Raw genomic sequence first — 72,089 nt, 5'->3', positions numbered from 1 at the left:
ACTGGCACATGGGGGGGTTTGGCACTATGATACTGGCACATGGGGGTTAGTGGGTGTTAAGGAGAGAGGCACTTGATACTGGCACATTTGAAAGGGGGAGATGGCACTATGACACTGGCACATGTGGGGGGGAAGGGGAGAGGCACTTAATACAGGCACATTGGGGGGAGATGGCACTATGATACTGTCACATGGAGTGGGTGGGTGGGAAGGAGATAGGCACTTGATACTGGCACATTGGGGGGGAGGAGATGGAACTATGATACTGGCACATGGGGTGGGTGGGTGGTCGGTAAAGAGGCGCTTGATACTGGCACATTGTGGGGGAGATGGCACTATGATACTGGCACATTGGGGGGGAGATGGCACTATGATACTGGCACATGGGGGGGAGAGAGGCACTTGATACTGGCACATTGGGGGGGGGGGGATGGCACTATGATACTGGCACATAGGGTGGGTGGGAGGGAGAGAGGCACTTGATACTGACACATTGGGGGGGAATTGGCACTATGATACTGGCACATTGGGGGGAGATGGCACTATGATACTGGAACATGGGGGGAAGAGGCACTATGATACTGGCACTTTGGGGGGCGAGATGGCACTATGATACTGGGACATGGGGGGATGGAGAGAGGCACTTTATACTGGCACATGGCAGGGTTTGGCACTTGATACTGGCACATGGGGGGGTTGGCACTATGATACTGGCACATGGGGGGGTTTGGCACTATGATACTGGCACATGGGGGGTGGGAAGGAGAGAGGCACTTGATACTGGCACATTGGGGGGGAGATGGCACTATCATAGTGGCACTTTGGGGGGGGGGGGGGAGATGGCACTATGATACTGGGACATGTGGGGGGGAGGAGAGAGGCACTTGATACTGGCACATGATGGGGGGCATCTATGGGGACACTTACTGGCACATTATTGGGGGGCATTATGGGGGTCCCTTTTTACTGGCACATTATTGGGGGGCATCTACCGAGGCCACAAAGAAGGGGTATTTTATATGGGGGGGCTCTGTGTGGTACTAGTATTATCAGGGGGTTTATCTGTTTCTGCAGTATAGTATTGGGGAGCACAGCGGCACAGTATTGGGGCTAGTAGGATGATTTGTCCAAAAGATGCGAGTATGATGGAAATGTAGTAAACTAAGATTTTGTTTCTCAAACTGCAGAGACAAAAAATGGCTGGAAAATGATGCTCTGATCTGAAGGTCTGAAAGGAGAAGATGAGGACAGAGAACATCTACGTCAAAGAGACATCACTGGATGTCAGAGGTATGTGTGCTGTATTACCCTGTATTTCCAATTTTTTTTAAATCCAAATCCGAATACTTTGTTAAAAAACGACTCTTTATTTTTTCATATTAAAATAATATTGAGTTTGGATCACTTTGCTTCTTACACCGTTCACACAATTCTTATGTACAGGATTCGTAGGATTCGAGATTCGAAAGATTCGAGAGGTTCGAGAACCTTTTCGAATTCGGATTTGAAAAAAATTGTATTCGTCCCACCTCTACTTTAAAGTAAAGTTCTTTGATTATTCTTAGTTCTGACCCAATTGGATGGGATAATGGTCTACTGTAGTGTTTCCCTACCAGGATGCCTCCAGCTATTGCAAAACTACATTTCCCAGCATGCCCTGACAGCCAAACGCTGTCTGGGCATGCTGAGAGTTGAAGTTTTGCAACAGCTGGAGGCATTCTGGTTGGGAAAAGCTGGTCTACTGTGATAATATAAACAATGGGGGTTCTAGAAACGCAACGCTGTGGGGCTGGTGTGCAACTTTTTCCAGGGCTGGTTTTTATCCCCACTCGTGTCTTGTCGTAAGCACATTGTCTGAAGAACTGCCACGCCAGGGAACTCCTTGGAGCTGGCTTTGGTGTGCTTGGTCCCTTGCTGCAGTGGGCAGTAGCAGGCGTACTGTCTAGGGAATGGCCACTCCGCTTTTGCACCCTGCTCCCTCTTCTGCTGTGCTGGTGGCTCTGTGAGACCACCGCCTCTTCCTCCGAACTACACAGGTCACTCGCATGACCTTGATTCCATGTGGGGTCGAGGACCTCATCGTCCTCCACATCATCTTCCACCCAGTCTTCACCCCTGCCCTCCTTGTCGGTCTGCATACTTTCGAAAGCCCCAGCAGTTGGCACCTGTTTTTCGTCATCATCCGAGACGTGCTGCGATGGTCCTCCCATGTACTCATCTTGAAACATAAGTGTTTGGGCATCGGTGCACTCAATCTCTTCCACTTCTAGGGCAGGGCTAGGTGGATGGCCCTGGGAAACCCTGCTAACAGAGTCATCAAAAAGCAGAAGAGACTGCTGCATGACTTGGGGCTCAGACTGCTTGGCTGATTTGCAAGGGGGTGAGGTGAAGGACTGAAGGACATCGGCTGCAGGTGCCAACTGTGGTCTTTCAGCAGGAGACTGGGTGGGAGACAATGTGAAGGAACTGGATCCACTGTCAGCAACCCAATCTACTATCGCCTGTACTTGTTCAGGCCTCACCATTCGTTAGAGCCGCATTAGGCCCGACCAAACACTGCTGCAGGTTTTGTCGCCTACTCGCCCCTGAGGAAGGGGTTTCACTTGTACGTGGAGCTGGCACAGATCGACCACGTCCTCTCCCTGCAACAGGAGCTCCACCAGCAGCACCACGACCTGGGCCACGTCCCTTATTTGACGCTCTTCTAATATTTCTCAAATTTAGGATCTTGCCCTAAATGGGTGTTTTTTTAATAACAGAATAGAACCACAGTATCTAAATGCTGTATCTCACATGTACAGATGCAGACTAGTCCACAATTTAAGATTTTTGCCCAAAATGGGTGTTTTTCTAATAGCAGAATAGAACCACAGTATCTATAGGGTGCATCTCACACGTACAGATGTAGACTATGCCGCAATTAAAGTTTTTTTGCCCAAAATGGGTGTTTTTTTAATAGCAGAAAAGAACCACAGTATCTAAAGGGTGTATCTCACAATGTCATATGCAGCAAAGGCTGCAAAATTAAGTTTTTTGCCCAAAATGTGTGTTTTTTTTATAGCAAAATGGAACCACAGTATCTAAATGCTGTATGTCACATGTACAGATGCAGACTAGGCCGCAATTAAAGATTTTTGCCCAAAATAGGTGTTTTATTAATAGCAGAATAGAACCACAGTATCTAAAGGGTGTATCTCACACGTACAGATGCAGACTAGGCCGTAATTAAAGATTTTTGCCCAAAATGGGTGTTTTTCTAATAGCAGAATAGAAGCACAGTATCTAAAGGGTGTATCTCACAATGACAGATATAGCAAAGGCTGCAATATTAAGTATTTTGCCCAAAAAGGGTGTTTTTTTTACTAACAGAATATGACAGCAGTATATAACGCTTGAATTTCACACGTGCAGATGCAGCAAGGGCTGTAAAATTGTGTATTTTGCCCAAAGAGGGTGTTTTTTAAAACCCAGAAAATTATAGCTGTATTTCTAGCTTAAATTGCAAACTGACTAAGGCGGCAGAGGCCCAAGATGAAGGTTATTGCCAAAAATGGGTGTTTTTTCAAAGCCAGAAAATTATTGAAGTATTTAAAACTTGTTTTTAAAAATCACAGATGCAGCAAGGGCTGCAATATTAAGTATTTTGCCAAAAAAGGGTGTGTTTTTTTACTAACAGAATATGACAGCTGTATATAACGCTTGAATTTCACACGTGCAGATGCAGCAAGAACTGTAAAAATTTGTATTTTGCCCAAAAAGGGTGTTTTTTAAAACCCAGAAAATTATAGCTGTATTTCTAGCTTAAATTGCACACTGACTAATGCTGCAAAGGCCCCAGATGTAGGATATTGCCCAAAAAAAGGGTGTTTTTTTAAAAACCAGATTATTATTGCAGTATTTGGATTTGAATGTCACAAATGCACATATGCTGTGCTGGTGCACTGAGCTTGCATAAAATGGCCGCCTCCACCCACCTAACTAACAGACGGATAAAAGTTATTTTTCTCTGTCACTGGGCTCAGGGCAGGGTAAAAAGATTGTGCACTGCACCCACACAACTAAATCTATGTAGATCGCTGAGTTCAATTCGAGTTCTGAATAAAGATTCTGTCCTATTGTCTCCCTCACAGCAGCAGCATCCTCTGCCTACACTAAGCACAGCAGAGAGACGTGCAGCGCTACGTGACTCCAGCTTATATAGAGGCCATTAGTAGGCATGGCTGTGATGGCTTCTAAGGGCACACAGTTAAACGCTTGTTTATTGGCTGCTCTGCAGCCTTTCAAAAAGCGCTAAGAAATTGCCGAACACCAAACCCGAACTTTTACAAAAATGTTCTGGTTCGGGTCCGGGGTCCAAAAAGCCTAAAGTTTAGTACGAACCCGAACTTTACAGTTCGGGTTCGCTCAACCCTAGTCGTGTTGAATGAAACACGGCATCAGATGTATATACAGTCAGGTCCATAAATATTGGGACATCGACACAATTGTAACATTTTGGGCTCTATACACCACCACAGTGGATTTGAAATGAAACAAGATGTGCTTTACCTGCAGACTGTCAGCTTTAATTTGAGGGTATTTACATCCAAATCTGGTGAACGGTGTAGGAATTACAACAGTTTACATATGTGCCTCCCACTTGTTAAGGAACCAAAAGTAATGGGACAATTGGCTTCTCAGCTGTTCCATGGCTGGGTGTGTGTTATTCCCTCATTATCCCAATTACAATGAGCAGATAAAAGGTCCAGAGTTAATTTCAAGTATGATATTTGCATTTGGAATCTATTGCTGTCAACTCTCAAGATGAGATCCAAAGAGCTGTCACTATCAGTGAAGCAAACCATCATTAGGCTGGAAAAAAAAAAACATCAGAGAGATAACAAAAACATTAGGCGTGGCCAAAACAACTGTTTGGAACATTCTTAAAAAGAAGGAACGCACCTGTGAGCTCAGCAACACCAAAAGACCCGGAAGACCACGGAAAACAACTGTGGTGGATGACCGAAGAATTCTTTCCCTGGTGAAGAAAACACCCTTTACAACAGTTGACCAGATCAAGATCACCCTCCAGGAGGTAGGTGTGTGTGTGTGTCAAAGTCAACAATCAAGAGAAGACTTTACCAGAGTGAATACAGAGGGTTCACCATAAGATGTAAACCATTGGTGAGCCTCAAAAACAGGAAGGCCAGATAAGAGTTTGCCAAACGACATCTAAAAAAGCCTTCACAGGCCTGGAACAACATCCTATGGACAGATGAGACCAAGATCAACTTGTACCAGAGTGATGGGAAGAGAAGATTATGGAGAAGGAAAGGAACTGCTCATGATCCTAAGCATACCACCTGATCAGTGTAGCATGGTGGTGGTAGTGTCATGGCTTGGGCATGTATGGCTGCCAATAGAACTGGTTCTCTTGTATTTATTGATGATGTGACTGCTGACAAAAGCAGCAGGATGAATTCTGAAGGGTTTTGGGCAATATTATCTGCTTATATTCAGCCAAATGCTTCAGAACTCATTGGACGGCGCTTCACAGTGCAGATGGACAATGACCCAAGGCATACTCCAAAAGCAACCAAAGAGTTTTTTAAGAGAAAGAAGTGGAATGTTATGCAATGGCCAAGTCAATCACCTGACCTGAATCTGATTGAGCATGCATTTCACTTGCTGATGACAAAATTGAAGGGAAAATGCCCCAAGAACAAGCAGGAACTGAACACAGTTGCAGTAGAGGCCTGGCAGAGCATCACCAGGGATGAAACCCAGCATCTGGTGATGTCTATGCGTTCCAGACTTCAGGCTGTAATTGACTGCAAAGGATTTGCAACCAAGTATTAAAAAGTGAAAGTTTGATTTATGATTATTTTTCTGTCCCATTACTTTTGGTTCCTTAGCAAGTGGGAGGCACATATGCAAACTGCTGTAATTCCTACATCGTTCACCTGATTTGGATTTAAATACCCTCAAATTAAAGCTGACGGTCTGCAGGTAAAGCACATCTTGTTCGTTTCATTTCAAATCCACTGTGGTGGTGTATAGAGCCAAAAATGTTAGAATTGTGTCGATGTCCCAAAATTTATGGACCTGACTGTAGGTAACGACCTACTACACCGATTTGCCGTGCAAATTGATCTGGTCAATAATAGTCTTTGGTCCAGATTACCGGGAGACCCAGAGGGGTTCCAAAATGTAGAGCAAGCCTTAAGATGGGGAGAACAGATGCTCTAAGCCATGAGTATCATGGTTGCTGATGAGGTTAAAATCCCTGAAGGATGCAAACCATTCCTTCTTCCCATTCAAGTGAAGAAGGGACAAAATTTGAACGCAGATGCTTTGATCTGTTTGTCCAACCGGATGCAGCAACTCGGCCTAAAGGTAAAGCCTACTCCTATGAGAAACATCCATCAGGATCTATTGCATATGGTAATCCATAACATGGCTCCCCATAGCATATCTCTGCAAAAGGACACTGTAATTGGTCTAGCTATGGATTCGGAATACTATACTTTTGGATTCCAGAATGATGTCATTGGACTTATTCCTGATGGATACGTAACAGAAGAACAGGTAGTGGAACAACATTTTTCCTCAACACCTGAGGGTTTATTCAAAATCCACTCTGTTTATCCTTTTAGTTCTGAAGAAAGTACGTGCCACATCGAACAGTCATCATTGGTTTTCAACCATGAGATCGATGAAAAGGAATACGAGTCATGCCAACAAGGAAAAGATAAGGTACACGATACTCACAATGATTTAACTAGTGAGCTTGAAGAAGCTTACGAGTTAAGTCAACCTGAAATCTTTCCATAATTTCAGGAACGGGTGGAAGAGAAAATATCTATAGCTGACGCATGCTCCAATGAGTCAGAGCATCAACAGCTAAAGAAGATCTTCACAGAATTACAGTACATGTTTGCCAAGGATTCTTATGATTGTGGGGAAACTGACCTACATGTTGCAAGAATCCAGACAGATCCCAATGCACCCCCTGTCTATGTCAAACAATACCGACTTCCGCTGGCGTCTTACGAGTCACTATCGGAAATCGTCAAAAACTTGGAGAGGTGGAGCATCATTCGTCCGGTACACAGTTCGTTCAACCATCCTATACTTGGGATTCTCAAACCTAATGGTCAATTTTGTCATCTGCTCGGACCTCAGACAGTTAAACAAACGTGTTTACATGTCTGGATAGCCCATGCCATACATTGACCAGTGTTTGGCCCAAGTACAAGGATCCAAAATTTTCACCGCCCTTGATTGTGCGCAAGGATATTGGAGGATTAAAGTGGACAAGAGGGATCAATACAAACTGGCCTTCACGTTTGGAAAACAACATATGCATGGACCCGACTGCCCTTCGGGTACATAAATGCGGGCCATGAATTTTCTGTGTTCATGCATAAGACGAGGCACCTTATCCTATGTGGATGATATCCTGATCAAAAAAACTACTTTTGAGGAACATGTTGCAGAACTGAGGCATGTAGTAACCCAATTGAGAAAAGCTGGAAAAACTTTCTTTGCAGAATGCTCAATGGTGTCGTGCCAAGGTTAATTTCCTAGATCACGAAATCACTGCTGATGGAATCAACCCACAGAAAAAGAAGGTGGAGGCAGTGATCAATACCAAGTCACCTACAAATCTCAAGGAGTTGAGATCATTCCTGGATATGATGAACTATTCACGTAAGTTCATAGATAATTATGCCGAAATTACAAAACCTCTTTTGCAGTTGCTGAAGAAAGGAGTGAAATGGGAATGGAGTGAATGTCACGAGCAAGCTGTGAATGAGCTAAAGGCTAAGCTTGTCCAGGCCCCATGCCTTGCCTGTCCAGAGGGTGGAAAACCTTTCTTCGCGGAAACAGGTTTCACCGACAAAAGCGTGAGTGCAGTCCTTTTCCAGAAAAAGGAAAACCTGAACAAGATCATCGACTATGCCAGCAAGTCCTTGTCACCAGTTGAAGTAAAATTCAACGATTGTGAGAAAGCATAATTGTCAACCATGTGGGCTTTGCAATATTTCAGGAGCTTTATCCAAGGTAAAAGGATCATTGTGGAAACTGCACTCCAACCACTGCAATATTTGCAAAGTGATAGGATCAAGGATGGAAATCTGTCAAACAGCAGGATAACCGCCTGGACGATGTCCTTAATGGTATGGCCTGATCAGGTACAAAAAAAATAATAAGAATCCACTTGCTCAAGGATTAGCCGAACTTCATGATTCTTCCAATGCAGAACATAAAGGTGAATCACAGGAAAATTATTTCCTGGAAGAACAATCTTCATCTCCATATATGTCTTACGAAGAGGAGTATTGCAAATCATTTTCATGTGTATGTTGACGGCTGTTCTTTCCATACAGATATAGGGACTGAACGTACACTGGTTGCAGCAGGTATCGGAATCGTGTGGAATAATATGTTACCAGAGATGTCTGTCGGATACAAAATTGGTCCCAAAAGTAGCCAGGTTGCAGAACTTGCTGCTGTGTACAAAGCCGTACAAATATGATATTAAAGAGTTTGCCATAATCACAGATTCTGATTATATTCGTAATAGCTTTGTGGAGAATTTCCCCGGATGGAAAAGATCCAACATGATGAGAAGCAATAACAAGCCAGTCAAGCATGGTAGGATGTTTTGTAAGATCGTTGAGATTGTTATTAGCCACAGTCTTACCATTTACTGGAAAAAGGTAAGGGGTCATTCAAAATATCCAGGTATGGATAAGGAAGGAAATGATCTAGCAGATTCCCTCGCCAAACAAGCAGCCATGGATGGAGAAGTCTTGGATGTTGATGACCTCATGGGAACTGTCCAAGTGGATGCCATGACAAGAAGGCAGGCCCAAAAGGAAGCCGAAGCCAATGTGCTACAATGGAGCCCAGATTCCCCTAATGAAGATCTCATTGTGAGCCAAAAGGGGGATCCAATAATTGGTATCTTTTATAAACACATGGAGGATCCTCAGAATTGTCCTATAACCATGGAAGACTGTGCAGGTAAAGAAGAGTTACGGATTTTGATGAAGGGTAAGTCCCAATTCTCGTTACAGGATAGGTTGTTGATAAGGACCTCGAAGAATGGTATTGTACAATGGGTAGTACCCGTAACATACCGAGGTTTGATGTTACAACATGCCCATGATTCCCCAACAGCTGGTCACCGGGGTGAGAAGTTAACGTACAAATTAGTAGGGGACTACGCTTATTGGCCACATATGTTGCAAGATGTTCGCACATATTGTCAAGGATGTCTAATTTGCCCTCAATTCCAGCCACAGGCACCCACTCATCGGGCACTGCTGATGAAAAGGGGGATGTCCATGCCATGGTCAGACCTCCAAATTGAATTGATTGGACCAGTAACAACTTCATCAAAAGGCAACAGATACATGCTAACTGTGACTTGTCTGTTCACAAAATGGGTGGAATGTTTGCCTTGTAAAACATGCAGCTCAAGTGTGTGAGCATCTCTACTCATTAGCCATGTATTTTCCAGATTCGGTCTTCCCCAACGCATCGAGTCCGATCATGGAAGTCATTTCACCAGTGAGGTGATGACGAAGATGTGGGAGATACTGGGTGTAAAAATAAAACTACATATAGCTTATCGGCCAGCCTCTAGTGGTGGAGTGGAATGCTATAACCAATCCATTGTGAACATTCTAAAAAAGTTTGTCAATGAATTCGGTAAGGACTGGGATGTCAAGTGGCCTTTAGTTCTCATGGACATCAGAGCCACCCCGAGTGCGGCAACCAAACTTTCTCCCTTCAAAATTATCACAGGCAGGAATATGGTGTTACCCCAGCATTTGCTCTACCAGACTACAGACCACAGTTTGATAAACGCTTCGACATCTCATCAATATATATAGAAAATGTATGCAAGCACCTGCAGTATGCTTTTGCGTTTGCCAAAAAGAATATAGAGAAAGCTGCAGTAACTGCACATACATCCAAGATCTGAAGACTACACAGAAGGAATATCAAATTTCCAATCAGGTTTATCTCTATAACTTTGCCCGGAATCAAGTGAATCAGTTGTCACCTGTGGTCTACAAGATAAAAATCCCAAAGGCAAGCAACGGGATCATTCTCACGGCCCAGAATGACAGCTACAATGCAACACCAGTTCCTGGATTACAAATTGAGGGCAACGCTAGTACCCGTACAGCGCCCCTATCTACAAAGGAACCAAAATCAGCAGAGCAAGCATGGAGCCCTGCTACACTCAGGAGGAGTTTGATAGAGAGGTTAATGGGGTGCTGTCTCTCTTGGGACCCAACCCCGCGGAAAACCTCGTACAGATCGTGAAGTGGAGGATCAGAGAGTACCTGCAGGCTATGGCAGCGGTAGACAGGAGGGAGATACCCCAGCGGCCGAGCAAGTTCCCGGGAGCTGAAGGTGCCGTCCTTGCTCCCCAAAGCCGAGTATTGTATTGGAAGCAGAGACAACCGGTCTCTCTCTCCAGCGGCAGTGTGTACCCTTAGGAGAGGAGACAGTTGGTCCCTCTCCACAGCAGCCAAGTGAGCCACAGGGAGCTGAAGGTTCTGTCCTTCCTCCTCAGCGGCAGTGTGTCCTAGAGGGAGCAGAGATAGTTGGTCTCTCTCCCCAGCACCCAAGTGAGTCCCAGGGAGCTGAAGGTACCGTCCTTGCTCCCCAGCGGCAGTGTGAGTTACAGGGAGCGGAAGGTGCCGTCCTTTTTCCCCAGCGCCAGTGTGTATTCATGGGAGAAGAGACAGTCGGTCCTCCCCCCCAACAGGAACCAGAAGTATCGGAGGTCGCGGACCTCATAGACTGGTCCTGGGAGGACTCCCAGCAGGCAGGGGGAGATGGGACCGAAGTCTCTCTACCAGCCCTACAGGGATGCTGGGCAGTCGGCCCAGATCTCCAGCGGCAGTGTGAGTACCAGGAGGAGGAGGTAAGCGATCCCTACCCTCCACAGCTAACCCCTACCGAGGTACTGAGGTCAGTAGAGGAGCCGTTAGCTTCCTCTGACCCCCTCCCAGCAGAAGAGCTGGCATCTGGGCAGAGCGCCGCTGGCCTCTGCCCTAACTTTCCCTTTGTCACCGGGCAGGACTATACCCCGGTTGCTCCAGCGGAAAAGCTGGCAACTGGGCAGAGCACAGTTGGCCTCTGCCCTCCTTTGTCCCCTTGTCCCAGGCTTGTCTATCTGCAGGTCCCCCCAGCTGAAGCGCTGGCACCAGGGCAGAGTACCGTCAGTCTCTGCTCACTCAGTGACCCACAAAGCCAAGAGACCAGTGCCCAACACAGCCATGGTGAAGCCATGGGACCGAAACAAGCTACAAAATTGCCCGGGTGCAGTAACCAAGTGTTGGGGTTGGGGGGGGGGGGGGGGACTGCACTGCGGATTGTATATTATTGTGGGGGGGCTGCCTTGTTGATTGTAATTTACTGTGGGTGGGTGACTCGACTAACTCAGGCACTGACCGACAGAAGGTCAGCTACCTGGTTAGTCTTCCCCCGAATGGGAAAATATGTGGCGAAAGCCACTTCGCCACGGTGTTTTGGAGGGGGCTGTTTGCCCGCCTCCTGCCCCTGGATTATGGCCCTTTAAGATACTTTTACTAACTTTTAAACCCCTGCACCTATTCAAGTGAATTTTGGATAGGTTTGTCCCCAAGTTATACTGGTTAAATTGATATAAGTGATATGTATGTACAATGTAAACTCACAAAGTTGTAACAATTTATAAGAAGTGTAACTTTTCAGCTTAGAAGATAGTTGAGTAGATACAGAAATTGACTCAATTATCTCCTAGACAGAGGGGAGGAATATGCTGGGTGTGTTTCCATTGTCCCATTGTGCCATTGTCCCATTGTGTGCGATTGGCTGCTGTACTTACATTGTATGTGTTGTAATATATTGATTGGTTGTATTTCAAAACCCTGTGGGCAGTACTATGTTTGTGGATTGTGAATAAAAGAGGCTGTACGTGCAAGTACAGTCAGTTCTGCTTGACCTCAAAACGAAGTGTCGTCTCGTTATTGGGGGAATTGGATTGTATGCTAATTGCCAGGAGTGTAAGCCGATTGTATGATTTTCCTGTTCAGCTGTTTCCAGTGTTCGGGTGTTTCCTGTTCCGGAGTTGAAGGATTTGTGTAGTTTGCAGTTCGGCAGACTGGTGCTTGCAGTAGCTGCCTGTGCATTGGAAAGGGGAATATCGCCTAAACGGTTTTTAACCTCTTGTGTGCAAAACAGTCCGTTACAGGTGTACATAAACCAATTACGTGTTTGTCATCCTAGCTCACGCATTCGAGAGATGAGAGGTGAGGAGATATCAAGGTTCCAGCTAAAGACGGAAACCCGGGATCGGTATTGTATAAACAAACAAATGTACTAACCTATCCCCATTTATGTTTCCTCTGAAACTAATTATCTCTTGACTCACCTCGAAACTAAGAACCTGCTCTGTTTAAGAAAAGAACCTATGCCAATTTCTTGCATGATTGATAAAAAGTAAAAGATGTATGTACTCATATGTGTCATACAATATTTTATAGGCACAAGATGACATCGAGACTTATTGCCGCTGTCTACGTCGTCCTGATCTTGGAGAAAGAGTTCCACGCCGAGCCGATTGCTGTGTCAGGCCCTTCATCCGGGATTATGCTGCAGGCTACCGCGGGATTCATCCTGACGAACAAGAGGATTCTGTCCCAGAAGATCTACGTCAGTCTGGATCCACGCATCTTCGTTGAGAAACAGTTTAACATGTATGAAATCCTGTCGCCGGAGATCCAATCGTGGTATCAGACGCATAGCGGATATTCCCAAGAACGGATTATGCAGATCCTGGAACAGGCGAGGAAGACCCTGACCAGGGAACAATTTTCTACAGGTCAAAGACCGAAGCGATTCATTTCTGCAATTGTAGCCGCCATAATCTTTGGCGTAGTGGGCGCTGTCATTACCACCTGTGTATTAGTTGCCAATTCCATCTCTATAAAGACATTGGAACTTGAGATCGGTTCACTGAAAAGGAACCTAGTAAGTATTTATGCAGAGATGGAGAATCAAAAGAAACATTTATCGGACTTGCACAGGATACTGTCGTTACGACGAACTTACATTCAGAATTATTATCTCATTCGATAAATCTTCATAAAAGTAACAAACGGTTTAAACAAGAACTTATATTTTTAAAAGAACGTATCGATTTCCATACTCAGGTATACCACGACGAAGTACAAAGTGGGATGCAGGATCTGAGGGAAGGACGCATTCACCTATATTTTGTTTCATATGATATCATCCGCAAAATTCTGCAAAATGTGAGCAAAGAGAAAGTAGAGGATATCCAACTGAACTTAACATTCAACATGGGGATTGCCATACCGCTGTATACTGATCCCATAAAGATGGAAATCTGTTTTCTGCTCTCTATTCCCGTTGTTACTACAAATAACGTATTCCAGATGAAAAAAATTCATAACGTAGGCACCTGGAAAGACAATATTCACGTTAGGATTCAAACTCCTGACATTGTGGCCTACCAACCCTGGAAGCCGGATTGGTTATTTGTCCTAATTCTGGACAATTGTGTGACATTCTGGGATAACAATTTCCAATGCGAAGGCAATCCCTTCAACTATGACGCGACCAACGCGTTGTGTGGTCTCGAATACAAGAAACATGGATCGTAAAAGTGCAAGGTGACCCCGTCTAAGACCGAGAAGGGCAACGTGGTGAACGCAGTTTCGATACAAGATAAATGGCTTGTTAGCACCCGCTTACCAGACATGACTGTCTTTTCAAATGACCACATGATGGTGAAAGTCATCACCCTGCCTTTTTGTGTCTCTATTATAAAAGTGCCCCGTAATTCCATGATTATGATTGGAAATCGTACTATATATACTGTTGAAATAGAGGACATTGAGGGGGAAGTGGAGAGTATTGATGCCTTCCAAAATCAAGAAATTGCCATAAATCCAGATGAAATTTTTTTGCTAGATAACAAGCCTAACCATAAGGTCCACATGGTAATAAAAGGAAAGATAACCTCACCATGGACACCCTACAGTATTCTTCATCGGACAATGATATATTATATCCCTCCGCTTGGGCATGGGGGGCAGATTATATATGCAGTGTTCTGATTGTCGTCATCCTGGGATGGTTGAGTATCTTGACCATCCAAGTCATGCGATGGATAAGGTTCTTCAAAAAGACTTTAGCGAAGCTCTGGTTGGAACACTATGAACCAAGTCTACGCATTGAAGAAGACGTATGAAAAGTCTTTTTGGACATTCCAGCACAATCCAAGTTATAGCAATGGATTATATTGCAATGAAGGGGGATTTTTTATGTCTTTTCATAAGAATACAGTGATGTCTGCTTATTCTAGTCAAGATGGACGTTCATTGCCTTTAAGAATAAGTTCGTCCTGAACCATAGTTACAATTTTACTATGTGTCTAGAGTAGGAAAGGTCACAGAAAGTGTACTCTGTATAAGGTTCAGACTACTTACGGAGAGCATTGTTCGTTAAAAGTTATTGCCACAGATGTAGGTTTATCTAAAGCAGGGGTGGCCAACCTTACAGACTCAAAGAGCCAGAAAAAAAAATCGTATGACTGCCAAGAGCCACAAGCTATCCGTTTACACAAATATGCATGCACACGACAGTATTACTGCAATTGAGTTATCAAACATTTAAAAGTGCATTTAAACCACCTTTCCTACCTGTAGTGTAGACAGCTTTAGTGAGAATTCTGGCAATCTTTGTTTTTCCCAATGTGTTTCAAGATTTCTCAGATGACACCCTCATGCTCAGATGACCGCCCATGCTCAGATGACAGCCCATGCTCAGATGACCGCCTTATGCTCAGATGACCGCCCATGCTCAGATGACGCCCCATGCTCAGATGACGCCCCATGCTCAGATGACTGCCTTATTATCAGATGACGCCCCATGCTCAGATGACCGCCTTATTATCAGATGACCGCCTTATGCTCAGATGACTGCTCATGCTCAGATGACACCCCATGCTCAGATGACACCCTTATGCACAAATGACCGCCCATGCTCAGATGACACCACATGCTCAGATTCTCAGTGGTTATTTGACATAGGGGAGATGTGAGCATGGGGTGTCTGATTTTTAGTGTCTTATGTGAGCACTGGGGAGGCTTATTTTGTGGGTCTGATGAGGATTTGGGGGTCTTATCTGAGCTCATACTACCCCCATGTCAGATAAGACCCCCAGATCAGTACTTTAATAAAATAAAACTGTGTAGGAGGCTTATCCTACCTCTGCTGCCGCTGCTCTGAAGACTGTGGCAACCTCTCCACAGTGACCTGACGTGCACAGCGTCAGGTCAGAGCGCGGGCCTGCATGTATTAAGGGGGGGGGTGCACTGCGCCACCAATGACAACCTTTAATACAGATACAGGAGGCGGGTGCCGGCAGAATCACATAGCCGACACCTGGCCTCTATGCTGCGTTCCCCGGCACTTAACCCCTCAGGTGCGGGTTATATGATTTTGCAGCCTCCTGTATTTGAATAAATGAGTGAGTTAACTTCATTGGTGGCAGTGGAAACAGCCCCTCTACTCCTCTTCCCCTCTGCATTCCCATTGGTGGCAGCGGCAGCAGCACAGGGGGGAGGAGGGGACTGCTTTCTTCTTCCTTCTCCTCTGTGCTGCTAATATTTTGAAACCTGCGACATCCCTGGCCCGCTCCCCTCTGCGAGCCGCATATGTAGAGGAGACCGCGCTCCTCTGAGAGCCGCAAGTGAAGGTCTGAGGAGCCGCATGCGGATCGCGAGCCGCGGGTTGGCCACCCCTGATATAAAGGGAGTAATTTTACCTTATTGCAAGGATATGAAGGAGGTAACGCCGTTTCATGAGAAACATCTGATGTGTGTGTTTATTCATATAATCGAATGTATAACGTATGTATACATATAGTGGATTTAATATAAAGAACAAAAGTACTGGGCACTCTCGGATTTTGCGACCAATATTGAATTTATTAATTAAAACTAAGTGCTAGGTAAATGATAAATACTAATACACACTAAAACCAAAACAATTCAATCAATAAAATCTATTGTATAACACTCATAGTAAAATCATGCCAATAAAATCGTATAAATAAAATCGATAAGTAGTTAAGGCTGCATGCAGCCTGTATTCGTGGGCGGGGCCAGGTCACTCCTCTTAAACTCCCACTCCTGGGTTCTCCTCGCCACGCACGCCGTCTTCGTACGCTCCCCAGCAGCTTACGTCACTTCCGGTACGCACGCTGTTCAGGTAAGTTGTGGCGCACGCCACTCCATGCGAACTTCGCTTCAACCAAGTTTTTCCCCCATGTACGACTCACCCTACCTGCTGCTGGTGCCTGTTCATCTGAGCACCCTCCTTCCTCGGTCGGTCCGCTGCTGCTCCACGGCGCGTCCCTCCTCTCGCGAGAGGAGATATATGCATGTTCGCCGCCCTCACTCCGGAGCTCTGCGGTTGACTCCACTTGGGGGGGGGGGGGGCCCACGCCACTCCACACCGCACGCTCAGGACTCAGTTTTTCCCCCCCAGCACGATATCTCCATGTTCCACACTGGCACGGGGGGAAGGTCAGTACTGCTCCAACCTGTCATTTGTGACATGGATTAAGCTAAGCGCTACCTATGTAACAAACCAGGTTTAAACGATGCATACAGTCTGTGCATAGTTGTAGTCTCCAGCACACCATATGTAGGTCATCCACAATGTTTGTCACGTCGGCTCCTGACTTTTCCAGTCTCCAGGGCGAGTCGGGTCTCATCCGTCAAGCCTCAAGCGGTAAGGCAAGGGTGTCGAGTCTACAGACACAGGTACGTTCCCAATTACGTTTTCTCGTGAGATTAGTAAACACGGAACACGGTCCTCGTGTCCTCTCTAGCTGCCATGTTTTGTTTTTAAATTTCAGGTCCTATGTAAGGTCTCTTCAAGGTCTTCCGAACCATGTCTCAGGTGTCAGACGTGGACGACACTTTGTCCCTTCCAGGTACCTCGGTCTCTGGTCAAGGCGGCCCAGAGTCCCTCAGGAGATGGACCATACCAAAGCTCATCGCGGAATTGCACAGAAGGGGCATCAGGCATCCAGCGTCGGCACGAAAAGCCGAACTATACAGGCTGTTGATGTCGGATCCCGGTCCATTTGAGGGGGAAGATTCGTCCCCATCCATTCGGCAATCTCTGGTGCAGTTGCAGGCCACCATGGATTCCCTCGCCTCTTCCGTGGCTGACATCAGGACCAGGGTAGTGGACTTGGAATCCAGAACACTGTCAACATCCCAGGCGGTGGTCCCTCTCTCCGACCCTTCTTCATTTCAGCTACCGGCTCCAGGTACGGCCCCAGCAGTTCCAGTGGTAGCACCAGCCCACTTCATGCCGGACAACATCAGGAAAGACATCTTGGCAGGAAAGGATGTGAACCTGGCTTCAATTCTTATAGCATCCCATGATACCACCTGACAACAAGACCTTTGATTGCGGGGAAATCTCGGTTGTCCTTAAGGTCAAGGATGTTCGTTCGTTTTGGCCTTTAGCCTGTGTAGAGACGTGGTCTGCTCCGCCTTCCCATCCTGGAGGGAGGAGCTGGATACGTATCTATACAGAGTCACTGATCTTGGGCACAAGTATGGCAGTACGGCTTTTTATGATTACCACCGCTCCTTCTCAGCTAAAGCCGCCGCCGCACTAACTCAATTTCAGTTTTCTGTTAACTGGGCCACTCTGGACATGGAGTTATTCTGCCGGAATTTCGCCGGTCTCCGGGCCCCCTCCTGTTCGACTTGCCAGTCAATCTTCCATTCGACGAAGTGGTGTCCTCAAGCAGCCACGGCTCAACCAGATAGGGTCACCCCCGGCCCCTCCGGTGTCTCTCGCAGCCCCTCCTCCATGGACAAGTTAGGTAGGCCCATTGTCTATCTTGGCAACAGCTGGGATGGTGGCGCCTCCCCACGCTAACTGGGTGTGCGACAATCTTCAGTCGGCCAGGTCGGATCCCGCCGCTGTTCAGGAGCTCCTGAACTCGGAGGTTGAGAAGGGGTTCCTTCTGGGCCCATTCAACCTGATTCCATTCTCTCGTTGGCGGATCAGCCCCATAGGAGTTGTATCAAAGAAAGATTCCAATAAAAAACGCTTGATATATGACCTCTCAGCCCCTCATGATTCCGTCATCCCCAGCATCAATTCATTAATTCCATCTGAAGAGTTTGCCATGAGGTATGCGTCCATTGACGAGGCCATTGCTCTCATCCTCAGGGCTGGGAAAGGCGCCTGGTTGTCTAAAACCGACATCGCAGACGCATTCAAACTACTTCCAATCGCTCCACATTTATGGCAATTCTATGGCATTCAATGGGAGAACAGGTTTTATTTTGCTAATCGGTTGACCTTCGGCTCTAAGAGCAGCCCATGGTTGTTCGACCAATTGGCTGAGGCTTTACACTGGATTCTGATCCAACACGGCAGTACTCCAGCGGTCATCCACTACCTGGACGACTTTCTCCTCATAGAACAACCACGATGCCACCCGTCAGGGCTTCACTCCCTCCTGGAGCTCTTTTCCTCCTTACGCATTCCCATTTCGCAGGGCAAGACCTCTGGTCCTGACACCTCCATCACCTTCCTGGGCATTATCCTGGATTCCGACAGGATGGAAGCCAGGCTTCCGGAGGTCAAGTTGGCACAAATCTGCGAAGCCGTTTCCGGGGCTCTAGCTCCTCCCAGCAGCCCCAGAACCCGACAGCATTGTCCGCTTAGACAGGGCAGCCATGGCAGACTTACGTATGTGGGACAACTTCCTTTCAGCATGGAACGGGGTTAGCCTGTTCGTCCCTTCCTGGACTTAATCTTCAGCTAGGGTGTTTTCTGATGCTGCGGCTTCCCGGGGGTTCGCAGCAATCTTCGGGTCCCACTGGTTAGCGGGTCCTTGGCCGCCTCAGATCAGTACTGATCCTCAGGCCCTTAGTTCTTCTCCATTTCTGGAATTTTATCCCGTCGTGGCAGCCACCACAGTCTGGGGTCACCTTTGGGTCAATTCCAGTGTTATGTTTATTTCAGACAGTCAAGACTTGGTGGACATCATCACCAAGGGTCGGGCTAAGTCAGCGAAAATCATGTCCCTCCTGCGTAAACTGGTCTGGCTGTCCATGGTTAACAATTTCCATTTTTCATGTTCCCACATTTCAGGTGTTAGCAACAACGCGGCAGATGCTTTATCTCGTTTCAATTTTCACACGTTTTTCCAGGAATGTCCAGAAGCCGACCAGACCGGGGCACGGATTCCCAGATTCAGCGACCTAATGTTGGACTAAGGTCACTGCTGACTACGGCCAAGGACCTCATGCACCGATCCCTCTCTGTCAACACGGCTCGCAATTACCACACCGGTTGGAAGCTTTTTTTAAAATTCAGCATAGATCATCCCCAACGGGATACAGCGTTCACACCCTACATCATGGCCTTCATGGCCTATTGTCATGTCAACCTTAAATTGGCACCCAGCACCATCCATTTATACCTCGCCGGGGTGCAGCATTTCTTGGTGCTACAAGATCCAGAGCATCGCTCTGCGTTCACGTCTCAGGCCGTCAAAGCCACGCTCAGGGGCATGGAGAAGAGCAGTAGGTATACGACCCCTTCCCGACGGCCGGTCTCCGGCGGACTATTTAGGCAGCTTTCAGCAATCCTAGATGGAAATCCTTTTGGCCCTTCCGTTAGTCTGGTTATCAAGGCCGCAATGTATTTGAGCTTCTACGGCTTCCATCGCCCTGGAGAGTTCTCCGTCACTTCCCCAAGGGCGACCTTCCTGAAGAGGAAACAACTATCCTGGAACCTGGATCACTTTGTCTTAAGCCTTCCTTCCACAAAGACGTCTCAGACCGGTCCTCCTATACAGATTTGCTTCTTTGAGTCAAAGAACGACTGGTGTCCGGTTCTCGTACTCCGACACTTCTTAAATACCATACTATCTCAGGACCCTGAATCACCGTTACTTCCGTTCCAAGGGAAACCTCTATCCACGCGGCAATTCGTATCCCACATCAGGTCCCTGGTAGCAGGGTTGGGGGTGGACCAAAAAACAATAACCGGGCATTCATTCCGCATCGGAGCGGCATCTGCAGCCTCCAAACACAGGACACCTCCGCACGTCATACGTCACATGGGTAGGTGGAGATCTGCCTGTTTTGCCCGGTACATCCCGGATCCGCAATCAGAAACCCGTGAAGTTTTCCGTTCGTTGGCTTTGTAATGTATATTAAATGTCATTGCTTTTCCCTACTCAGTGTCTTTTGCCCTCTTTTAGGCCTACCCACGTGATGTGGCTCCAGGCACACATCAGCCACTGTTAGGGTCCCTTCCCTCTATCCTACGGACCGTGGCCACGGACACAAGTAGTTTAGGCTGCATGCAGCCTGTATTTGTGGGCGGGGCCAGGTCACTCCTCTTAAACTCCCACTCCTGGGTTCTCCTCGCCACGCACGCCGTCTTCGTACGACCCACCCTTGTTCCCCCCCTTTTTCTTTCCTGTCCCCTTTTCACTCTACCTAGGGTTGGCCCTCTTTTAGGCCTACCCACGTGACGTGGCTCTAGGCACACATCAGCCACTGTTAGGGTCCCTTCCCTCTATCCTACGGACCGTGGCCACGGACACAAATATAGCTAGTTGGATTGTTTATATAATTATTCCCATTCACTAGCAGCATTCAAGGGTGTGAGTCCATTATTTCGAATCTCCGATCCGAATTGATATAGGAAGACAATGCTTTCGAATGAAAAAATATTTGAATAAACAGAAATGTCTCTTTAACTTAATTTTGACTTGTGTTAAGGTACTTGCCCAACTTGGTTCCAACCCCCTAAAGGATCTTACTATTACGTATGGACTACTGATGCAGGAAAAGTGCCTGGTAAACTGGTATTTTGTCTGCTGCGCAAAAGGCGACCGGAAGCTTGATAAAGATCGTGCACAACTATTGAAACTTATGTGCAAACAAGCGGCCGGTGTGGGAAAGTCACACTGAAACGATCGATACAACTCGTAGGACTACGGTCGAATACATCTAAAGACCAACGTCTAGAGCATTATACAGGCACCTGCTACATCGAATGGTAAGACTGTTTGAATTTATTACCGATTTTGTGTTGGCAATACACATTAAGTCATTTCAGTGGGACGCCACTGAGAATTTAATGTAGCGGGACGCCGCTTGAACGAACTTTGGGCAAGTACCTTAACACAAGTCAAAATTAAGTTGAAGAGACATTTCTGTTTATTCAAATATTTTTTCATTCAAAAGCATTGTCTTCCTATATCAATTCGGATCAGAGATTCAAAATAATGGACTCACACCCTTGAATGCTGCTAGTGAATGGGAATAATTATACAAACAATCCAACTAGCTATATTTATCGATTTTATTGATACGATTTTATTGGCATGATTTTACTATGAGTGTTATACAATAGATTTTATTGATTGAATTGTTTTGGTTTTAGTGTGTATTAGTATTTATCATTTACCTAGCACATAGTTTTAATTAATAAATTCAATATTGGTCGCAAAATCCGAGAGTGCCCAGTACTTTTGTTCTTTATATTGTATCTTGCTGAATAGATTGGGTGAATCTATTTCACTGAGAGCACCTCACTTGATCTTGGGTGACCCAGTGCGTCGCATTATACCTGTATTGCATATAGTGGATTTATTTAGTCCTAGCATGAACCAATTGATAATTCATATATATATATATATATATATATATATATTTCCTGATCGTCCTTGGCAGCACATAACGAAAGGGTTAAGTCCCCTAGGTACAACCTGGATAGAGACACATTAGCAAGCAGTAGACTTGATTAATTGGCAATTAGCAGGCTATATAGGATAACACATGACACCAGAGCCTTGTATTTTTTTTTTCTCTAGGTATCAGAAGAGACACTTTAAACATCCTGCTACCATCCTGCAAAGGACCCGATCCCTGCCAGGTTGTATACAGGCTCCCTGTCCCTCAACCTGAAGGTGGAATGAGCGCACCTCCCCTGTGTAAAAACTTACAGTGCCTCGTTCCACAGCCGATGTGATATTCCGGCTTGGTGTCTTACTATGTGCACGTGCGGCTGTGGGGAGCTAAGGCCGTGCACGTGACACCCGACGAGAGCGTCCCGGAAGTTAGGCTTTTAAGCTCACTCCGGCGTGATACCTGTGCGCTCAGCCAGAACGTCTCACCCGCTGCTTACTGCGGTAAGTATGGTGACTCTTGGGATCCGGGGGCCGACTGCTTGAAAGTAAGGTATTGTTTGCAGGCTGCAGGATGTCTTGGTTTTCTTGGATGTTATGTTCCTCCTCTAGTTTATGAGTAGAGGATTTTTATCCTGTATGTTTGCTTCTGCTACAACCATGAACCATGTGTTTGGCTGTGTTGTAATGCACAGCCATCTAGGCCTGTGTTTTCTGCTATTAGGCTGTTGGCTCTCCTGAGTTAGGAGTGATCCATGCTTTTACTGCTCTGCATCTATGATTACTCTGCAGGATTAAATTCCCTAGATGTGGCTTGCATATTTCAGGGATCTGGCTGTATACATCCTAATTGGCTTTTTTGTATGTTTAACTATAGATGTCTGCCTCACATGAGGAATCCAGCAAAAGGAAAAGGAAAACTAGGCATCGTTTATGTCAGAAATGTGAACAGCCTCTTCCTGATGAAATACACACTAATGTCTGCACTGACTGCCTGTCACCTACTATGTCTACCCAGTCTGGGAACTTTCTTATGTGGTTTAAGGAGCAACTTACTTCAGTATTTGATGAAGTCAGGTCTATAAATAAAAAGCCTAGACATACAAACAAGTCTCCACCTCCACAGATGATTTCTTCCTCCTCTGAAGACGAGTATCTGTCTGAAGGAGAAATCTATTCTGACAAGTCTTTTAATGATCCTGATGAATTTTTTATATTTCATAAAGAAAAAATACATGAATTAATTAAAGCAGTAAAACATACATTAGAGTCTGATAAAGACACCTCAGTAAAATCCAAATCAGAAACTTTTTTATTTTCCCAAGACTAAAGGAAATGTGTTTCCAGGGCATCCAGTCCTGGATGAATGAATTAAACAGGACTGGGATACACCTGACAAAAAATCAAATCCAGGATCCAGACAAAAATCCATTTATAAATTGGATGAAAAATTTTCTGCGCAATGGGGTTCTGTGCCCAAAGTAGATTTAGCAGTCGCCCGTCTGTCTAAAAAAGCGATTTTTCCAGCGGAGGAAGCTTCCCTTATAAAAGATCCTATGGATAGAAAAATAGAAACCTTATTAAAAAGAGATTATGCTGCTTCTTCAGCGGCCTGTGTAGCTGGCCTATCTTCAGTACCAGTGGCCAGAGCTTTAAGAATCTGGTTATCCCAGCTATCCCATGATCTAGAAGATGGGGTGTCTAGAGAAGAGATTTTAAAAAGTTTTCCAGTAATAAAAGCTGCTTCAGATTTTTTGTGTGATGCTCCTCTGGATATTGTAAAATCCTCAGCAAGCTCCATGAGCCTTTCCAATACTGCAAGGAGAGCGCTCTGGATTAAACAATGGCCAGGGGATATATTATCCAAAAATCATCTCTGTAGTCTTCCCTTTCAGCCAACATCTCTGTTTGGTCCACAACTTGAAAAAATCCTTGAGTCCTTGAACGAAGGCAAAGGTTCAGTTTTTCCACAGTCAAAAAAGAGACCATCGTTTAGACCCTTTCGCTCACAAAGGAGAAGATCTCCTAGATTCAGGAACAGTCAACAGTTCTCTAAACAAAGAAGATTTCGGGGCAGACAGGAAAGGGCTGAATATAAGAAGAAAACTAACCAAAAAACCTCTGAATTATGACGCCACCTTAAAGCCAAAAGTTGGCGCAAGACTAAAGCTATTCTATCCCGTCTGGTCTCTCACATCCACAGACGCTTGGGTCACGTCCACGGTCAAAAACGGATATGTACTAGAGTTCGCACAATTTCCCCCAGTTCGATACTATATAAATCATCCCAGGGATCAAGTTGTTTTACATCTACTTCAAGAATTCATCCAAAAAGGAGCATTAGAACCAGTGCCCCCAGAAGAACAGTTCAGCGGGGTATATTTCAAAGTATTTCCCGTACCCAAACCAGGGAAGAAATGGAGGCTAATCATCAATCTCAGGTTCCTGAACAAGTTCTTGGTGAAAAAGATGCTCCAGTCCCATGGATTCCTAATAAACAAAGAAAAATCTTCTCTAATACCATCTCAACAAATAAAATTTCTAGGATATGTTCTGAATTCGGATCAAATGACAATCAAATTATCTCCGCAAAGAATATCATCTGTTCACAGGGGAGTGCATCAACTTCTGTCCAATCACAAGATCTCTATCCGTCATGCAATGAAGGTGTTAGGTCTCCTAACGTCATCTATAGAGGCTGTTCCTTGGGCCAAAGCTCACATCAGAGGTTTACAAAACAATATTCTAACCAGCTGGAACAAAAATTACAGCTCCCTGGACAAGAAGATGGTAATAACAACCACAACACGCCAGGACCTGAAGTGGTGGATTTCGTCTCCTCACCTAAAGCGAGGCAGGGGTCTGAATCCCCATTCCCAAAAAATCCACCACGTCGGATGCCTCCTCTTGGGGCTTGGGGTGCTCATGTAGACAATTTATGGGTACAGAAGAAGTGGACGAAGAAAGAAGCATTAATGTCCTCCAATTGGAGGGAGCTCAGAGCAGTGAGGCTAGCCCTTCTTCATTTTCAAACACATCTTTCGGGGTTCAAAATACTGATTCAGTCAGACAATCTACCAACTGTCTATTATATCAACAAACAGGGGGGCACAAGGAGTCACAGTCTCTCCAAGGAATGTGCTATCCTCATGGCCTGGGCAGAGAAGTTCACGAAAGACATCTCAGCTATCCATATAAGGGGAATTTTGAATCACTCTGCAGATCTACTCAGCCGCACCCCTCTACATCCAGGGGAATGGAGCTTAAATCCAACAGTCTTCAACAGCATTGTATCTCGCTGGGGGGAACCCTGTCTCGACGCCATGGCAACAGATCAGAACAAGAAACTCAATCAATTCGGTTCCATTCATCGCTCCTGCCAAGCATTATCAATAGACGGACTGTCAACCAGTTGGAAGAAGGGCCTGATTTATGTATTTCCTCCGATTCCCCTTATACCAAAAGTCCTAAAAAAGATAAGGGAAGATCGTGCAGAAGTCATAGCAGTTCTTCCTTTTTGGCCCCGAAGAACATGGTTCGCTCTAGCCCTATCTCTCTCCAAGGGCAGAATCTGGAAAATCCCTCCTCGCCCAGACTTGCTGATCCAGAGAGGATTTCTTCACCACAATCCCAACAGCCTACAACTTGCGGCTTGGAGGCTGAGCGGCAGTCATTAACATCACTTGGTTTTTCTTCTGAGCTAGTCAATACCATGCTATCAGCACGTAAACCAACAACTATTAAAATAGACCTTTAATGGCTGGTGCCAAAGAACTTCTTCTCTTCCTGAAGATTTAAAATCTGTTCTGCAGTTCCTTCAAGAAGGTTTTAGTAAAGGTTTAAAAACAAACACCTTGAAAGTACAGTTCACTGCGATCAATGCCCAGTTACAAGGGAAATTTTCGAATAATCAAATAATGCGTACATTTTTTAAAGCTCTGAAAAATCTAAGACCTCCTACCAGTGTGCCGGTCCCTTCCTGGGATTTGTCTGTGGTATTGTCTGCTATGTTAAAAGAACCCTTTGAGCCAATAGAATCCTCTTCGGCCAGACGTGTTAGTGAACTTCAAGCTCTGTCACATAAAGAACCATACTTTAGAGATATGGGCGACTGTATTATTCTACGAACCATGCCAGGTTTTCTCCCAAAAGTAGCATCGGTAGTAAACATTAACCAAGAGATTTCTCTTCGAGTTCTTCACTCAGATCCTCAAGGGAAAGTGCATTGGCATTTATTGGATGTCAAAAGAGCATTGTAGGCATATCTTCAAAGTACTGCTTCCTTCAGAAAATCAGAAGGATTATTCTTACAGATCCAAGGACCAAATAAAGGAAAGAGAGCTAGTAAAGCAACACTAGCAAGATGGATCAAGCTTGCAATTGAAGAGTCCTATACTGCTGCCGGCCTAGAGTGCCCTATCGGGTTAAAAGCACGCTCTACGAGATCTACAGCTTCATCTTGGGCAGAATTGGCACAGGTTTCTCTTGATCAGATCTGTAAAGCGGCTACGTGGTCTTCTGTGTCCACATTTATGAGGCATTACAGACTTGACGTATTAGCAGCTGAAGGGTCAACATTTGGCAAAAGAGTGTTTCAAGTGGCGGACAGTGCTCCCTCCCAATGAGTACTGCTAATCAAGTTCCTTTCGTTATGTGCTGCCAAGGACGATCAGGAAAATGAAAATTTACTCACCGAAATTTTTGTTTCCTGGAGTCCGTAGGCAGCACAACTCTCCCCCCCTTTAATAAATTTATTGCTACATACAAATACAAGGCTCTGGTGTCATGTGTTATCCTATATAGCCTGCTAATTGCCAATTAATCAAGTCTACTGCTTGCTAATGTGTCTCTATCCAGGTTGTACCTAGGGGACTTAACCCTTTCGTTATGTGCTGCCTACGGACTCCAGGAAACAAAAATTTCGGTGAGTAAATTTTCATTATATATATAATATTCTATATTGACACGTTGGAAGGCTGAAATGTCAGCCTGAATTTGTGGGAGGGGCGTCTGACCCCTCTTAAGCGCCGGTTCCCGACTCCTCTGGGCGCTTCCTGTTCACACCCACTGGATAAGAAGCCGCCTCGCTATCTCTCCTGCAGTCCGAATCGTCTAAGGGCTCGCACGCCGCCTGTACACCGCCTGCACGCGTCTCCAGGACGGGTAATATCTCTTCCCTCGTTCCCGTCCCCACCACAGGGCACCTCTGATCGGCCCCCACGTTTTCCCCATTGTTTTAGCGCTACTTCCGTTCGCGGGGTCCGTGTGAGTTTCAGTGTGGAACGCATGTTGAGGATCACTATCGGGCATGTGTGCTTTTTATTTTACAGGTGGTGTCCTGGTTCATCCATGTCATACCTGCCCAGTCTCACCTGTGCACGCTCCTCCCTGTTTTCTCTATGCCTTATACGGCTGCTTATTGCAAGTCAGATTCCTGATATCGCATACACACACTGACACTGCTCGAGATATGGGAATGCAGCATAACCAGTACCTCTACATTCCATGTTATATTTGATAGGAGCCGGTCATAGTGTGCAAAATGCACACAATGGAGCGCATGCTGGACTGTATATACACATGAATGCTACCCACCTGGGAATAAATACACAGGATTAAACCATAGGCAGAACTAGGTACAGTCACAGCACACTGGCCACTTGCACAATCCCTGCCGTCACCAATACTGATATGCAGATGTAGCAGAGCCGACTTTGTTAGTTGACTGTAGGTGCATGCTTTGTTTAATTTATTCGTATTTTTATGTTTTTTCTGCTTCTCCCTGGATCGCCCAGGCTCGTATCTACCTCTGTCTTCCTGGATCGCCCAGGCTCGTATCTACCTCTGTTCCTGGATCGCCCAAGCTCGTATCTACCTCTGTTCCTGGATCGCCCAGGCTCGTATCTACCTCTGTTCCTGGATCGCCCAGGCTCGTATCTACCTCTCTTCCTGGATCGCCCAGGCTCGTATCTACCTCTGTCTCCTGGATCGCCGAGGCTTGTTCTACCTGGAACGCCCAGGCCGTCCTCTCTTCAGTTGTTCATCCTTCTGACACGATCAGTTCTGTCCTCCTGTGAACGGGTACGTTCAGTTTCCTTTTATTGTGTATCCTTCCCCTGGTCCGCCCAAGCTCTGTTCTTCTTTGTCTGCCTGGTACGTTCAGGTCTGGTCTCCCTGCATTTCTACTGTCCCGGTTCTCCCAGGGTCTGTCGCTATCGTCCGGGTTCGTCCAGGCTTTGGCTCTCCATCCATGGCAGTCTTCCTCCTGATCCGCATAGGCCCTGTCCACACTTCCACGCTTGGTTCACCCAAGCCCGTTCCCTTCTGGTTCACCCCTTACTGGCACTGCCAGGTCTGTCCATCGCTGGGCTACATGGTGTGGTATTTCTGGGTTCCTCCTTGTGTCTCCTCTCCTGATTCTATCAGGCTCCGTCCGTCTTCACTCCTGCTGCTCGGTTCTCGCTTTCCGCACTATGCCCTCTCGGATTCCGTAGGGTTCGCATATGCCCCCCGGGCTAGGCACGCTCAGGTTGCTTTTCACAGGCCGCGTTGACTTGTCACTCTCGTTCGGTTCACCTTAAGGTCTCCACCTTGGGTCACCTTGGCTCCACGGGTCATTGGTCATCGATCTATTCGCGTCACAACCTCCGGTGGTTCTGTTCAAGTCCGGTCACTCCTGTCGCCTGTTTTCAAGGTTTTGCCCATCTCGGGGCCGGTTTCCTCTTCCTCCGCCTCGCACTCGTTCGTGCTCTCTCATTTCCCGGCACGCTCGGGCTTCGCTCCGTATTCTTCCTACCGGCTGGGTATTGGTTAGGGGTCTGGTTAGTCTGCATGTCCTACTTTTTTCTTCCAGGTTCTAGCCGGTTCCATTCATCCAACACTTTGCTTAGGTCGGGTTAAATAAAAACATCTTCACGGATCTTCTCCAGCAACTTCAGGTACGTTACTCGGACTTTACACAAGCCTCTCTCCTCCTGGCGCTGGTCGTTCTACCTTCCGGTCATGCATAGTCATCCAGAAGTGTCTCTTTCTCTGTAGGTTGAGCATGTCGCGAGCCTCGGACGTGGATGACACCATGTCAGTCCCAGAAACTTCTGTTTCAGGACAGTCCGGCACCATGTCCCTGAGAAGTTGGACGATTCCCAAGCTGATCGCAGAACTTAACAGAAGGAGGATTCCTCACCCAGCTTCTGCTCGTAAGGCAGAATTGTATAAGCTGCTGATGACCAGCCCGAGCCCTTCTGGTGTCCAGTCGGGGATTACGTCCATTCAGCAGTTGCTGTCCCAGTTACAATCCACTATTGACTCCCTGGTCAGCTCGGTTGCGGACGTTCAGTCCACGGTGACGGTGCTGGCGTCTTGGGCCCCCGCGCCCCCCCCAAGCGTCATACCCTCCGGCAGAGCCCATTGCTTCTCAGGTGTCTTCGCCAGGTATTACCAGTCTCACCCCCCAGGTGGCTCCTTCCCATTTCATTCCGGTTGGCATCAAAAAAGATATTTTGGCTGGGAAGGATGTGAACTTGGCATCCATCCTCATCGCCTCACAAGACATTCCTGAAAACAGGGTCATTAACTGTGGTGATGTCTCTCTCGTGCTGAAGGCCAAGGACGCGAGGCTTAATAGGAAGCTCTCCATCCCTGAATTCGTGCTGGCATTCAGTATTTTTAGGGACATCATTTGTTCAGCTCAGCCTGAAAGGAGAGAGGAGTTAGACTCTTATCTCTACCTTGTCACTGATCTGGGTCACAAGTATGGTGGCTCATCGTTTTACGACTACCACCGCTCCTTCTCGGCTGCGGCTGCCCTGGTTCAGTTCCAGTTTGTCACTATTTGGGCCAACATCGACATGGAGCTTTTCTGCCGCCACTTTGCGGGTCTTAGGGCTCCTTCATGTACAGTGTGCCAGTCCATATTTTACTCCTCAGACTGGTGTCCTAACTCTGTCAACCCCATTCAGGATAGGTCCCTGCCCGGCCCCTCGGGTTCCCAACTGGGCGCCCCCGGGATTGACAAGCTTGGTCGCCCTATAGTGTACCTGGGTAGAAGCAAGGTCTGTAATAACTTTAATGTGAGCGGTTGCGTCTTCAATGGCTGCAGGGCTCTCCACATCTGCTCATTGTGCTTCAGGGCTCACCCTCGTTCCGCCCGTCCCAAGAGGTCTGTCAAGCAGTCCTGACTAGCCGACATTAATCTTGATCTGCTAGGTGTCCTTCTGCGGGATCATCATGACAGAGGGTTTGTGCAATTCCTGTTGTCTGGTTTTGCGGAAGGCTTCCACACGGGCCTTATTGCCCTCCCTCAGACGTCTTGGGAGGGTGGTAACTTGCGGTCTGCTTCTGGAGACCCGGCGGCAGTTGACGAGTTGCTCCAGTCAGAGGTTGATAAGGGTCTCCTTATTGGCCCGCTTGAAGTTATTCCTTTTTCTTCCTGGCGTATTAACCCTATCGGCCTGGTATCTAAAAAATCATCCAATAAAAAAACGATTAATTTATTATCTGTCCGCTCCTCATGCTTCTGCCACACCCAGCCTCAATTCACTCATCCCATCAGAGGAATTCTCGATGCAATATTCCTCTATTGATGAGGCGATTAAGTCCATTGTGATCTCCGGAAGGGGTTCCTGGTTGGCGAAGGCGGATATTGCAGACTCCTTCAAGCTCCTTCCTATTCAACCGCATTTATGGGGATACTATGGACTCAAGTGGACTGGTCACTACTATTTTGTGAATAGACTCACATTTGGTTCTAAGAGTAGTCCATGGTTGTTCGACCAATTTGCCAAGGCTTTGCATTGGATCCTCCTTCATCATGGCGGTTTGCCTACGGTCATCCACTACCTCGATGATTTCCTGATCATCGAGGATCCGCGTGGCAGGTCGGGCAATCTGGCTACTCTGCTCCAAATTTTTTCAAGCCTGCAGGTCTTGGTGGCCCACGCTAAGACGGATGGTCCCGCCAATAGGGTGACTTTTCTAGGCATCATCTTGGATTCCTGTGTCCTCGGGCTACCTTTCCAGGGTTGAGCTTTAATCCTTGTTGGCGCGGTTCAATTTCGCCTTCAGGATCATGCCACAGGGCAGGGCGTCCACCTCCAGGCTGCTCCAGTTGCTGCCTTCGGCTCCTGACCAGGACAGCATCATCCATCTGGACAGCCAAGCCTTGGCGTACTTGGCCATGTGGTCATGGTTCCTATCCTCATGGAACGGCAATTCCCTTTTTGTGCCTTCTTGGGGGCCGTCATACCCCACCGTTTTTTCTGATGCAGCTGTGTCCCGCAGGTTCACAGCTATTTTTGGGTCTCATTGGATGGCTGGTCAGTGGCTCGTAGAAGTCCGGTCGGACCCCGAAGGTCTGAGCTCCTCTTCCCTTCTAGAGCTCTACCCTATTGTGGCGGCTGCCCAAGTTTGGGGACATCAGTGGGCCAATGCGCCTGTGATGTTTGTCACCGATAATCAAGCTTTGGTCGACATTATCTTGAAAGGCAGGGCAAAATCACTCAAGATCATGTCCCTCCTCCGCAGACTAGTTTGGCTCTCCCTTTCCCATAACTTTCATGTTGTCTGTAGTCACATCCCAGGAGTCGAGAATGTAGCTGCAGATGCTCTGTCCCGCTTTAATTACCCCCTTTTTTTCCAGGTGATGCCAGAAGCAGATCCCACGGGGTCCCCTCCCCCAGCCTTCAATTCCCTGGTGATGGATTAGAGTCCCTCCTTTCATACGCCAGGAACCTGGTACAACATTCCCTCTCCTCCAACACCGCCAGGAATTACCAAGCAGGCCTTAAAATTTATAAGGAATTCTCCAGGTCTCACCCGCAAGGTTCCTTGGCGTTCATCGCCCATTGTCATCTCCACCTCAGGCTGTCTTATAATACTATTAAGCTGTACTTAGCTGGAATCCAGCACTGCTGCATGCTTCACAGTCAGGGCGGAGGTTCTATTTTTTCGGTACAAGCAGTCAAGGCTGCACTTAGGGGAATCCAGAAGAGCGGGAATGCTGGCCGAAGACAGCCTGTCTCCGGTGAGATGTTTAGGAGACTTTCTTCTGCGTTGGATGGTCATCCTTTTGGGCACTCTCCCAGCTTGCTCATTAAGGCAGCTATGTACCTCGGATTTTACGGTTTCCTTAGGCCAGGCGAGTTCACTAGCACCAACTCCAAGCATCAGGGTTTGCAGAGGCAGCAATTGTCCTGGACCGCATCAGGGTTTGCAGAGGCAGCAATTGTCCTGGACCCAGGACCATTTTGTCCTCCGGTTACCTTCCACCAAGACCAGCCAGCACGGGCCTCCCACCGAGGTCAAGTTTTTTAGAACCTCCAATGTTTGGTGTCCGGTCAAGGTCCTCCAACAATTGCTAGCACTGCTGCAAGACGCTCCCCCTGATGGCCTGCTGTTGCCTTTCCACAAGGGTTTTCTGTCCTCTATTCAGTTCATATCTCATATCAGGACACTGGCATCAGGTCTTGGGTATAACCCACTTGCCATCACTGGGCACTCATTCCGTATTAGGGCTGCTTCTGCAGCTTCTAAAAATGGAGTCCCGGCCCACGTAATTAAAAAAATGGGTCGATGGTGATCCTCTTGTTTTACGAGGTACATTCCAAACCCAAATGTCGAGATATCCCAGGCTTTTTGTAATCTCGTGCTCTGAACGGAATTAAATGATTTATTACTGCTCCGGTCTCCTCGCTTCTTTTTGCCCACTGCTAGGCTTACCCTCGCTCCTGGCACAACTCAGTCAGCTTAGGGCAGGGGTAGGTGCTTCTCCTCGTCATTTGCCTTTAGCCTCTCCCACAAATATTATAAGGTATCGATATATATATACTTTATGCTGTGTGTCTCACTAAGAGAATATGTATTATTAGGATATATAGAAAGCGTTTAAATGATTTTCTGCTAATAGAATTTACTCAGAGAAGCTGTTATTCTAACCATAATGAATCAGTCATTTGGACAGTTAGAATATACTAACCCATGGTGCGAGTGTAAGGCCCATTGTATTTCTTATCAAACCCATAAATTCAAGAGTCTGGGAAAATCATGATGGTCCCACTAAGTCTGGGAAAGATTACTTCAGAGTGTCAAAGAAGTATCACTCCTCATTGATTTAGGTTGCAAAGGTTAAAGATATAATGGGTAACATAAAGTCACATTGTATAAGTTAATTCTTGTAAAGTCTAATGTTATTATGTTACACAACAGTGCCATCTGGAGACAGATGGATATCATGACACCAATCACAATAGTGCATTCTGGGTAAATATGATCTCATAGGATCGTTACCATATGAGCACACACAACCAACATGATTGAAAAATCCTAATCTGGAAGGGTGTGATCATTAGATATGGGGATAATTACCACGTACCAGGAGATCACTAAAAAGAAAGGAAAAGGGTAAAAAGAAAGGAAAAATAACAACAGACTTCACGAGACAGAGAACACATAGGATCCCCACTACATTACAAGGAAAGAAAACCCTGGATTAGTTCCTGACTACCAGAGAATCCAATCCCTGAGAGCTGGTTATCCTCTGCAACTCTGCTCATCCTTTGATCTGGTAACATATTTTTGTACGTATAGTATTTATAAATCACTTCGCTTGGTATACACAAACCGGATTCCAAAAAAGTTGGGACACTATACAAATCGTGAATAAAAACTGAATGCAATGATGTGGAGGTGCCAACTTCTAATATTTATTCAGAATAGAACATAAATCACGGAACAAAAGTTTAAACTGAGAAAATGTACCATTTTAAGGGAAAAATATGTTGAATCAGAATTTCATGGTGTCAACAAATCCCCAAAAAGTTGGGACAAGGCCATTTTCACCACTGTGTGGCATCTTCCCTTCTTCTTACAACACTCAACAGACGTCTGGGGACTGAGGAGACCAGTTTCTCAAGTTTAGAAATAGGAATGCTCTCCCATTCTTGTCTAATACAGGCCTCTAACTGTTCAATCGTCTTGGGCCTTCTTTGTTGCACCTTCCTCTTTATGATGCGCCAAATGTTCTCTATAGGTGAAAGATCTGGACTGCAGACTGGCCATTTCAGTACCCGGATCCTTCTCCTACGCAGCCATGATGTTGTGATTGATGCAGAATGTGGTCTGGCATTATCTTGTTGAAAAATGCAGGGTCTTCCCTGAAAGAGATGACGTCTGGATGGGAGCATATGTTGTTCTAGAACCTGAATATATTTTTCTGCATTGATGGTGCCTTTCCAGACATGCAAGCTGCCCATGCCACACGCACTCATGCAACCCCATACCATCAGAGATGCAGGCTTCTGAACTGAGCGTTGATAACAACTTGGGTTGTCCTTGTCCTCTTTGGTCCGGATGACATGGCGTCCCAGATTTCCAAAAAGAACTTTGAATCGTGACTCGTCTGACCACAGAACAGTCTTCCATTTTGCCACACTCCATTTTAAATGATCCCTGGCCCAGTGAAAACGCCTGAGCTTGTGGATCTTGCTTAGAAATGGCTTCTTCTTTGCACTGTAGAGTTTCAGCTGGCAACGGCGGATGGCACGGTGGATTGTGTTCACTGACAATGGTTTCTGGAAGTATTCCTGAGCCCATTCTGTGATTTCCTTTACAGTAGCATTCCTGTTTGTGGTGCAGTGTCGTTTAAGGGCCCGGAGATCACGGGCATCCAGTATGGTTTTACGGCCTTGACCCTTACGCACAGAGATTGTTCCAGATTCTCTGAATCTTCGGATGATGTTATGCACAGTTGATGATGATAGATGCAAAGTCTTTGCAATTTTTCACTGGGTAACACCTTTCTGATATTGCTCCACTATCTTTCTGCGCAACATTGTGGGAATTGGTGATCCTCTACCCATCTTGGCTTCTGAGAGACACTGCCACTCTGAGAAGCTCTTTTTATACCCAATCATGTTGCCAATTGACCTAATTAGTGTTAATTGGTCTTCCAGCTCTTCGTTATGCTCAAATTTACTTTTTCCAGCCTCTTATTGCTACTTGTCCCAACTTTTTGGGGATTTGTTGACACCGTGAAAATTGGAATCAACATAATAATTTGCAAGATACAATGTGAATTTCATGCTAAGGAAATAGACTACCTCAGCAAAGGCCAAACAGCCTCTAAGAATAACGCTTTGAAGAAGCTTGATCCCATCATTGACCAATATGGGTTGCTAAGAGAGAAGGACCCAGTAGTGGCGTCTGTTGACACCAGACAGGGAGTGTTCTGCCCCAGCAGAGGGAGAATCATTTCAGATCACGTTCTGCTTCAGTTTCATAGTTATTAGTTTTGTTATAGCACGATCTAGAGGGCTTAAAAATGTATTGCACCTTGCTTTTCTGTTAATAAAGATTATTGTATTGTGGGTGGTGCAAGGTGGGAGTGTAATGCATTCTGGGAAAGAGAAGCCCAGTCTCCTTTTCAAACCCCATCATCCTTGTGCCAGCATATGTGGTAAGAGATCTACCTCTGTCTTAGGGATATTGTGTTATGCAGAGCTATCCAGCTAGTTCTAATCAGTACTCAGGAAGTTGTTCTGTTTGTTAGCTATGCAATCCTATGTACACACAGCCATTTTAAAATGTGCCCAGTGTTTTTTTTTAAAACATCTTACTCACCTTTAGTAGCCCAGTCTATGTTCCCAAGATAGTTTTAGGTAGCTTTTACACTGTTGGGGACGGTAGGAGCCATGCTCCAGCTTGTTTACATATCTGTTTATCTGTGCGATCACTTCCTGCCGCACTGCGGGTCTCATGGTTTCTACTGTCTAACATCGCATCCCTGCACCCACCCCCCTTATACATATTCATGCCTCCTGCACATCGTCCACTCCTCAATTGATCCGCCCCCTCATACATATTCATCCTCCTGACTCCATTCATTATAAAGCTCCATTCCCGGTGATGTCACCGAACTGAAGGGGCAGGGCTTAGCGCAATGTCGGCCGGCCTAGTTACCACCCCTCCATCCTCTCTGCATAATTACCTAGGCTGCCAGTGATGTCACCGGGCTCCCTGAGCAGTGGAAGATGAGGCTTTGCTCGCCTGCCAGGGACCTGGAACATCACTGAAGACAAGAAAATACTTCCGGCCAAGAATTTACTGGATTAAAACAGGGCATGAGAAATATGTTCAAAAGGTAGTACATGCATGTTTGTAATGTGTATGTCAGTAGATTACTATTAGACCAATGTCCCCAATCCCGGACAAACATAAAGCTATATTCAATTCAAGACTTAAACCCTATATTTGACCCAGGATATATTCAATTTGATAGATCCAAAAGCCAATGGCTATCTAGTTCCTGTTTCAGATGTGTATTTTTGTCTTTTTCAGTGATTTTTTTTTAACAGGTGTGAGGGATCCACTGGGATATTCACTTCATATCCCTAACCCTTATAATCACTATGCTATGATTTTGTTCACTTTGTATCGCTTTGTAACAGATAGTATCAAATAGTGTCAATATTGGCTGTTATTGTTGCCACCCAATTAGCAGCTTATTGCTAGGCTGCTAATTGGGTGGCAACATTAACAGGCAATATTGACACTATTTGATACTATCTGTTACAAAGCAATACAAAGTGAACAAAATCATAGCATAGTGATTATAAAGGAATAGGAAGTGAATATCCCAGTGGATCCCTCACACCTGTTAAAGAAATCACTGAAAGAGACCAAAATACACTCAGATGGTCACTTACAAATTTTATTAGTGTTAGTCTTTTGGGCAATAGACATTTTTGATTTTAAGTATATCTTTATTAAATGTTAAGTTTTATAACGGATATAAAAATTGCCTGAAATGTAAAGTTATAATACATGCTGTTCTATGTCTTTTACTTCTACAAGTTCTTGTATTCTTATAGTTTTATCACATCAATACTCCTGTTTTGTGAATAAACAAGTTAGCCTACAGAGAACAGTCCTCTTATTTGGAAGACAGCAATGGTTTATACTGAATGTCAGACTGCACATTGTGTGAACATGTATGAAGACAGAACAGGCCAGATCATAAAAATTTCGGGCAACCGTAATTTCACCTTGTTTTTCACCTCCACTGTATCTAACTTACTTTTCCTTCTGAGTTCCTTCCTAATGCTGGACTTATGCTCATTGATTCTGATCCTTATAGCCCGAGATGTTTACACAACATATATCTTACCACATGGGCATTTCAAGCAGTATATGACATTACATGTCTCGCACGTTGCAAAATCCTTAATTTGTATCCTGTCTCCCTGTGTGGGGTATAGTGTCACCTTTAATTATAGCACTACAATTCCCACAGCTCAGGCAGAAGAGAACGCCCCCTCCTCTGAGTTGCAAGCAAACGCTGTCTTTCCATTTTTTTAGGGCGTACGTCACTTCTAATCAGTATGTTATTCAGAGAGGCAAAAAGGGGGTTATCAACAAACATTCCCCCATGTTTTTGATCATGTCTTAGTACCTCACAATATTTTAGAATTATATTTTTTATTAGTTTAGAATGTCGATCATATTTGGAAACACACAAATTGTTTCTTTGGTTATCCCTCTTTTTAACTTGTCCGATGTCCTGTCTTGTTTTTTTTTTACCAACCTCTATTTCAATTTCAGTCACTTCTTTCTTAAAACCCCTCTGTATAAATGTATTACCCATCAATAATAATAGTTTTTTTTCATATTTTTTATCTGTACTAGATATCCTTCTGGCCAGTGTGAACTCCTAGGGATACTAGAAAAAATGTGAGGGGCGCGGTGGCTGGAATGAAGCAGCAGGTTATTTCGATCTGTGGTCTTTGTGAATAGTGTGGTCTCAAATCCTCTCTTTATGCGCCGTAATTCAACATCCAAAAATGAATAACATTTCCATCATAACGTAAATTTGATGGTATTATGGCACTCGTTTAAATGGGTAACAAACTGTGTAAGATTCATCACCCCTCCATAGCATGAACACATCGTCCCCATAGCGAAGCCACCCACACAGAATACATGCCTTGTCTCAAAGGCTTGTTAATTGTTACAAAGGGAGACCTTTTGGATAGTGAAACTCCAGTCTTTAATACCTAAGGGGTTAAATGAAATTTGTAGCTTTAGTGCATTTATACGATTGATCACTTTCATATGTTAGGGTTGTTTATGGCGATGTATTTTGTATATAAGTATCAGCTGTTGGTGCTATAAAAATCCCACCTTCTCTAACTGCACGCATGAGTAGGGGGTCGTGTGAGGTGTGAACGATGTCTTTCTCAGCGTCCCTCATGATATACCATTTTATATTGGAATGAAGTAAAAAATAAAAGAAAAGTGTTTTATTTTTTACCAGCGACTTGCGAGTATGACTTCTGTTGCTTATTCGCATACAATATTGGCACAATGAGGTAAAATGAACACACAAGTCTGCAAGTTTGAAAGACTAATTTATTTGTAAAACATTATTCTTACACAAAACATCAACATGTCTTCTCTTCTGTGTGGATTCTCTTATGTCGATCAAGACTTAATTTCTTGCTAAAGCAGTTCCCGCATTCTGAACATTAAAATGGTTTCTCTCCTATGTGACTTCTCTGATGTGTAGTAAGACTTCTTCTTTCTGTGAAACTTTTCCCACATTCTGAACATGAATATGGCTTCTCTCCTGTGTGGATTCTTTTATGTTTATCAAGGTTTGATTTCTGATTAAAGCATCTCCCACATTCTGAACATGAATATGGCTTCTCTCCTGTGTGAATTCTCTGATGTGCAACCAGATATGATTTATCTATAAAACATTTACCACACTCTGAACATGAATATGGCTTCTCTCCTGTGTGAATTCTCTTATGCTGATGAAGAATTGATTTCCTTACAAAGCATTTCCCACATTCTGAACATAAAAATGGTCTCTCTCCTGTGTGATTTCTCAGATGTGTAGTAAGACATCTTTTTTCTATGAAACATTTCCCACATTCTGAACATGAATATGGCTTCTCTCCTGTGTGGATTCTATTATGTTGATCAAGGTTTGATTTCTGGTGAAAGCATTTCCCACATTCTGAACATGAAAATGTTTTTTCTCCTGTGTGAATTCGTTGATGTATAGTAAGACTTCGTTTTTCTGTGAAACATTTCCCACATTCTGAACATGAAAATGGTTTTTCTCCTGTGTGAATTCGTTTATGTATAGTAAGACTTTTTTTTCCTGTGAAACATTTTCCACATTCTGAACATAAATAAGGCTTTTCTCCTGTGTGAATTCTTTTGTGTTGATCAAGACTTGATTTGTAGTTAAAACATTTCCCACATTCTGAACATGAATATGGCTTTTCCCCTGTGTGAATTCTCTGATGCGCAATCAGATATGAATTATCTGTAAAACATTTACCACACTCTGAACATGAATATAGCTGCTCTCTTGTATGAATTATCTTATGTTTATTAAGATTTGATTTCGTCACAAAGCATTTACCACATTCTGAACATGAAAATGGCTTCTCTCCTGTGTGGATTCTCTTATGTTGATCAAGGCTTGATTTGTGGTTAAAGCATTTCTCACATTCTGAACAAGAATATGGCTTCTCTCCTGTGTGAATTATTTTATGATTATCAAGATATGATTTCTTGGTAAAACATTTCCCACATTCTGAACATGAATATGGCTTCTCTCCTGTGTGAATTCTCTGATGTATATTAAGTTCTGTTTTACTTGTAAAACATTTCCCACATTCTGAACAAGAATATGGCTTCTCTCCTGTTTGAATTCTTTTATGATTATCAAGACATGATTTCTTGGTAAAACATTTCCTACACTCCGAACAAGAATATGGCTTCTTTCCTGTGTGGATTCTCCTATGTTGGTCTAGGCTTGATTTCTGGTTAAAGCATTTTTCACATTCTGAACAAGAATATGGCTTCTCTCCTATGTGAATTCTTTTGTGTTGATCAAGACTTGATTTCTTGGTAAAACATTTCCCACATTCTGAACATGAATACGGCTTCTCTCCTGTGTTACTTCTGTGTATAGAAAGCTCTGACTTATATCTGAACTGTTTTCCACGTTCCTCACAATTAAACCTTTTACCCCGTTTTTGCCTTATATTTGGAGTAATAATCTGTGATTGGTCAGGAGAAGATTCCTCATGTTTAGGATGATTATATGATAGATTTGGACTTGAGTTAATCTGTGATTGGTCATTAGAAAGTTCCTCATTCTTGGGGGAATTATTTGCTGGCTCTGCACTGTGAAGTCCTGGATGTACATTACAGGTAATGAAGTTTTCTCCTGAAGAGCGCTGCATGGTATCTTCATCTTCTTTATAATCTAGAGATAACATGATGTTTCCTTCAGGCTTCTCACAGTGATTTTCTGTTAAGATTAATAATAGATTTTATGATTTTTTTGTCAAAACAATTGGATAAATTTATCACATTCCAATGAGGCTGGATTCACATGTAACAGACATGTCCATCTATGTTACATGCACATGTATCTATGATGCTGTGAGTTGGTGTCAGCTGAACCTGTGGTCGGGACAGACGTGCACAATACAGATGGATAATATGTGCGTAATAAGCTCATATGAATATGGCCTTAGGCTGGAGGGACACATACAATATAAAATAAAAAAATTTTGCCAGTCAGAAGTGGATCCATTAGGAATGTGAGGAATACACCCTTTCCTTTCTCTGCTATGTATTTGCTGTACAAATTGAAGGATGACTCTTGATCGTCTCCTGAGTTGTTGAGGATCTGCTTGCAGATTTAGCCTAAGGCCTCATGCACACGACCGTTCCATTTTTTGCGGTCCGCAAACCGCGGATCCGCAAAAAACGGAAGCCGTCCGTGTTGCCTTCCGCAATTTGCGGAACGGAACGGGCGCCGGCAATATAAATGCCTATTCTTGTCCACAAAGCGCGGACAAGAATAAGACATGCTATATTTTTTTAGCGGGGCCGCGGAACGGAGCCACGCAGTGCTGTCCGCATCTTTTGCGGCCCCATTGAAGTGAATGGGTCCGCATCCAAGCCGCCAAAACAGCGGCTCGGATGCGGACCCAAGCAACGGTCGTGTGCATGAGGCCTAAATCAATGGAGTGAATTTGCGCAAGGAAATTGTAACAGGAGGAAGGATGTCACTTTATTCTTGCTACAGTGTGCGGATAAATCATCTACTAGATCAGTGGTCGGCAAAGTGCGGCTCGCGAGCCACAAGTGGCTCTTTTGATCCTTGAATGCGGCTCTTTGGTTCAGGCTGGCGGATGGGCGGCCGCGCAGCCATATCGCGCCGCTCAAGCTGCTTGAAAAATGTCCGTCATGCGCCTCCTGCCCCTTCTGTCTGCTCCTTCCACTTTATGAATGAATTAGGCAGGCGGGGCAGGAGGCGCATGACGGAGGGTGAGATGTCACGCTGAGCACAGCAGCAGAAGGGTGGGCAGCGGCGGACTTTCGGCAGAACACCGGCCATGTGAGGAGTGGTGAAGAGGCCGCCGCTCAGGGGGAGCGAAATGTCCTGCAGCAGAAAGGTAGGAGCTGCCCCCGGTGTGTGCACAGCGCCGGGCACTGCACCGGCCCCGCCGCAAGTGTCCCTGCCTCCTCCCTTCCCCCCACTAATACATTACTTTACTTACTGGAGGGCACTTATGGGGGATATCTTTGGAGGGCACTTATGGGGGATATCTGTGGAGGGCACTTATGGGGGATATCTGTGGAGGGCACATATATAGCATCTTATGCTATATATGTGTCATCCACAGATATCCCCCATAAGTGCGTCATCCACAGATATCCCCCATAAGTGCGTCATCCACAGATATCCCCCATAAGTGCGTCATCCACAGATATCCCCCATAAGTGCGTCATCCACAGATATCCCCAATAAGTGCGTCATCCACATTACATCCACATCTGCAGACAAGTTTATTAAAAGTAAAAAATGATAAAGATAAAATGAAATAATAATCAAGATCTAAATAAAAGAAAGTACATATAAAAGTATTCAAAAACACACTATGGGCTCATGCCCACGAATGTAAGGGCGCCGTGCCTGTGCTGCGGACCGCAAATAGCGGTCCGCAATGCACGGACACAGACCATGGGGCAGCTGCATGAGGATCGCGGACACATTCACTTGAATAGGGTTCATGATCCGCATCCGACTGCCCGCACCACAAAAAAGTAGCGCATGCTAAAGTGATGCGGGCTGCACCGCAAAAAAGTAGTGCATGCGCTACCTTTTGCGGTGCAGAGGCACAGCCAGAAGCACCACGGAAGCACTCTGTAGCACTGCTATCCCGGATCCTGGACCCATTGAAGCGAATGGGTCCTTGATGCGGGCTGCACATGGCCAGTGCCCGTGTATTGCTGACCCGCCGTATGCGGCCTGCAATATGGCAATGGCGGGCACACGATCGTGTGCATGAGCCCTAATAGTCCTCACTGGTACTGTTGATGCAATATTTTAGGTATTAAAAATGTGGCTCTCGAAAGAAATTTCAATCGTGGTTTTGGCGATATTTGGCGCAGTTGACAAAAAAGTTTGCCCACCACTGTACTAGATGATCGATTCAGCATGGAGTATGACACAGAATGCGTTCCGAAGTCAGGGTGGAAAAAAGCTAATCAGAACATAAGCTAACATGTTTAAGTGACATCACAGATTCTGGTCTGCCCTCAGTAACCCCCCCCCCCCCTCAATCCTGGGACATTAACCCTTTAATGTTCAGGCAATTTTCAATTTTTTTCATTTTCATTTTTTACTCTCAGCTTTCCCAAAGCCTTAACTGTTATTTTTCCATTCACATAGCCGTATACAAGCTTTTTTTTGTTGCGGGACAAGTTGTACTTTTTAATGGCATCATTTACGGTTGCATACAATGTAGTAAGAAGCGGGGAAATAAATTTCAAATAGGGTGGAATTATAAAAAAATAAAAAATTCAGACAAAGTTTTATGTCTTATGTTTTTACAGCATTTCCTATGAGGTAAAACTGACCTGTTACTTCCATTCACCGGGTCACTACGATTATAATGCTATGAAATGTGTATAGTTTTTCTTGTGTTTTAATACTGGGAGAAAAAAAAAATTCAGCATATTCTTACCCTTATTTATGATTCTATTATGTGCACGGAGCTGTGCAAGGGCTCATGTTGGGGCATGTATGCATTGGGGTCTAGTAGAATTACACTGTGCTCCTATGGTTCTGACTGGTACCTCGGATCTTAAGCCAAGTTCGGATCCAAGTTTTAAAGTCGTTTTCCACTTCAAATGCCGCAGTTATTCCATGAACTTTTGCGAGACTTCTCCTCATCGGAGGCTGTACATTTTAATGCTGTAAGGAGATGGATCTCTGTACAGCATTAATCCGAAGTTTTAAGGAAATCGACTTCGGATCTAGGATCCGCAGGTCGCTTCGCTCATCACTATTCGCAATAGTGGGATGTTATCTGCAGAGGGAAGGGTGATATTTGAATATATATATGTATATATGTCTAATATATACAGTCGTGGCCAAAAGTTTTGAGAATTACATAAATTTTGAAAATTGGAAAAGTTGCTGCTTAAGTTTTTATAATAGCAATTTGCATATACTCCAGAATGTTATGAAGAGTGATCAGATGAATTGCATAGTCCTTCTTTGCCATGAAAATTAACTTAATCCCAAAAAAAACTTTCCATTGCATTTCATTGCTGTCATTAAAGGACCTGCTGAGATCATTTCAGTAATCGTCTTGTTAACTCAGGTGAGAATGTTGACGAGCACAAGGCTGGAAATCATTATGTCAGGCTGATTGGGTTAAAATGGCAGACTTGACATGGTAAAAGGAGGGTGATGCTTGAAATCATTGTTCTTCCATTGTTAACCATGGTGACCTGCAAAGAAACGCGTGCAGCCATCATTGCGTTGCATAAAAATGGCTTCACAGGCAAGGATATTGTGGCTACTAAGATTGCACCTCAATCAACAATTTACAGGATCATCAAGAACTTCAAGGAAAGAGGTTCAATTCTTGTTAAGAAGGCTTCAGGGCATCCAAGAAAGTCCAGCAAGCGCCAAGATCGTCTCCTAAAGAGGATTCAGCTGCGGGATCGGAGTGCCACCAGTGCAGAGCTTGCTCAGGAATGGCAGCAGGCAGGTGTGAGCGCATCTGCACGCACAGTGAGGCGAAGACTTTTGGAAGATGGCCTGGTGTCAAGAAGGGCAGCAAAGAAGCCACTTCTCTCCAAAAAAAACATCAGGGACAGATTGATCTTCTGCAGAAAGTATGGTGAATGGACTGATGAGGACTGGGGCAAAGTCATATTCTCCGATGAAGCCTCTTTCCGATTGTTTGGGGCATCTGGAAAAAGGCTTGTCCAGAGAAGAAAAGGTGAGCGCTACCATCAGTCCTGTGTCATGCCAACAGTAAAGCATCCTGAGACCATTCATGTGTGGGGTTGCTTCTCATACAAGGGAGTGGGCTCACTCACAATTTTGACCAAAAGCACAGCCATGAATAAAGAATGGTACCAAAACACCCTCCAACAGCAACTTCTTCCAACAATCCAACAACAGTGGTGAAGAACAATGCATTTTCCAGCACGATGGAGCACCGTGCCATAAGGCAAAAGTGATAACTAAGTGGCTCGGGGACCAAAACGTTGACATTTTGGGTCCATGGCCTGGAAACTCCCCAGATCTTAATCCCATTGAGAACTTGTGGTCAATCCTCAAGAGGCGGGTGGACAAACAAAAACCCACTAATTCTGACAAACTCCAAAAAGTGATTATAAAAGAATGGGTTGCTATCAGTCAGGAATTGGCCCAGAAGTTGATTGAGAGCATGCCCAGTCGGATTGCAGAGGTCCTGAAAAAGAAGGGCCAACACTGCAAATACTGACTCTTTGCATAAATGTCATGTAATTGTCGATAAAAGCCTTTGAAACGTATGAAGTGCGTGTAATTATATTTCACTACATCACAGAAACAACTGAAACAAAGATCCAAAAGCAGTTTAGCAGCAAACTTTGTGAAGACTAATATTTGTGTCATTCTCAAAACTTTTGGCCACGACTGTACATGTATACAGGGTGGGCCATTTATATGGATACACCTTAATAAAATGGGAATGGTTGGTGATATTAACTTCCTGTTTGTGGCACATTAGTATATGTGAAGGGGGAAACTTTTCAAGATGGGTGGTGACCATGTCGGCCATTTTGAATCCAACTTTTGTTTTTTCAATAGGAAGAGGGTCATGTGACACATCAAACTTATTGGGAATTTCACAAGAAAAACAATGGTGTGCTTGGTTTTAACGTAATTTTATTCTTTCATGACTTATTTACAAGTTTCTGACCACATATAAAATGTGTTCAATGTGCTGCCCATTGTGTTGGATTGTCAATGCAACCCTCTTCTCCCACTCTTCACACACTGATAGCAACACCGCAGGAGAAATGCTAGCACAGGCTTCCAGTATCCGTAGTTTCAGGTGCTGCACATCTTGTATATTCACAGCATAGACAATTGCCTTCAGATGACCCCAAAGATAAAAGTCTAAGGGGGTCAGATCGGGAGACCTTGGGGGCCATTCAACTGACCCACGACGACCAATCCACTTTCCAGGAAACTGTTCATCTAGGAATGCTCGGACCTGACACCCATAATGTGGTGGTGCACCATCTTGCTGGAAAAACTCAGGGAACGTGCCAGCTTCAGTGCATAAAGAGGGAAACACATCATCATGTAGCAATTTTGCATATCCAGTGGCCTTGAGGTTTCCATTGATGAAGAATGGCCCCACTATCTTTGTACCCCATATACCACACCATACCATCAATTTTTTTGTTCCAACAGTCTTGGAGGGATCTATCCAATGTGGGTTAGTGTCAGACCAATAGCGGTGGTTTTGTTTGTTAACTTCACCATTCACATAAAAGTTTGCCTCATCACTGAACAAAATCTTCTGCGTAAACTGAGGGTCCTGTTCCAATTTTTGTTTTGCCCATTCTGCAAATTCAGTGCGCCGATCTGGGTCATCCTCGTTGAGATGCTGCAGTAGCTGGAGTTTGTAAGGGTGCCATTTGTGAGTAGCTAATATCCGCCGAAGGGATGTTCAACTAATGCCACTCTCTAGTGACATGCGGCGAGTGGTACTCTGTGGGCTCTTGCTGAATGAAGCTAGGACAGCCACTGATGTTTCTTCATTAGAGACAGATTTCATGCGTCCACATTTTGGCAAATCTAACACTGAACCAGTTTCACGAAACTTAGCAAGCAGTTTGCTAACTGTAGCATGGGAGATGGGTGGTCTCGTAGGGTGTCTTGCATTGAAATCTGCTGCAATGACCCGGTTACTGCGTTCACCAGACATCAACACAATTTCTATTCGCTCCTCACATGTTAACCTCGGCGACATGTCAATGGCTGTAAACAAAGAGAAACTTGTAAATAACTCATGAAAGAATAAAGTTACGTTAAAACCAAGCACACCGTTGTTTTTCTTGTGAAATTCCCAATAAGTTTGATGTGTCACATGACCCTCTTCCTTTTAAAAAAATTAAAGTTGGATTCAAAATGGCCGACTTCAAAATGGCCGCCATGGTCACCACCCATCTTGAAAAGTTTTCCCCCTCACATATACTAATGTGCCACAAACAGGAAGTTAATATCACCAACCATTCCCATTTTATTAAGGTGTATCCATATAAATGGCCCACCCTGTATATTGGCCCTGTATTATGGCCAGGATGGGCCCAGGTCTGTGGATATATATATATATATATATATATATATATATATACACTGCTCAAAAAAATAAAGGGAAAACTTAAACAACACAATGTAGTTCCAAGTCAATCATACTTCTGTGAAATCAAACTGTCCACTTAGGAAGCAACACTGAGTGACAATAAATTTCACATGCTGTTGTGCAAATGGGATAGACAACAGGTTGAATTATAGGCAATTAGCAAGACACCCCCAATAAAGAAGTGGTTCTGCAGGTGGTGACCACAGACTACTTCTCAGTTCTTATGCTTCCTGGCTGATGTTTTGGTCACTTTTGAATGCTGGCGGTGCTTTCACTCTAGTGGTAGCATGAGACGGAGTCTACAACCCACACAAGTGGCTCAGGTAGTGCAGCTTATCCAGGATGGCACATCAATGCGAGCTGTGGCAAGAAGGTTTGCTGTGTCTGTCAGCGTAGTGTCCAGAGCATGGAGGCGCTACCAGGAGACAGGCCAGTACTTCAGGAGACGTGGAGGAGGCCATAGGAGGGCAACAACCCAGCAGCAGGACCGCTACCGCCGCCTTTGTGCAAGAAGGAACAGGAGGAGCACTGCCAGAGCCCTGCAAAATGACCTCCAGCAGGCCACAAATGTGCATGTGTCTGCTCAAACGGTCAGAAACAGACTCCATGAGGGTGATATGAGGGCCCGACGTCCACAGGTGGGGGTTGTGCTTACAGCCCAACACTGTGCAGGACGTTTGGCATTTGCCAGAGAACACCAAGATTGGCAAATTCGCCACTGGCGCCCTGTGCTCTTCACAGATGAAAGCAGGTTCACACTGAGCACATGTGACAGATGGTTTGGCATTGGGTCAGTAATGGTGTGGGGTGGCATTTCTTTGGAGGGCCGCACAGCCCTCCATGTGCTCGCCAGAGGTAGCCTGACTGCCATTAGGTACCGAGATGAGATCCTCAGACCCCTTGTGAGACCATATGCTGGTGCGGTTCGCCCTGGGTTCCTCCTAATGCAAGACAATGCTAGACCTCATGTGGCTGGAGTGTGTCAGCAGTTCCTGTAAGACGAAGGCATTGATGCAATGGACTGGCCCGCCCGTTTCCCAGACCTGAATCCAATTGAGCACATCTGGGACATCATGTCTCGCTCTATCCACCGTCACGTTGCACCACAGACTGTCAAGGAGTTGGCAGATGCTTTAGTCCAGGTCTGGGAGGAGATCCCTCAGGAGACCGTCCGCCACCTCATCAGGAGCATGCACAGGCGTTGTAGGGAGGTCATACAGGCACGTGGAGGCCACACACACTACTGAGCCTCATTTTGACTTGTTTTAAGGACATTACATCAAAGTTGGATCAGCCTGTAGTGTGTTTTTCCACTTTAATTTTGAGTGTGACTCCAAATCCAGACCTCCATGGGTTGAAAAATTTGATTTCCATTTTTTAATTTTTGTGTGATTTTGTTGTCAGCGCATTCAACTATGTAAAGAACAAAGCATTTCAGAAGAATATTTAATTAATTCAGATCTAGGATGTTATTTTTGTGTTCCCTTTATTTTTTGGAGCAGTGTATATATATACACACACACAGTACAGACCAAAAGTTTGGACACACCTTCTCATTCATTCAAAGAGTTTTCTTTATTTTCATGACTATGAAAATTGTAGATTCACACTGAAGGCATCAAAACTATGAATTAACACATGTGGAATTATATACATAACAAACAAGTGTGAAACAACAGAAAATATGTCATATTCTAGGTTCTTCAAAGTAGCCACCTTTTGCTTTGATTACTGCTTTGCACACTCTTGGCATTCTCTTGAGTTTCAAGAGGTAGTCCCCTGAAATGGTTTTCACTTCGCAGGTGTGCCCTGTCAGGTTTAATAAGTGGGATTTCTTGCCTTATAAATGGGGTTGGGACCATCAGTTGCGTTGAGGAGAAGTCAGGTGGATACACAGCTGATAGTTCTACTAAATAGACTGTTAGAATTGGTATTATAGCAAGAAAAAAGCAGCTAAGTAAAGAGAAACCAGTGGCCATCATTACTTTAAGAAATGAAGGTCAGTCAGTCAGCCGAAAAATTGGGAAAACTTTAAAAGTAAGGGCTATTTGACCATGAAGGAGAGTGATGGGGTACTGCGCCAGATGACCTGGCCTCCACAATCACCGGACCTGAACCCGATCGAGATGGTTTGGGGTGAGCTGGACCGCAGAGTGAAGGCAAAAGGGCCAACAAGTGCTAAGCATCTCTGGGAACTCCTTCAAGACTGTTGGAAGACCATTTCAGGGGACTACCTCTTGAAGCGCATCAAGAGAATGCCAAGAGTGTGCAAAGCAGTAATCAAAGCAAAAGGTGGCTACTTTGAAGAACCTAGAATATGACATATTTTTAGTTGTTTCACACTTGTTTGTTATGTATATAATTCCACATGTGTTAATTCATAGTTTTGATGCCTTCATAATCATGAAAATAAAGAAAACTCTTTGAATGAGGTGTGTCCAAACTTTTGGTCTGTACTGTATATATGTATGCCCCTTATATTGCACACACCTCTGTATTTTTATATATATATATATATATATATATATATATGTGTATGTGTATATTTGGATGTGTATATACATACAGTGGATATAAAAAGTCTACACACCCCTGTTAAAATGTCAGGTTTCTGTGCTATAAAAAAAATGAGAAAGATAAATCATTTCAGAACTTTTTCCCCCTTTAATGTGACCTATAAACTGTACAACGCAATTGAAAAACCAACTGAAATCTTTTAGGTGGAGGGAAGAAAACAAAACAAAAAAAATAATAATGTGGTTGCATAAGTGTGCACACCCTCTTATAACTGGGGATGTAGCGGTGTTCAGAATGAAGCAATCACATTCAGAATCCAGTTAAATAGGAGTCAGCATACCCCGGGCATCATGTAAAGTGCCTCTGATTAACCCCAAATAAAGTTCAGCTGCTCTAGTTGGTCTTTCCTGAAATGTTCTTAGTCGCATCCCACAGCAGAAGCCATGGTCCACAGAGAGCTTCCAAAGCATCAGAGGGATCTCATTGTTAGAAGGTATCAGTCAGGAGAAGGGGACAAAAGAATTTCCAAGGCATTAGATATACCATGGAACACAGTGGAGACCGTCATCATCAAGTGGAGAAAATATGGCCCAACAGTGACATTACCAAGAACTGGACGTCCCTCCAAAATTGATGAAAAGACGAGAAGAAAACTGGTCTGGGAGGCGACCAAGAGGCCTACAGCAACATTAAAGGAGCTGCAGGAATATCTGGCAAGTCCTGGCTGTGTGGTACATGTGACAACAATCTCCCGTATTCTTCATATGTCTGGGCTATGGGGTAGAGTGGCAAGACAAAAGCCTTTTCTTACTAAGAAAAACATCCAAGCCAGGCTACATTTTGCAAAAACACATCTGAATTCTCCCAAAAGCATGTGGGAAAAGGTGTTCTGGTCTGATGAAACCAAGGTTGGACTTTTTGGCTATAATTCCAAAAGATATGATTGGCGCATCACCAAAAGAACCCCGTCCCCACAGTGAAGCATGGTGGTGGCAGCATCATGCCAAGGGGCTGCTCTTCTTCAGATAGAACTGGGGCCTTAGTTAAGCTAGAGGGAATTATGAACAGTTCCAAATACCAGTCAATATTGGCCCAAAACCTTCAGGCTTCTGCTAGAAAGCTGAACATGAAGAGGAACTTCATCTTTCAGCATGACAACGACCAAAAGCATACATCCAAATCAACAAAGGAATGGCTTCACCAGAAGAAGATTAAAGTTTTGGAATGGCCCAGCCAGAGCTCAGACCTGATCTGATTGATCTGAAGAGGGCTGTGCCCAAGAGATGCCCTCGCAGTCTGACAGATTTGGAGGGTTTCTACAAAGAAGAGTCAAAATGTGCCATGCTGATAGACTCAGACCCAAAAAGACTGAGTGCTGGAATAACATCAAAAGGGGCTTCAAAAAAATATTAGTTTAAGGGTGTGCACACTTATGCAACCCCATTATTTTATTTTTATATTTTTTCTTCCCTCTACCTAAAAGATTTCAGTTTGTTTTTCAATTGAGTTGTACGGTTTATAGGTCACATTAATGGTGGAAAAAGTTCTGAAATGATTTATCTTTGTCTCATTTTTTAACATCACAGAAACCTGACATTTTTTTTTTTAGCAGATACAAATGTCATTTCCAGATACACGTACAATAAAGTGTCATATATGGCATAAGATAATAATATTTCCCAATTTTCATTTTCTCCCACCCACCTTCCCCCTCCCATGAACCTTTGTCACCCCAACTGTGTGCCCAACGTTCGGTCAAGTAAAAGAACTCTCCATCAAAGATGTCTGCCTCACGGCCGCTTGCCGGCCCCTGTATCTATAACCTGAAGGAATCATGTCTACACCTCTAGTTAGCGAGTGCTACCATCACGGGATATCTATCTCTAGTGCACCTAACGTCCCCTTTATCTGTTCTTCCAGATACCATTTAGTGTGGCGAAAAAGGCTTCATTACCTCCTGAATCTCCATAGGAGTTAGAACATGGCTAATAAATTTCCTCCACTTACTGAAGAAGGATTTCGTGGACTTATCCTTATTGTTCTCTGCCTCCAGCCTATCCATATAGAGAATATGGCTCATAATGCCTACTGTTTCATCCAATGTGGGAATAGTGGGGAATATCCAGTGCCTCAATATTGTTTTTTTAACTGCTAGTAAAAACATATGTATACCTTTGACATGTGTGGAGTGAGTTATTTCCCCCTTAGTATCCCAAGGTATATAATGAAAAATACAATGTAGTGGATTCAATTGTACTTCCACTCCCCAGATCTGTTTCATGAGTTCTAGCGCACCCCTCCACAGGGGAGTTAAAGACGGGCAGCCCCACAGCCCATGCAACAGATTGGCTTTCTGGAGTTGACATTTTGGGCACCATCTAAGATAGTGTGCTGGAGCATCCCTATAAGACAAGTCAAACGCATATGTTGCTTTGTGCAAAATCCTGAAGTGCATTTCCCTCCAAGTCTCATTTCCTGTCGCCTGCCTCACACGTTCCAAGCCTTCCCTTAATTTTGGGGTCAACTCCTCTTCCCCCAACTCAACTTCCCATTTCTGGAAAACTTTTGCTTCTATAGGAATCGAATGAGTATTTTGGATTTTCCGGTATAGATCCGAAAGAGAATTATTTTGAGTTCCCATTAGGGCATCGAACCAGACTCTCCTTTCCTGGTCTCCCATGTCCAGCGACTGAGACCGGCAAAAATAACTAATTTGACTATATGGGAGGAAGTGCGAGGGAGGCAACCGGAACTGGGACCTGATATTTTGCCAAGACAATAACTCACTTCCCATAGGTTTAAGCAACTGTTTCAAGGAAATAATTCCCTTCTCTTTCCAGAGTGTAAACATTACTGACTGTCTCCCCGCTGGAAAGGCTGGGAGGGTCCATAATGGCATGTATGGAGAGAGATACATAGGTAATCGAAAGAGTTTACGGACCCCTCTCCACGTAGCTAAAGTATCCTTCAGTAGTGTATATTTCCTCAAAGCCAGAGGAATGTCTCGGATTCTAGTGTGCAAAATAGCTCTCAAATCCCATGGAGCGGCCAATTCCTTCTCCAAGGGGGTATTGGAAAAATTCGAGGAACCGGACATCCAATCTTTAATATGTCTCCAGAGGGAAGCTAGGTTATAATTCCTGATATTAGGCATCTGTATGCCCCCCTCCCCTTTCAACAGACATAGTCCATATGCGTTATCAGGAGAGGAATTGTTTGCATGGGATAAAGTAATCTGGCAAAGCTGACCATCTTCACTACATGGGCCCTCCCGAATAGAGACAATGGCAAATTCAGCCACCTATCAAGTTCTTCCTCTATCTTTCTGATTAGTGGACTATAGTTTAATTTATATAGGGACAGTGGACTTCTACCTATTTTAATCCCCAGATAGGTCAAGTATTGGGGGACTACCTCCACCTCCTGGATTATAATTGGTGCGGTGCGATCTCTAGTATATCCTTTTAAATATAACAATTGACTTTTGCTCACATTCACCCGATAGCCTGTCACCTCCCCAAAATATTGTAGAGAATCTAATACTTTATTAAGATCTGTTTCTGGGGAGTTAAGGAAAATAAGTATGTCATCTGCGAAACATATGAGTTTAGTTTCACATCAGAATGTATCAGGAATCTGACTAAAGGTTCCAGGGCTAAATTAAAGAGGAGCGGGGATAGGGGGCAACCCTGTCTCGTACCTCTGTGGAGGCGGAAAGGCGTAGACAGAAAACCAGGTAGATGAACTTGAGCTATCGGGCCAGCGTATAATTTATCTAGGAACGTCCGAAAAGGCCCTGTAAAGCCAAAGGCCTCCAGCGTTTTCCCAAGCCATTTCCAATTAACATTGTCGAAGGCCTTTTCCGCGTCCAAAGACAGCAGGGCAGGGCAATCAGCTGGATCCTGATTATAAAAAAGGTGATCTTGTATCGTTAAAACTGTTCTGATATTAGTGACCGCTGCTCTCCCCTTTGTAAACCCGACCTGGTGAGGTCCGATCAGGGATGGCATGAGTTCCGCTAGTCTATTGGTCATTAGCTTAGTCATAATTTTCAGGTCTTGGTTAATTAACAATATCGGGCGGTAAGATCCCATCTGAGCAACATCTTTACCCGGTTTAGGAATCAGTTTAATATGGGCCAGCCTCCCTGTAGACATAATGTCGTCCCCCCCCCCCCCCCCATCCGCCGCAAGGGCCTTGAAGAACTCTGCCGGGAACCCATCCAGGCCCGGTGCTTTCCCGTTACCGAGCGACTTAATGGTGCCCTGAACCTCCTCAACTGTAATCGGCTTAATGAGGCTATTTAGCATATCTTCTGAAAGTTTGGGGAGAGAGACATTAGCTAGAAGTTCCTCTGCCCGTGACTGGTTAAACCCGTCTTGGGAATAAAGTGCTTCATAATATTTCCTAAAGCACTCAATTATGTCTTTCGGGTTAGTGAGCTTTTTCCCCCCTTCATCTAAAATTGACCTAATGGCAGGGTTATAATGTTGTGCGTTAATTAAGTTAGCTAGCATTTTACCTGCCTTATTGCCATATTTAAACAGCTTGGCCGAGTGATAATCCATATGAAGTTTAACTTGTTGCTCTAACTTATGGTCATAATTGTGTTTTGCCGTCACCCACTTAATCCTGTTTATGTTGATAGGACTCGCTAAGTAAGAAGTGTAAGCAGAGCGGACCTCATCAGTGGCATGCTGGAGCCCTAGCCATATTTTTTTAGCTGTTGTATATGAAATGATATTACCACAAATAACTGCTTTAGCCGTATCCCACAGGAGGCAAGGATTATCCCGATGACCCGAATTATTATCCAAGAATTCCCACCACCAGCCTTTCAGTCTATCTAAAAAATCATCGTCAGACATAAGGTAGCTAGGTAAACGCCAAACCCTATCAGTGCCTCTGGGGGTGTTTTCTGCAATAGTGATGCATACCGGGGCGTGGTCAGATATCACCATGTCCGTGATCTCAGCCTGAAGGACCTTTTTCGAAAGTTGTGGCGAGGTCAGGGCATAATCGTTCCTAGACCACGACCGGTGGACATGTGAAAAATGAGTGAATTCCCTTTCCACTGGGTTCAGGAATCTCCAAATATCTATCATACCTGTGGACTTAATGAGAGGTTCTAAAGAAAACCTTCCACCTCTGATAGGCTGCGTAGATTGGAGCGAAGACTGCGTCTGTTTCCTATCTTCCTTTAGGTTATGTACTGCGTTAAGATCCCCCATGACTAAAATCTGGTTTCCTGCCTCCTGTAGAATTTTAATTTCCAAGACCCTAAAAAAAGGGGCCTGACCAGTGTTAGGTCCATAAACATTGAATAGGTCTATAAGACCCGTGTCCGTGGACAGTTTAAGATGTATAATCCTGCCATCCTCATCACATTCAGTAGCGATCACATTATGGCTTACTCGCTTATGTATGAGAATTATCACCCCCACTTTCCTGCCACATGATGGGGATCCCATGACATGTCCTACACAAAGACGCTTCATGCGCCATAGGTCAGCCTCCCCAGGTGCGTCTCCTGCAGCAACGCAATATCCGCTTTCAATTTCTTGAGGTGTTTGAGAACCATTATTCTTTTCTGCGGGGCTCTAAGGCCCTTTACATTCCAAGTGACTACTTTCATAATTACAAGGAGTACCACCTGGTGGAGGCCGCTTCCGGACGCTTATATTAGGTATAGAAAGTGCAAAACATCTATGGAGCATGACCGTAAAAGTGGCTAAAAACATTCCCCCCAACCTGTAAACAACAGCATTAACAACAAACTATTGAGTGAGTGTAACCCACATAAATCCGCCATAAGGCACTTTAGACTTCACTTTTTTCGCACTGAACTGGCGAGTACATTCGGACTCTGTCCCGCCAGATTCCCTCCTGTGTAAATACATTATGCCATCAACTCCACAACCCATAGATAATTAACCAACAAAACCCTCCACTCTGTTCTCCCCTCCCTCCTCCACCCTGCTTTCATTCAAAGGCATTCATATCAACGACCTTCTAGAAGGTAGTGGTATAAGAATAAACAGAATCCCGGCAGTATCAAGTTGGTAACTCACAGGTTCCATATACTCGTTTTCCCGCCATAGCTGTTTGCTACAGCAGATATCAGTCCCAGTCTGATCAAGATACCTGGCTAAAGGCTTCACCAGGCCTATTCTGGGACGTGTCACCAGGTCTCGGTGTCAATTGACCACCAGAGCGCCCTCCTCTGGGTGAAGAGCGACCTCTGGGCGTTGATCTGGACCTCGAGCTGTCAGAGAAGTCGCCATCTTCTAAGGCATCTGTTGCTTCTCTCGGCGTTAAGTAGGTGTCAGTTCCTCCATTTTGTTTAAATACAATACGCAATACAGCCGGATAAATGAGAGCAAAGCGGATTTTCCTCTGGACCAGCTCTGTGCAAATCTGGGAAAACGCTCTCCTTCTTTTAGCTACTTCCATAGAATAATCGCTGAATAAAAGGATCTTATTCCCTTTAACTCTGAGAGGTTTAGTCAGGCGTCTGTACTTCCCCAAGATGGCTTCCTTGTCAGCATAGTTAAGAAATTTAACAATAACCGGCCTCGGTCTGGATGGCTGGTTATCAACGCGTGGTTCTCTGAGGGGGCCAATTCTATGAGCCCTCTCTACAGTAAGCGGCAACTCAAATCCCAATGCCTGCGGGAGTTCTGAGGAGCAAAAACGCGCCAAATGATGCGCTGGGATATCTTCAGGGAGACCCACTATGCGAATATTACTCCTACGGGAGCGGTTCTCCAGGTCCTCCACTTTATCTTGCAGGGCCTGGTTAATACGAACTATGGGCCAGATTTATCATGACTGACAGCTCACTCCACTTTCACATATGGCTAAAGTCAGTTTTAGCCAAGTCCGATTTATGATCGGCCCTTTAAGACTGTAATAAATGTGGTTTGACGGTAGCAGTTTATCCATCAGTAAGCAGCTTTACAAAAGTCGCACATCTTTACAAAAAAGTCGCACGTTTTTATGAAAAAGTCGCATGTTCTATTAAAAAGTCTCATAAGATAAGCATGGTCCTTACTGGAGTGAAATTGCGACTTTTTTAATAGTCCCAATAGTAAATCTGTCTAGAGATTCATTTACATAAGAAAACACGCCCACTTTCAGAAAACTGGCGAGCATAGTGCAGATCAGAAAAAAGTCGCAAATTTGTGCGCAGTTTTAGCGTTTGGGACTTTTTCACTCCATTATTCTGACCTGAGCTAATAATAAATCTGGCCCTTTGTCTCTTACTTGAGACTGAGTTTTGCAAAGCTCATCTTCCAGGGTCCCTGTCCTTTGCTCTAATTCCCGAATATGGGAAGAGTTCTGCGCAATGTCCAGTTGTAATTGCTTCATAGTCCCAGCAATGGTGGACTCCAACGTGGCCTTAATATCTGGGGCCAGTATTTGTGCAACCGCCAAAGCGATTTCTTTGCTAGGGAGCTCCAGCTCCTGGAGCTGCAGCGACTGCTGTGATTGCGGCGGTGACTCCCCTCTAGAAGATTCATCTGCATCGGGGGGTAGGGGGGGTTGTGAAGAGGAGCGGGTTGTTCTCCGCTTACCCTCCGCCATCTTGTCAGATCGCGTCAGTGCCGATTCTCGCTGCAGGAGTGAAGAGGTCAGCAGTGGGGGGCCGTTGCGGACCAGGTATCTGTCCATGAGCCACCCGGTTCAAGATAGGCAGCGGTGATCCCGCTTCTGGTCCCGGCAAACCCCGGATATGTAGCAGGGTATATGGAGCTCCTTCACCACACGTCCTCACATGTGCGCGCCGGAACCGGAAGAGCGAAACCTGACATTTTTTAACAGGGGTGTGTAGACTTTTTATATCCACTATATATACAGTCAGATCCATAAATATTGGGACATGGACACAATTCTATCATTGTTGGCTCTATACACCACCACAATGGATTTGAAATGAAACAAACAAGATGTGCTTTACCTGCAGACTGTCAGCTTTAATTTGAGGGTATTTACATCCAAATCAGGTGAACGGTGTAGTAATTACAGCAGTTTGCATATGTGCCTCCCACTTGTTAAGGGACCAAAAGTAATGGGACAGAATAATAATCATAAATCAAACTTTCACTTTTTAATATTTGGTTGCAAATCCTTTGCAGTCAATTACAGCCTTAAGTCTGGAACGCATAGACATCACCAGACGCTGGGTTTCATCCCTGGTTATGCTCTGCCAGGCCTCTACTGCAACTGTCTTCAGTTCTTGCTTGTTCTTGGGGCATTTTCCCTTCAGTAAGTGAAATGCATGCTCAATCGGATTCAGGTCCAGTGATTGACTTGGCCATTGCATAACATTCCACTTCTTTACCTTAAAAAAACTCTTTGGTTGCTTTTGCAGTATGCTTTGGGTCATTGTCCATCTGCACTGTGAAGCGCCGTCCAATGAGTTCTGAAGCATTTGGCTGAATATGAGCAGATAATATTGCCCAAAACACTTCAGAATTCATCCTGCTGCTTTTGTCAGCAGTCACATCATCAATAAATAGAAGAGAACCAGTTCCATTGGCAGCCATATATGCCCACGCCATGACAATACCACCACCATGCTTCACTGATGAGGTGGTATGCTTAGGATCATGAGCAGTTCCTTTCCTTCTCCATACTCTTCTCATCACTCTGGTACAAGTTGATCTTGGTCTCATCTGTCCATAGGATGTTGTTTCAGAACTGTGAAGGCTTTTTTAGATGTCGTTTGGCAAACTCTAATCTGGCCTTCCTGTTTTTGAGGCTCACCAATGGTTTCCATCTTGTGGTGAACCCTCTGTATTCACTCTGGTGAAGTCTTCTCCTGATTGTTGACTTTGACACACATACACCTACCTCCTGGAGAGTGTTCTTGATCTGGCCAACTGTTGTGAAGAGTGTTTTCTTCACCAGGGAAAGAATTCTTCGGTCATCCACCACAGTTGTTTTCCGTTGTCTTCCGGGTCTTATGGTGTTGCTGAGCTTCCTTCTTTTTAAGAATGTTCCAAACAGTTGTTTTGACCAGGCCTAATGTTTTTGCTATCTCTCTGATGGGTTTGTTGTGTTTTTCAGCCTAATGATGGCTTGCTTCACTGATAGTGACAGCTCTTTGGATCTCATCTTGAGAGTTGACAGCAACAGATTCCAAATGCAAATAGACTTGAAATGGACTCTGGACCTTTTATCTGCTCATTGTAATTGGGATAATGAGGGAATAACACAGACCCGGCCATGGAACAGCTGAGAAGACAATTGTCCCATTACTTTTGGTCCCTTAACAAGTGGGAGGCACATATGCAAACTGTTGTAATTCCTGCACCCTTCACCTGATTTGGATGTAAATACCCTCAAATTAAAGCTGACAGTCTGCAGGTAAAGCACATCTTGTCTGTTTAATTTCAAATCCATTGTGGTGGTGTATAGAGCCAAAAATGTTAGAATTGTGTCCATGTCCCAATATTTATGGACCTGACTGTATATATATATATGCCCCTCTTATTACATGCATCTATGTATATACATATTATCCTAAAATGTGGCCAATATGCTGTCCCCCCGCGCGGGTACCCCCCAGCTGATTAATCCCCCTGCAGGCGCATACTAGCGCCTGCAGGGGGAGGTGCCAATAAATGGACAATTATGTCCAGTTTTGGTCACTTCAAAGGACAGAGGATCAATAGATCCTATGCTCTTTGATAACATCTCCGGCAAGGCACATGGACTTGGCTGCCGGCGTGCGTGGGAGGACGGGAGCGAGCGCAGCAGGGTTTAAATACCCTGGCGGCACTGCGCTCTGGCAGTTAACCCTGACCCACCCAGAAGTGAGTTAACTCCTGCAGCCCGGCATGAAAGAAGAGTGCAGGCAGCGCTCAGGGAGACACCCGACCAACCTGGAGAAGAGAGGAAGAGTGCAGGCAGCGCTCAGAAGAAAGTGTCTCCCCAGGAGTTGAACCCCTAACAGCCCCAGAGGAGGAGAGCAGGAAACGCAGGATGGACGGAGCAGCTCCATGGAAGAGTGCCCTGCAGCTGGCTAAGTATCCCTGCTCTGCCTCCATTCCCTGCCTTAACCCTACTGTGCCTTTCTCCCCTGCCCTGATTTACCCCTGCATACCCAGGTACCCCAGCCCTAGAATTAACCCTTGCTGCCATGAACTCCTGCATACCTAGCCCTAGCATTAACCCCTGCTGCCCTGTACCCCTGCATACCCAGCCCAGTTACCCCTTGCATTGTAATTAACCCTGGCATTGCATTAACCCCTTCACTACAATCCCTGCTTATTATTGGGATTGTGTTACCCTTTCAGTACCCCTTTCTGTAATTGTTTTAATAAAGTCCTTGTTATTCATAACACACCGTATAGTCGTTTATTGTAGTAGTAGTAGCCACCGTAGTATATCGTAGTAGTAATTCGCACTTAGTTCAGGAAATTAGGTAAGGCAACAGAGTTAGTTGGTATTTATTTTTAGGTATAAATAGGCGGAGTTATAAATAGACGACTCACGCCTATTTATGGATATTAATTATTGAGATTACTCAAAATATCAATAATTAATATTTCCTTTAACATTATCCGTCATTCCATCCTTCTTTACTATGCTTTTCATCTAACAGCTTGCCAAAATGTTTTCACAAGCCTGGGGGGAAAAAAGCAGAGTGCCCCTTTTTCTCAGGCCCGGTGATCCTGCGTCTTTGTTGATTAGACTTTTTTTTAAAGTTTGACTGGCTCCTACAAAGAAATCCCTCAGTTATCATCAGAGTATCCCTGTCCAGGGGCAGATTGGCCATAGACCCTACAGGGAAATTTCTCCTCTCAGCTGCTGACCGGGTACATAATGAGGTGTCAACAGTAACTAATGCTGTGAGAATCAGGTACTAAGGTACCCAGCCAGCGACCGCACATGGCCAGCACCTCACCTCCTAAGCCCCCTGCTCCATAGATGACTGGAGAAGGAGGAGGACAGATAGCTATTGATGGCCACCACAGAGGGGCAGCTTTTGGGGCAGTATATTGTGCTATATTATGTTATTTGGCTCTGCTGGGAAGGTATTTTGCACTATGGTATTGTTGATCCCGTCTACTTCTGTTGCCCCGTCTTCTGTTAATTCGGACCTGCCTACAACATGGGGCCACTTTTAGTTTTTTTTTTTCAGGGCCACTTTAAGTTCCCAGTCCGCCCTTGTCTTCTGAAGAATAGTTCATAGTCAGAAGAGGAAGTGGAGTTCCTCATCAGAGGAGGCAGAGTCGGATACAGTAATAGAAGATGCTAACTACCCAGATAATGTGGAAGATTCTCAAAAGCTTTAAAATAAGTAGATGCTTCCATCCTAATCACGTCTAATGTTCTGACTGAGAGATGAAGAATCTTCCTCCATAACCTTATCCACTCACTGCTTATACAATGGTGTAAGCCATGCGGGGGCAGGTTTCTTGAGGAGCACTCTCTCCCCTTGGTCTTAGCTCTACAACAAAATAAGAGCATTTCAGGTAACCCATGAAGTATATAAACCACAGGGTATAACTCCCCTTTAAACTTCAGCTCGCTCAGCCCCCTCCTCATACATCCTGGAGGCAAGGCGTAGTGAACATTCCATGAAGCGATGTAGGCTGGCTGGGTTCTTTCATAAAGAAGGCACAGTATTCGGAATGTAGGTCTTATACAGTGCCATAAAACTTATTCGTACCCCTTGACCTTTTCAACATTTTTTCCCGTTACACTCACAAACTTAGATGTATTTTATTGGGGTTTTATGTGATCGACAAACAAAGCACAAGTCTGTGTGAAGTGAGAAGATAAGACATGGTTTCAAAATGTTTAATAAATAAATATCTGAAAGGTGTGGCATGCATTTGTATTCAGCCCCCTAAATAAAATCCAGTGTGACATTTGCCTTCAGAAGGAAGGGTTTAGTCTTGTCTGTGACAAGACTTAAAAATTGCTGTTCACAGACGCTTCTGCAGAGAAACCTCACACAGACTTGTACTTTGTGTTGGTCGATCACATAAAATCCCAATAAAATACATTTAACCGCCTCGCGTTCCGGAGGCGGCAGTCTCAGGCAGAGTCACGCATAAACGCGTCATCTCGCGAGACGCGAGATTTCCTGTGAACGCGCGCACACAGGCGCGCGCGTTCACAGGAACTGCAGGTAAGCGAGTGGTTCTACAGCCTGCCAGCGGCGATCATTAGCTGGCAGGCTGTAGATGCGATTTTTTTTAACCCCTAACAGGTATATTAGACGCTGTTTTGATAACAGCGTCTAATATACCTGCTACCTGGTCCTCTGGTGGTCCCTTTTGCTTGGATCGACCACCAGAGGACACAGGCAGCTCTGTAATAAGTAGCACCAAGCACCACTACACTACACCCCCCCCCTGTCACTTATTAACCCCTGATCACCCCATATAGACTCCCTGATCACCCCCCTGTCATTGATCACCCCCCTGTAAGGCTCCATTCAGATGTCCGTATGTGTTTTACGGATCCACGGATCGGATCTGCAAAACACATACGGACATCAGAATGGAGCCTTACAGGGGGGTGATCAATGACAGGGGGGGTGATCACCCCATATAGACTCCCTGATCACCCCCGTCATTGATCACCCCCCTGTCATTGATCACCCCCCTGTAAGGCTCCATTCAGACATCCGTATGTGTTTTACGGATCCACGGATCCATGGATCGGATCCGCAAAACACATACGGACGTCTGAATGGAGCCTTACAGGGGGGTGATCAATGACAGGGGGGTGATCACCCCATATAGACTCCCTGATCACCCCCCTGTGATTGATCACCCCCCTGTAAGGCTACATTCGGACGTCCGTATGTGTTTTGTGGATCCGCAAAACACGGACACTGCGGATACGCAAAACACATACGGACGTCTGAATGGAGCCTTACAGGGGGGTGATCAATGACAGGGTGGTGATCACCCCATACAGACTCCCTGATCACCCCCTTGTCATTGATCACCCCCCTGTAAGGCTCCATTCAGACATTTTTTTGGCACAAGTTAGTGAAATTGATTTTTTTTGTTTTTGTTTTTTCTTACAAAGTCTCATATTCCACTAACTTGTGACAAAAAATAAAATCTCACATGAACTCACCATACCCCTCACGGAATCCAAATGCGTAAAATTTTTTAGACATTTATATTTCAGACTTCTTCTCACGCTTTAGGGCCCCTAAAATGCCAGGACAGTATAAATACCCCACATGTGACCCCATTTCGGAAAGAAGACACCCCAAGGTATCCGTTGAGTCCATGAAAGATTGAACTTTTTGTCCCAAGTTAGCGGAAAGGGAGACTTTGTGAGAAAAAAATAAAAATAAATTTCTGCTAACTTGTGCCAAAAAAAAAAAAAACTTCTATGAACTCCCCATGCCCCTCATTGAATACCTTGGGGTGTCTTCTTTTCAAAATGGGGTCACATGTGGGGTATTTATACTGCCCTGGCATTTTAGGGGCCCTAAAGCGTGAGAAGAAGTCTGGCATCCAAATGTCTAAAAATGCCCTCCTAAAAAGGAATTTGGGCCCCTTTGCGCATCTAGGCTGCAAAAAAGTGTCACGCATGTGGTATCGCCGTACTCAGGAGAAGTTGGGCAATGTGTTTTGGGGTGTCATTTTACATATACCCATGCTGGGTGAGATAAATATTTTGGTCAAATGCCAACTTTGTATAAAAAAATTGGAAAAGTTGTCTTTTGCCGAGATATTTCTCTCACCCAGCATGGGTATATGTAAAAAGACACCCCAAAACACATTGCCCAACTTCTCCTGAGTACGGCGATACCACATGAGTGACACTTTTTTGCAGCCTAGGTGGGCAAAGGAGCCCAAATTCCAAAGAGTACCTTTAGGATTTCACAGGGCATTTTTTACACATTTTGATTTCAAACTACTTCTCACGCATTAGGGCCCCTAAAATGCCAGAGCAGTATAACTACCCCACAAGTGACCCCATTTTGGAAAGAAGACACCCCAAGAATTTTTTATTTTTTGTCACAAGTTAGCGGAAAATGATGATTTTTTTTCTTACAAAGTCTCATATATCACTAACTTGTGACAAAAAATAAAAACTTCCATACACTCACTATGCCCATCACGAAATACCTTGGGGTGTCTTCTTTCCAAAATGGGGTCACTTGTGGGGTAGTTATACTGCCCTGGCATTTTAGGGGCCCTAATGCGTGAAAAGTAGTTTGAAATCAAAATGTGTAAAAAATGCCCTGTGAAATCCTAAAGGTGCTCTTTGGAATGTGGGCCCCTTTGCCCACCTAGGCTGCAAAAAAGTGTCACACATCTGGTATCGCCGTACTCAGGAGAAGTTAGGCAATGTGTTTTGGGGTGTCATTTTACATATACCCATGCTGGGTGAGATAAATATCTCGGTCAAATGCCAACTTTGTATAAAAAAAATGGGAAAAGTTGTTGTGGCGAAACCAACCTCGCCACTGGGTTTTGGAGGGGCCTGGCTACTAGCCTCTTGCCCCAGGATTATGGCCCATACTATCTTTGAAGGAGAAGACAGACCGGCCGCACAGCTTAAATCTGTGGAACTGTTTTGGGCAGGAAAGCCATGCTTGCATCCGGCCAAATGTGACTTTCATGGAATTCGGGATCCCCTGCTCGGATCTGGGTGATTTTTGGATATGTTGTTCACCCAGATCAGAGCTATACATGGGTGTATACATTATGGGGATATGTGGGGTTTTGGGGGGTTTTCTGTGTTTTGGGGAAAAATGTGTGTTTTCTGTCTGTGAGTGATTAAGTTAGTCCATTACGTTTGGTAATTGTATTTTGTGGATTGCGTCTCAGACAATGCTCATTGTGTTAGTTAATTGCGTCTCAGACAATGCTCATTGTATTTGGTTTATTGTGTCACAGACAGAGGGAAGGGGATTTTGTGTACAATTGCTGGGAAGGTTTGAATACTGTAAATACATGTGATTGGCTGTTTTTACAAAACCCTGTGGGTGGTAACCTTGTTGGAAGATGTGTATAAATCAATGCTTGTGTTAAAATAAAGAGAGTTCCTGTTTTTATGCCTTCATGAAGTCTTGGCTCATGTTTGGGGAATGGGATAACTACACTCTTGGGGATTGCTATATCACAATACTCCCCTGAGTATAAGCTCTTGTAAGAGCTTGTTCATGGTTCCTGCTCTCTGCATTTAGGAGAGGTTCACCCACTGGAGCCTGGAGCCTTGTCGTAAGTCCAGGGTGGGTAGGAGACGGCGAGACCTCCACCAAGCTTCGGCGGTTCGTGGGGTCTGCAGCGCTGACGGTGTCAAGTGGAGTGCTTGGGGTCCTCTGGAAGCACTAGGAGCAACTATCAACGGAGGTACCCGGTCGGGGTGCTAGGCGTTCCGTTACATTGGTGGCAGCAGTGGGATGGCGTCCTAGTGTGAGGAGAAGCAGCTCGGAGACACCGTTCGTGGAGTATATTGAGGGCAACGCTAGTATCCGTACAGCACCCCTGTCTACAGCAATATGGATGCCGTTGGTTCCTGCACAGCATTCCATGAGGAAGATCACCCGGATTACAGGGATGCAGAGCGGAAAGGCGTATGGCACCGGGCCCTGGAGGACGTGCAGCGTCGGAGGGGTGAGAGTCTTCCCAGTGAGGAGCAGAGATTGCGAATGCGATTGGCGCTGCGACTACCTCTACTGGGAGAGCAACCATTGATGGAGTGGGTGTCAGAGCTTGAAACACTGGTATGGCAGGAAACCTGGCTGGATGACGCTTACCAAGCACTATGGTGGGACACAGTACGACAGTCTCCATGGATGGAGAAGTACGCCAAGCCCGAAGGTGAGGAATATAATTGCCCTGGGTTATTGTGGGAGTCTTTTGAAGACATTGACTTTGGGAGCACAGAAGAGTCTAGATTTTGGGACATTACTGACTACAGGGGGGACTTGCACAATTGGCCTACAACTAGTGGGGTGAGGGCAGATCTGACCTTTCTGGTCCAAAGGGAGTGGGAGCTGGAGCAGTTGTTTCGCTCCATTCAAGCCCAGCGCAAGATACAAGACAGTTGGATACCAGGCCCAGACCTGCAGCCCTTCCCCTGGCAAGTCACACCTGAGGTATCCCCTACTTCCTCACAAACTGTGGAGGTAGGGGACTTCATAGACTGGTACTGGGAGGAACCCCAGTCGGCAGGTGGAGATGGGACCGTAGTCACTCCACCGTCCCAACAGGGTCGCTGGGCAGGCGGCCCAGATCCCCAACTGCCACTGGGAGTACAGGGATTGGAGATTGTCGGTCCCTCATCTCTGCAACAACCAGAATCACTGGTAGTGGAGACAGTCGGTCTCACTACCCAGCGGCAGTATACTCTACAGGGAGAGGAGACAGTTGGTCTCTCTCCCCAGCGGCAGATGGGGTATCCAAAGGACGGGGTAAGTTATAGCCCCCCTCCACAGCTCTCTCCCAGCCCAATACTGAGGGTAGTGGGTAAGGCTTTAAACCCCACTGACCCCTCTCCAGCAGAAGAGCTGGCATCAGAGCAGAGCGCCGCTGGCCTCTGCCCTAACCGTTCATTTACTACCTAGCAGGAGTTGGCACCATGCACCCCAGCTGAAGTGCTGGCATCAAGGCAGAGCGCCGCTGGCCTCTGCCCTCCCTTATCCTCTTCTTCAGAGCCGGACTTCCCACAGGCTACCCCAGCGGAAGAGCTGACATCTGGGCAGAGCGCAGTCGGCCTCTGCCCACCAAGTACCTACAGCTCCAAGCTAGAGAACCACAAGGAAGCAAGGAGTGGCAGATGCCCACTCAACAGCTGGGGACATACAGAACAGAGCCAGGCCCCAAAATTCAACAGGTCTAGTATTGGGTTGTGGTTGGACTGCCAGACTAACTCAGGTACTGACCGTGAGGTCAGGTATCTGATTAGTCTAACCTGGGAGGGGGAGATGTGTGGCGAAACCAACCTCGCCACTGGGTTTTGGAGGGGCCTGGCTACTAGCCTCTTGCCCCAGGATTATGGGCCCTCTCATCAGCCAGGCCTCATTGTATTGAAAAGGGTGGGACATTGTATACGTTGAGTAGGGAGGTCTGTTCCATTGTCTCTCTGTGTGTATTGGCGATGTCCTTTGTCCTGAGAGATAATTGAATTACTTCTCGGTTGTCTCCAGGACAGAGGATTTTGTGTGGGAGTGTCTGAGTGTATTGTACGTGGTTATTGGCTGTTTTTACAAAACCCTGTGGGTGGTAACCTTGTTGGAAGATGTGTATAAAATGCTTGTGTATTAAAATAAAGAGGTTGCTTTTATACCTTCATGAAGTTTTGGCTCATGTTTGGGGAATGCAATAACTACACTCTTGGGGATTGCTATATCACAATACTCCCCTGAGTATAAGCTCTTGTAAGAGCTTGTTCCTGGTTCCTGTCTCTGCATTTAGGAGAGGTTCACCCACTGGAGCCTGGAGCCTTGTCGTAGGTCCAGGGTGGGTAGGAGACGGCGAGACCTCCACCAAGCTTCGGCGGTTCGTGGGGTCTGCAGTGCTGACGGTGTCAAGTGGAGTGCTTGGAGTCCTCTGGAAGCACTAAGAGCATCTATCGACGGAGGTACCCGGTCGGGGTGCTAGGCGTTCCGTTACAGTTATCTTTTGCCAAGATATTTCTCTCACCCAGCATGGGTATATGTAAAAAGACACCCCAAAACACTTTGCCAAACTTCTCCTGAGTACGGCGATACCACATGTGTGACACTTTTTTGCAGCCTAGGTGGGCAAAGGGGCCCACATTCCAAAGAGCACCTTTAGGATTTCACAGGGCATTTTTTACACATTTGGATTCCAGACTTCGTCTCACGCATTAGGGCCCCTAAAATGCCAGGGCAGTATAACTACCCCACAAGTGACCCCATTTTGGAAAGAAGACACCCCAAGGTATTTCATGATGGGCATAGTGAGTTCATGGAAGTTTTTATTTTTTGTCACAAGTTAGTGGAATATGAGACTATGAACTCACTATGCCCATCAGCGAATACCTTATGGTGTCTACTTTCCGAAATGGGGTCATTTGTGGGGTGTTTTTACTGTCTGGGCATTGCAGAACCTCAGGAAACATGACAGGTGCTCAGAAAGTCAGAGCTGCTTCAAAAAGCGGAAAAAATTCACATTTTTGTACCATAGTTTGTAAACGCTATAACTTTTACCCAAACCATTTTTTTTTAACCCAAACATTTTTTTTTATCAAAGACATGTAAAACAATAAATTTAAAGAAAAATTTATATAGAAATGTAGGTTTTTTTAAAAAAAAAATTACAACTGAAAGTGAAAAATGCCATTTTTTTGCAAAAATTTTGGTAAATTTCAATTAATAACATAAAAAGTTAAAATGTCAGCAGCAATGAAATACCACCAAATGAAAGCTATATTAGCGAGAAGAAAAGGAGGTAAAATTCATTTGGGTGGTAAGTTGTATGACCGAGCAATAAACCGTGAAAGTAGTGTAGTGCAGAATTGTGAAAAGTGGGCTGGTCATTAAGGGTGTTTAACCCTCCTCTTATGTTGGCTTTCTGTTACTATCCATGATGTTAACGGGTCGGTTTTGACCCGTGTCTTAAATCAGCCATAAAATACCCTCTGAACAATTATTTATCATCCAATTTGTTTCTTACTTCTTGGTTACCTTGTTAGGCTTCTTTATCCTTGAAAAGATTGGTTTTAATATTTTTGGTGTGACCCCTTAGACCTTTCTTTTGATAGCATACCTCTCATTTTCAAATTTAAAAAAATGGTAAAATAAACCTCAATAGAATATTATAAGTAAATAAAAGGTTGTTATGTCACCAAAATGTTGCTGAGGAGTATTTGAACACATCTCTTAAATTTTTTTAAAATATTTTTATTTTAATAACATTAACTATAATAACATTGATGGTGTTAGGGTCAATTTTGACCCATATATATTTACTTCAAGAAAATAGCCAAAAGTCTTTTTTTTTTTTTAACATAAAACGTTCATAAACAATGAAAAGCAAGTAATAATACAAAATGTAGATTTGCAAGGTCAAACAAACAACACACAATCAAGCAAGGCAAACCAATAGAAATCAAGTACTAGTTTCAAAGCATCTTTGTGCAAGAACTTGCATGTGTTTGTGTGGGTGTTTTTAGATGCATGTGTTGCAAAAGCTGACACTTTTAGCATGTTCTTTGCAGATATATTTTTTACAGTGGAAGCATAATGTGTGTGTCTTTCTGTCCTTATTGCTGGGGCAGACCTGACACCTCTTTCTTTTAGAATCAAATGGCATCATTGGAGTTGTGTCTGTGCTGGTTGATGTTGAGGCAAGGCTAGATGATGATGATGAGGATGCTGGCACTGATTCTCTTTGTGTTGTTGATGGTGTGGATGGAGTGCTTGATGAACTCTGCATCTGTCTGATCACGGCTGCAGCGATTGGATCTCGAGACACCCGTTTCCTTTGCTCAATGTGTGCCTTGACAAGGGTACTTCCTAGCTCCTCGAGAAATATTCTCCGCTTGTAATTTTTTTTTGTGTTCCAACCTGGGTGGATGTGGGTCCATAACACAAATGCATTGTATGCAGACACATCTAGGATGTTAGAAAACACAGCCATCGGCCATCTCCTGGTCATTCGCTGACAAGTATAGGTAGCAGTCAGCTTGTCCAGGTTGTCCACTCCTCCTTTGTTTTTATTGTAATCCAGGATAATTGTGGGCTTTTTGTCACTTCTTGATGACACAGCTGCATCTTTGTGAAAAGTGGACATAAGTATCACATTTTTTTTTTTTTTTGGACAATATGAAACAACAGTGGTGGTGTCTGTAAAAGCAAATTTTGAAGAAAGTGGAGCTCTGTCCTTCACCTGCAAAATTTCAGTGTGCAGCTCAAGTTTATTTTTTTTTATTGTGCCTACCATGGTGAGTTTCCTCCTGAGAAGTTCTTGTCCAAGGTCATAGCTGGTAAAAAAATTGTCACACGTGATATTGTGACCCCGCAGTCCAGTAGTCAAATCAAGGACTACACGTTGTCCTTGTTTTTTCTCAGGGATGCCACTTTCGGGTTTGCCGGTGTAAATCTGTAGGTTCCATGCATAGCTTGTTTTTGCATCACAGGCTGCCCAGATTTTTATGCCGTATTTGCCTGGCTTACTGGGCATATACTGCCGGAAGGGGCAATTTCCACGGAAAGGGATCCAACGTTCATCTACTGTTACCTGAGGCCCAGGGTTAAACATTAGTGGAAGGAGCTGAACCCATTTCTCCCAGACATCCCTTATGGGAGCAAGCTTGTCAGATTTTGCTCTAGTATCTCTGTTGTCAAATCTGAAAACTCTTGATATCATTCGAAAGGTGTGAAGTGACATTGTTGCTGGGAAGATATATCTGCCTCTTGACTTGTCCCAGAGACTATCAGTGGCCTCATTATAGGATCTGTACACTCCAGCAAGAAGAAGAACACCAATATAAGCATCTAGGCATTCCTCATTTATGTCATTCCACATGTTGCCATGGACTTTTTTCCCTTCAAGGTTTGTCATTGCAATGATCACTTTTTTTAGTGACAATGGCATGAACAGTTCAAAACATGTTTTGATGTCACTTACTCTCGTCACAGCAAACCTTGTGATCCCAGGGGTAATTTTGATTACATCTGCAGCAGCTGCCCTGCCATGTAAGTCAGGAGGTTCTGAACTCCAACAGATCTTACCACTTTTGGATTTGAATGTTTCAGCAGGAACAGCAGCAGGTTCAGCACTGGTGGCCTCCTCATCAGACTCATCAGATGTGTCTGTGTATTCTGGTTGATACTCTACTTCATCTTCTGCCTCAGAAACCTGCTCATCCATATCGCTATGCTGCTCTGTGTCCTCTGCCTCATTTTCATCCAAGATATAATCCAGTATTTGGCTTCCTGCAAATCTTCTCACTCTTGCATGCTGCATATTGGAGATGATTACTCTGCAAGTCAGCAACTCTGAAATGTATTGGTCCTATGTTTATTTACTTTATTTAGAGAAGCAGACAAGCAGGCAAAGAGATAGGCCCTCTCTAACTACAGCTCACAGGGTTGAGAGGTGATCGGCTGTCAGTGTTACTAAGCAGAGAGAGTTTTTATGACTTATTAGTGTCCTATAATCCTATATTATAACTGGGTCAGAATTGACCCTAACACCATAAACGTCTTAATTTTCACCACAGTATTTTATAATTTAGTGAAAAGGATTCTTTTTCTATTACGTTGTTTAAATAGAGGTTCCTGACAAAGTAAAAAAATCTTGATGCAATAAACAAATTTATGTGATACTTATAGACATTCAAAACCTGAAAACGGGTCGGTTCTGACCCTAACACAAGAAGAGGCTAGGGGGGCTGAGGTGGTTAAAGACTATGTATGGGGAACATTATTTTTATGATTGCATTTTACTCATTTGGGGCTAAAAATATTTTTTTCAATTGGTCTTTAGTAAAAATATTGAGCCGTTCTGTCACAAAGGGTTAACTGTTTTTCTAGCTGTGTGACTGGTACTTGTGCTGTTCATCTAATAAACCTGATCTCTAAATTACTAAGGCCTGTATTACACCAACAGATTATCTGACCAATATCTGTCCAATGAGACCAATGGTTGGTGTGTATAACAAAAGATCTGTGTGTGTAATAGGCCATCTGACCAATGAATGGTCAGAAAATCTGTCAGATAATCTGTTGGTATAATACAGGCCTTAGAGGCTATCAGTAAGATAAGAACTGATCTGTAATGAGTGTCTATAATGTCAGAGATAAGGAGCCTGTCACCTCCCTGCCTGACGGAGCAGAGAGAAAACTCATATCCTGCCAGTAGAGCATTTCAGCTCTGTACAGAGAAAAGGACTCCAAATTTTAAATAGATCAATTAATAAAAAAGATTTTAAGGTTAAAATAAGTACAATACGCTAATATGCCCCCAAAGGTATCCATAGCCTTTAAGTTTGTGGGTATAAAATGAAAAATTTGAAAATCTGATCATTCATAATAAAAGTCATCTGATGAGACCTACCTGAGGTATAACAGCCATTACTACATGTCTCCAGCCTTTATAGTGTAGAAGTAATGTCATCTATAACACCCGTCATCTGAGGACATCTACCTGAGGTATAACAGACATTACTACATGTCTCCAGCCTTTATAGTGTAGAAGTAATGTCATCTATAACACCCGGCATCTGATGACACCTACCTGAGGTATTACAGACATTACTACATGTCTCCAGCCTTTATAGTGTAGAAGTAATGTCATCTATAACACCCGGCATCTGAGGACACCTACCTGAGGTATAACAGCCATTACTACATGTCTCCAGCCTTTATAGTGTAGAAGTAATGTCACCTATAACACCCGGCATCTGATGACACCTACCTGAGGTATAACAGCCATTACTACATGTCTCCGGTGCCTTTACTAGTATAAAACCATTATCCTGCTATTTAAAGACTCAAAGCTGGGTCACTGCCCGGAGTGCTCCTTTACTGCAGCTCTAAGGTGGAGCCTCACCTGAAGAAACCTCCTAATTCCCTTCCTCTATTCATGATTCCATACCTGTGGTCACATGGACTGGAATGTCCTCCTCCACCTCACTCTTACACGGGGGATCGCCCATCATCCGCTCTTCTTCATCCTCCACTTTAATATTAGTCAGATCTTCCCCCTGATTTGTCATCTGTAACAATTCAGGACAAAACAGCAGACAGGTGGGAAATCTAACAGATCCACATAAGAGACCCCCACCATCTATGACCTCTCTATGACTGCAGGACCCCCCTATATAGATGTGTATAGGGCTCAGCTCCATCTACCTGATGGTTCTCTGGGAGCTTCTCCTCTGGACAGTCCTGGGAATACAGAGGACGGAGACATCTCTCGGGGGGATTTCCTTCTATGAGTCCATCTGTAGGAAACACACAGGGACAGGAGAGATTATTACATGTGATGATGAGATGATGGGAGTAGTATCCAGGTGACCCATGACAGCCCCCCTCCTTACACTGCTGATCGCCCCATAAACCCGTCTCCTCTTCTTCTTCATCT

At 44.8% G+C, this 72,089-nt stretch overlaps 1 protein-coding gene across 1 annotated transcript; it reads right to left on the bottom strand.

Annotated features, from left to right (window-relative positions):
* Positions 1-38,229: 38,229 nt before the first annotated feature.
* LOC120997411 (zinc finger protein 665-like) lies at positions 38,230-69,968 on the bottom strand. The gene is made up of 6 exons (XM_040427485.1): positions 69,630-69,968; positions 56,302-56,652; positions 55,180-55,830; positions 54,143-54,290; positions 53,282-53,494; positions 38,230-40,094 (listed from the first exon to the last, which is right to left on the bottom strand). The coding sequence occupies exons 1-6, from the start codon at positions 69,966-69,968 to the stop codon at positions 38,287-38,289; spliced, it is 3,510 nt and encodes a 1,169-aa protein (XP_040283419.1). The 3' UTR covers positions 38,230-38,286.
* Between the last annotated feature and the right edge of the window lie 2,121 nt (positions 69,969-72,089).

This window comes from Bufo bufo, chromosome 4, assembly GCF_905171765.1.
Source record: "Bufo bufo chromosome 4, aBufBuf1.1, whole genome shotgun sequence".
Lineage (NCBI taxonomy): Eukaryota > Metazoa > Chordata > Amphibia > Anura > Bufonidae > Bufo > Bufo bufo.
The sequence above is the reverse complement of the archived record's forward strand: the minus strand, read 5'-3'. Positions and strand labels throughout refer to the sequence as shown.

What these genes read in the sequence shown, in the direction of transcription:
- LOC120997411 (XM_040427485.1), bottom strand. Translation starts at nt 69,968, where the DNA reads ATGCAGCATGCAAGAGTGAGAAGATTTGCAGGAAGCCAAATACTGGAT. An exon ending in CAAGGTTTGCTGTGACGAGA is followed by an intron (nt 56,653 to 69,629) that starts GTAAGTGACATC and finishes TCACTCCTGCAG; the next exon opens with CGAGAATCGGCACTGACGCG. An exon ending in CTGGTGAAGCCTTTAGCCAG is followed by an intron (nt 54,291 to 55,179) that starts GTATCTTGATCA and finishes AAAATTCTACAG; the next exon opens with GAGGCAGGAAACCAGATTTT.